The sequence below is a fragment of the Megalobrama amblycephala genome, linkage group LG7, assembly GCF_018812025.1.
Source record: "Megalobrama amblycephala isolate DHTTF-2021 linkage group LG7, ASM1881202v1, whole genome shotgun sequence".
NCBI classification, from domain to species: Eukaryota; Metazoa; Chordata; class Actinopteri; order Cypriniformes; family Xenocyprididae; genus Megalobrama; species Megalobrama amblycephala.
The window spans coordinates 2345071-2417159 of NC_063050.1; the positions used below are offsets into that span (position 1 = coordinate 2345071).

Here is a 72089-nt window from a genome sequence, read left to right on the forward strand (position 1 = left end):
TGGTTATCCACATTCTTGACTACTCGAGGTCAATTTGTTTGGGTGAACTAACCCTTTAATAGTTTATTTGTTGGATTTTAAAGGTGCTTCATGTAAGAATGACCGCTGGGGTTGAAATGGGTACTGCAGTCCAAATTCAAAACATTGTTTGCTCCGCCCCCTCCGTCCAAACTCGACACTAATGTGGGTTGCCAGTTTGAAGACACTCAACAGGAACAAGCCCAAAGTTCAAAGTGGCTGTATGGTTTTCAGAGAAACAAGTATTTGAACTCAGAATGTTTAATGCATATCTGCAAACATATTTTTATGCTTTAGTACATTTAAAACTTACTTAGAGCACCTTCAATTGTTTTTATCTGCAAATACTGATTAATTGCGATTGATTAATCAGAATAAGCTACCATGTGAAAAATTAATACATTTTTCTCACTCAGTGTATTTATTAATTATATCCATTTGTAATGTTTATAGGCATATACTATGCTACTTTAAAAATAGCTATAACCATTTAATCATTTATAATATTTGTTTATATTTACATGAAAATATAATAATAATTGGAAAAAGCGGAGGAGTAAAATAGTTTAGAATAATTTTATTTGATTACTGTAATTATTTTAGAGGAATTGTGCTTAACTCAAGTGAAAATTAAACTTGTAGTTACTCTTATTAAAAATTACATTTTTGCAAAGATTTCGCAATTTTATTTATAAAAAAAAGTAGGCCTACTCGTTACATGCTTGCATATCATTTCATTCTGTCTTTATTCACACCCAGTCGAATATTAAATATCTCATCTCATTTAAATGTTGCCCATTTTATTTCCGCAAATGACATAATAATGTTATAATAGGCTAATGATGAATAATGATAATTATTTTAACATTCAGACAATAGCTGAACACAACTGCGAGAACTTGAGACGTAACTCAGCTTTTCCATATTATTATTTTGCTTTGAAATGAAAAACTGCATTAACCTGCGAACCTACATGATCAAAGCAAAACTATTGCTCGATAATATTGCAACTAATTTACAGACTAAGTGTTACAGACTTGCAATACTTCCAATGCGCTACAGGACCTTTTAACACGTTCAGAACAAACAATGTCATCTTATATTCTCCTAAAAACATTCACTTTTAGAAAAAAAGGAACAAAAGCTCACACTAGGTCCAATAGTAGCCTATCCAGCTGCAGAACCGCAGCCACCGAACGGAAGTGAGGGGCGGGGCTTAACAGTCATATTTGCGCTACTCATGTCATATGACCCATACATGTCATTTGCTTTTGTTAAATATAAGTTGTTTTTACATGGATTTTGATCGGATCGATGTCTACAATGTTTAACAACAATACTTTTCACTTTTCTGTTCATATAATATGCATAAGATATCATGATGTACAAAGAGCTAAACAAAGAGGATATTTAAAAAAAAAAAACATTTCTAAAATAATATATAGGCTATTTTAGAAATAATAATAATATAATAAATAATAATAATATTTCTAAAATAAAATTTAAACCATATTTAAATGGTTCATAATAAAATAAAAACAAGCAAACAATAAATAATCATCTTAACACTTAAAAATCATGGCATTTCTGCACAAAAACCTGTTTTATTAATTAACATTTATTTAATATTAACACGATAAATATCTTTGACAAATGCAATAAATAACTAAATAAATAAAATCTTTAATGATAAAATGTGAAAGACGTGAAAAGATTCAATAGCCTATAGCAGATAAACTGAATATAAATATATAAATATAATTCGTTCACCACATCATGAAATATCACCCACTCACCGTATACACCTTCTGTTGTTAAATGCCTCATAAATGCATGTTTCACTTGTTCAAGGATTTGCAATGATTAAATACATGTAGGCCTATATTTTAACATTAAATGCCCAAACCTTCGTGTCTTTATACTATTTGTCACAAGATCACAACATGATACGGAAATAATATCACATACAGTCAAGGGAGACATTTTACTATATGGTTACACATTTATTCATATATTTTCAAAATTATATGGTTAAAAGTATTTGTTCACAGTTTATACAAACTAGTTAATGCCTTATGGACTAACAAATCATAGTTTGTATTATCCATTAACATGGTAATTAAAAATCCTCTTTGTACATCATGATATCTTATGCATAAAATCCATGTAAAAACAACATATTTTTACAAAAGAAAATGGACGTGTATGGGTAGCGCAAATATGTCTGTTAAGCTCTGCCCTTCTTTTCCTGTGGCCTGAGGGTCTGCAGCTGGACATGTCTCCAACTAATAGGGCGGTACCCTTTAAAGGGTTCTATTAAGTAGGCTACAAAAGTAGGTACAAAGATGTACTTTTTTTTTTTTTTTTTGAAAGGGTGCCCGAGATGGTAAAATTAAGTGAGTATATGGAAACCCTAAGGGCACATGGCTGAAATTATTTGTCGATGCATTTTCTCGCACAAACGTTTGCTGTTTGTGCTCTTTGCAAACGAACGCAAAGTTCTCGGGAGAACGCAAACGCATTTGGGAGAGAATTTTGTGAGAATTGAGAATTTGTTAAAAGTGAATTATTGATGCTCTACTTACGTCTCTGGTTGAACAGAATTGTGTGTAGTCTGTCTGCACCTTGTATTTCACTTCGTTTGAGGTTTTACTTTCTCTTTGGTTCTGTCCGTCTCACATTTGAGCGCGCAATGTACCCACCTTTTCCTAGGTCACTTCTGTAACGGACTGTAAACAATCAGCGCTCGAGAGTCTTCCTGCAATGAAAGCAATAAGCATTCGAGAAAATCGCTGAAACAATAGTGTAAAATGATTTGAGATTATCCTCCACGCTTTTTTTTTTTTTTTTTTTTTTTTTTTTGAATATCAGAAGGAAAATAGGAAAATGTGGTTTAATATATATATATATATATATAGAGAGAGAGAGAGAGAGAGAGAGAGAGCATTGTTATATATGGACTTTAAAGGTAGGTATTGGACTTTGGTGATATTAAACTTCCCTGTATGGAAAAGATATTTGATTTTTTTTTTTTTACTTTTTGATTTACTATTTGCCATGGGCATCAGGAAAGAAAAATAATAACATAAAGAAGTATGCCAGTCATTTATTAATGTTAATTAAAAGCATTTCAATAATAATAATAATAATAATAATAATAATAATAATTCTGTATAAATAGCATTTATATTTTATGTTATAAAAAGTGGTGTAAAAAATTGCCCCGTGCATAATGAGCGGACCGGGTGTGATAGGCCGCTTTGTGCCAGAAACTCCAGGGCCATTTTTTTTTTTTTGCCCTAGAAACTTTAAGGGCATGGTGGTGGGGAAAAAAAATGAGATGTGAAATTATTTATTGATGATTTTGAGCTCTCGAAATATTGCGTTCCTGGGAAACTCTCGCAAACCCTCACAAAACCTGTCGTGATCTTTGCAAGCGAACGAAGCTGCTCGGGGAACGCAAAACTTTTGCGAGAGAACTCCTAGACTAATTTTTCCTCCCATCTCATCTCATCTCATTTTTTTTTTTTTTTTTATTATTATTTTTTAATTCACCATGTCCTTTTAGGTGCTTCGTAATTGCACAAATTCATAGACTAATGCCAGATATTGAAAGAATTTGATTTATGGATGCTACTTACGTCTTTTTTTTAACTGAATTTCGTGTAGAGTCTGCACTTCCTTTGTCCTTCACTTCGTTTGAGGTTTCGCTTTCTCTTTGGTGGTCCTGTCCATCCTACATTTGAGCGCCAAATCCTTTCAAAGTACCCACCGTTTTCCCTACGTCCCATGCGACTTTGCATGAGTTATTATGGAAGTAACTTGTGTAAGAAACGATTGCGAATGATTTTGCTGTATAAGTAATAAACGCAATAAGCATTCGAGAAAATTGTTGAAACAATAGCCTACTGTAAAATTATTTGAGATTAGCTGAATATGAGGAGCCGAGAAAAATAAATTTTTGTACATTTTGCAATCTGTTTTGTATCTTTAACATATACTGACAACCACCATAATAGTGCAGGTGGTAAAAGAGAAAGCCACATGAAGAATCAGATGTCATCACAAGCTTTTCCATGAACTGAAGTATATAATAATATAAAGAAGGTGCAAAGAGTCATTCATGCAAACGCAAAACACCATCCCACAATACTTAAATAATGCAATAAACATTCATTAACCCTTTCATGCACGAATTATGAAAGGCTACTTCAGGATTTTTTTCAAAAGTGTTTTTATTACTCTTTAGGCATGAAAAAAAAAATCACCTTCATTTTTTTCAAACATGCATTTTTCAAGGAGTTGGTGAAATGTCCACTAGAGTGGACAACGCGCATTTGAGGAACCAATGAAATATGTGTTTGAGAAAACAATTATTAAAAATAAATATTGTAAACACTATAAAACATGTTTTTTTTTGCTCTTTAACATTGTGTTCATGTATTTTGAACATATTCCAGAACTTTTAACAATCTGTTTTTTGTTTTTTTTTTGCACTTGCAAAAGTTGACCAGTTGGTGGCAGTGTATTGCATGACACATTAGGGTCCACTGCCACTGTATTGACTAAAAAACATGAGGACATCAAGGAGCAATATCATTTTTAAAATATCCAAGTATTGATTTTGTGATTTGAGGAAATTGATTAATCATGTGTGGACATCATGCATCACTGGCTATATTTAGACTACAATTAATAGTACAGTTTATAGAGATTTTTTCAAGGATCATCACTCTCATGATAAAACTAATATGCACAAAATATTGCTATAATAAAAATTAAATTGATTTTCTGCCAAAACATTACTGCAGATGGCATATTTCAAAAAAAAAAAAAAAAAGCAATACTATAAATTGTATTCTAAATATAGCCAGCGATGCATGATGTCCACTTGAGTGGACACAAGATTAATCACAATTTCCTCAAATCACAAAATCAATACTTGGATATTTTAACAATTATATTGCTTCTTAGTTGTTGCTTGATGTCCTCATATTTTTTGTACCTGCAAGGGTCTGCTAGAATAGAAGGAATGGACAGACATTCCTCCCCTGCAAGGCACATGTGCTATTCTGTCTGCCTCTTGTTTTAGAGAATTTTTTTTTGCACTTGCAAAAGTTGACCAGTGGGTGGCAGTGTATTGCATGACAAATTAGCGTCCAATGTAGTGACTGATGTGCAAATCTGACATTCAGACTCAACAACTATTGAATAGCTGTCCACTGTAGTGGCCTCTATGCATGAAAGGGTTAAACAACAGAAGATGTAACATAAAACAAATAACTGATAACAAAAACTATTAAGAAACATGATTATTTAGGGTTTCTGTATCGTGTGTTTTGTGGCTCTATCTGTAAATCAACAGTGTTTTTGTAAGAGTGTTTTGCACTTTATTTAAATTAGAATATTTAAAAAAATATATTAGCTGTAATTTCACCTGCCAATACTGAAGTGCTGTGATACTATAAACTACTACTATACTATAAACAATTTTATTGAATCATTATACAGAAAAAGTTTTGCCAAGATCATGCAGACTCACACAGACGTCAAGAATCAGCATTTGAATCTCAAAAATGGTGACAATAAAATTCAGATCAACTCTGAAAATCACAAAACAAGCTTCTAAAGTCACAAAAAAAGTTTCACTGATTGTCACCATTGTTTAGATTCATATGTTGATTATTGATGTCTCTGAGCTCAAAAAAAAAAAAAAAAAAAAAAAATTCTGCAAATGACTTAAAACTCAGAATACCAGGTAATCATAAAACTATTATACCATATTTCAATGTTACAGAGACTCATATGAAAATAACAGTTAATATACTCAGAAATTTGACAGTATGTGATATCAGTGAATCAGGTCACTTCATGATAACTATATCATCAAGCAATCAAAATCATCTGATCAGAGCTTTTCCTGCATTTTCTGCTATAACAACAGAAACACACAGTTAAAACATTCAGAGAAAAACTTGTTTGTTTGCTTGCCCTGTACTATCTTGCCATTTGATACCGCTCATGTTAAAGTCTGTTCTTTGATAACTTATAAGGAACAATGGCCCATTCGATCTTCTTTCTCCGTGCTGAAGCCTGTAATGCTTGTATCAGCTCTGCATTTGACAACTGTATCTTCTGTTACATTGCTCAGGTGGGAAATGTTTGCTTACATGTGGTCTAGTCACAATCTACCGAAACTAACACTTGCTACTGTCCATCTAAATGGATGAGTAAAACTAATAGGGAAAAAAAATCTTATGTCTTAATGTATTTAAATCTTGCAGTGAAAATATACCTATAAGAAGATCTGACTTGTTTCCAGAGAAAATATCTTGAATTTTGTTTGTCATAAACTTTTAGGTCATACGTTTTAGGTCAAAATACCCCACAGAAATTAAATAAATTTGTCCCTTTTGGGGGATGAGCAAAAACGTGCCATTTTAGTGTGTGTCCTTTTAAATGCAAATGAGCTTCTGCTTCCAGCCTAAGAGGGCGGAGCTTCTTTGGTGTCAGTAGTCAGGATGCACTAATATGTCAGAAACTGTCAGTAAGTGTTCAGTCCGAACCGGAGTCTGACAATGATGCCTACAGAGAATATGTGCTGTATGTAGATAGAACAGGTATAGTTTAGTTTGATTACGGTTATAACTTATGCTGTCATGTTGCTTTTATCCATTATTAGTACAACCATGTTCTAGTGGAACCCGTCCGAATGATTGCCAAAACTTTACTGATGAGTTTTATTATGTTTATTATATCGTACATGCAAAAGATGAAGCGTCTGTTTTCACACCAGAAAACACTTATTATCTATAAACTCTCTCTTTCCTATGCATTATCATCAACATACACAGTGAATTACACAAATAGACTCATTACATCTAACAGTAAATACATAATCTAGATTAAAGACGCATCTCTTTAGCCAAGCATTCACATAATGCATCTCAGATCAGATCAATTGCACATGACTATCTTTGCTTAATGTTATGAACAGCAGCTACGCTAATTATTCTCCATTTGCTTTTCTGTTTTGCCTCGGGACGGGTGACTAGAGATGACTTCAGCTTCAGTTTGGATCCAGCCTCTTAAGAAGACCTCAGATGACCAACACCTATGAAGAGACGGCGCCAACTCCTGCGAGGACTTCAGAAGACGCAATCATCTGGATCAACATGCACATTGCACAATTTCTATATCCTAATTATTGTTAATATGTAATTCATTTTTCCAGGAGCTTATTGCTTCTACCTTCAGTTAAACTGCTAACAGTGATTGCAAATTAATTGCCTAAATTATTACATTATTTGCTAACTGCATTCTTTAAATTGTGATGTTGACATGCATTCTCTGTAAAGCTGCTTTGAAATGATATGTATCATGAAAAGCGCTATACAAATAAATGTGAATTGAATTGAATTGAATTGAATATATACAGACCTTGTGCCTTTTCTGGGGGTTCTTATTAAACTGGTAAGCTTTATATCCATAAATCAACTCTGATGAACTGTAATAATGTGTGTACACTCCCCTTCATTACTGCCGTATTCAGTATCACTCTGGAGACTGTAAGCTGGATAATGAACAGTTGGTACTGATCCATTCTTGAGTAACAACTTTTTAGCAAAACCTGTTTTGTATTGTTCCTTTATATTCACATTCACACCATTTTTTTATTCTCTGTTCACAAAACACCCTGGTGTAAAATTATTTGCGCAGATATAAACTAATTTAGGTATTTTTTGGGCCATAAATATACAACTAATACAAAAATACAACTAATCCACTGCGTCTTCAGCAGCTCTGATGTCAGGAGTACATGAAGACTCTCACTCTTACATCCAACAACAGAACACCTCAACGAGACATTTTTGTCGAGACATTTTTGTCGATTCAGCTGTCCCAGCCTGGAGAAAATGGCGGACTGTGTACACCTCGCTCAGGGCGGGGTCTTTGCTAATAGGGCAGAGTCTGTCAGCCGTCGTGGGCGGAGCCTGAGACACTGCTCATTATTTATGGGAATTTAAATAAAATAAATAAATTTAAAAAAAGGAGTGGGTGGATTTTTATCATTATAGGGTGGTTGTGTTCATACACTGCCAACACACATTTATGTTCAAGCACCATGTAAAAGTATTTTTTTGCATAATAGGTGCCATTTAAAAAATACCATTACCCGATAAACAAAAGGATATGGTCTTTTAAATAGTGTTTGTGACCACATTTCTATTTGATCTTCGATAAAATGTGAGGAGAAAAATCTCAAATTGTTGCTTATTGCTTTTATTGCTTAGGTAAAGCAAGATCATTAACAGTTGCTGATTGTTTACATTTTGTACAGAAGTTACTACCGTAACTCATGCAAAGGATTATGAGGCATAGGAAAAAGGTGGATCCTTGGAAAGGCTTGCTTGCTCAAATGTGGGCGAGACAGAAATGAACAACCAAATTAAGTAGGCTATTTCAACTTTAGAGAAAGTTAAACCCCCACACAAAGTACAAGGAAGTGCAGACAGACTCTACACAAATTTCTGTTCAACCAGAGACGTGAGTAGAGTAATTCACTTTTTTATCTGTAATAGATTTATAGATTTATAGATTTATAGATTTTTTTTATTACTTAGTGGGTTATTGGGAGAATGTAAGATGACATGGTTTGTTCTGAAAGCCTAATAATAGTCCTGTAGCCTACTTAAAGTATATTGCAAGTCTGCAATTAGTCTTACTTTTAACTGTAAATCCTATTCATTGCACTTTCTGTATTTTAAACATTCGTCCTCTTTAATATTTAAAAGACTAAATGTTTCAATATTTTGTGCATGTAGCCTGTTTCTGCACATACATGGAGACTTTTGATCACGTAGCCTATGGTACACACATTAACACGCTTCAGCGTAAAATAATAATCATTAAAAATCACTGACATATAGACAAAACTATATACACTGAATATGCATACAAGCCAAGTCAGAATGTCAACTTTATTTCTAAAGCACTTTATACAATATAGATTGTTTCACAATGGTAACATATTCAAATTCTGCTGTGAAGCATTCTAACATGCCTGTGTAAATTTCATCAGTTGTGTATACATACTGTATATATACTGTTAGACCTTGTCGTGCTTTTTTTACAGTAAAATACTGGCAACACTGTTGCCAGTAATTTACTATTGATTGTACAGTTATTAACTGTAATCTACAGTATGTTACTGTAAAGATATCATGCACTAAATTAAAACTTGTGTTACCTCATTTCATTTGCAGACCGCCTCAAATTGTCAGAGTACCATATTATTATTACACTTATTACTGACCAGTTTATATTTATTTCTACAGAAGATCTTATTGAGAATTAAGAGAAGTTTAGATGTTGATGTTTTGGTAAAAATTATTGGTTTGATGTTACCATTGAGGAGATCAGCATTTGCTTTAGTTGAGCTCTTTAATCATGACTTTTTATACATCAGGTTTTGTTTTTTCTCTCGCTGCTAAAACTATTTTTGCAAATCACATTTGCAAAGGCAGAAACAAATGTGGAAAAAAAAAAAAATGTTGAGGGCTAATGGTTATGTGTTGTCTCTTGATTCACTGAATTCATACTGTGTTTTATCCATTGTTACACTATTAACAGACTAATATTTTTCATCATTTCCACTGTGAGACTACAGTAAGAGTTCCAACAACCATCAGCTAAAAAGAGTTTATTTTTAAACACATGCACAAAAAAACAGCTGCAGCATGATTTAGACACACACAGATATCAAAAATCAGCACATCAATCTCAACAATGGTGGCAATAAAGCTGCATAATTTATTCATGCTGCAGTGCATGCTGGGAGTTTTGTACTATGCTGGCACCCAGCATGCATTGCAACATTAAACTTTTGGATGTCACCATTGTTGAGATTCATATTCTGATTGTTGATGTCTCTGCTGTGCAAGTTAAGCAGAAGCTCAAAATATTTGATGCATTATTAGACTTATATATTCTCCAAAATAACTGATTACTGAAATGTTGATGGTTTATATGCTGTTGAATCCTAGATATAGTATAATCAATAAAGATAAAATACCATTAAATCAAAGACTAAATACAGAAAGAGATCAGTGTTCATTCTCAACAACAGCTTCTGTACATGTAGGAAAGAAATAATGTCAAACTGGTTTGACACTCAGTGTGGCTGAAGTCAGTTGCAGTTCTTGTGTTTCTTCTTTTTTCTGGTCTTGTTTCTCTGTCCTTCAGTGATTCTTCTTATCAGGTGTTCATCAGTGTCTGAATTCCCTCACTTTTTTTCATTCACTCTGTCAAGTGGACTATATTAGTGAACTAATGTAGGGAATAGTGAATGAGGGTATAGGGTGTGATTTAGATCGGTCTCTGAGTGTCGACTTTGATGTTAACTCACAGTATATTCCTGTGTCAGTCATGAGATCAGTGAATTAAGCCACTGCACAATGATTATATTCTTATCATGAAGCATCAGATTGTGTTTTCTCTTGTTTTTTTTTTGTTTTGTTTTTTGCAATAACTAACTCAGTTACAGTAACCAGAGAAACTCTAACATTACAAAAAACAAGTCAAACTACCCAACTAAAGTAAACACTGATCACCATGATTGTGACATAAAAAAAAAAAAAATTCAAAATCTCTCTCTCTTAATTCTCAATAAGAGCTTCTGTATATGGAGTTGTTTAATCATCCTCTGCTGAGATCTGGAGAGATTTAATGTCTTCTTTTATCTAAGGCTGTGGCTGAAAGTCAGTTGTAGTACTAATGTTTCCATTTTTTCTGTTCTTGTTTCTCTTTCCTTCGTTCATTCTGCTTGTTAACGCTAATGTTATCACTGATGCTCAATCATCACTTAATTACTTAATTATCTCATTAACTCCAACTCTGATTCAGTGTTATATTTAACAGCCTGTAGTGTTCACTCTGAACAATGTTCATTTCATCTGGGCTAAACCATGTGGGCCTACATAGGTGTGCTGGCTGGGAGGCGTCCCACCAACAGGATTGTGAAAGTTAAGAGGTTAACAGAAGTGTAGGTTTCATTTGAGGTCACCATCATGGAGGTTGGTGGTTGCTTTAGTTGAGCTCTTGACCCTTGACTGTTATAGAGTTGTTTCTTTATCAGTAATTGCTTGTTTTCAGAACACAGTTTTGCACTGATAAAGATCAACATGTCTGTTTTAATAACAGACAACTGACTACATTAAGAGACACGCAGAAACACAAACCAGTTTGACAATGTTTCTTTTATACATGTACTGAAGTTCTTGTTGAGAATCAACAGATTTGGATGTTGATGTTTTATTGAAAATAATAAAGTATGTAGTCACCACCATGGTGACCAGTGTTTGCTTTAGTTGGGCTGTTTAACATTAACTTTCTCTGACTGCTGTAATTGAGTGTTTATAGAACACATTTGTTATGGCAGGAAAAAGCCAAGAGGAAGTTGATCAGGTGTTTTTGGCTGTTGTGAGGTTGTAATCATCATGGACAAATTCACTGATCTCTTTCTGTCTCTAATCTTTGATTTCATGACTATTATATATATTATATATTTATTGGTTATACTATATCTGTGATTTAAAAACATGAGATCCAGCAATGTTTCTGTAATCAGTTATTTAGAAGAATATTCAAACAGTGCATAAAACACTGCATGACTTAGACACACATCAACAATCAGCATATGAATCTTTACAATGGTGACATTTAAAGATGTAATTTCGCAATGCATGCTGGATGCCAGTGTAGTACAAAACTCCCAGTATGCACTGCAGCATGAATAGTCCTTGTTTAATTGCCACCATTGTTAAGATTGATGTGCTGATTTTTGAGATCTGTGTGTCTATATGATGCTGCAGCTGTTAAGCTTTTACTTTTCTTTTTTTTTTTTCTTTCTTTTTTTTTAGTTCTTACTGCCTGGTGTTTAAAATAGTTAATTCATTATAACTGATTGTTGTTGGAGCTATTGCTGTAGTTTTATATGTTATTTTGCTGTGGTTTGTATGTTAATAATGTAACACAAGGGATTAAACATAGTGAATCAAGAAACTATACTATAGATACATTTTCATTAATACATAACTATCAGCACTCAATGACCATTTTTCCCTCCACATTTGTTTCTGCCATAACAAATGTGGTTTGCAAAAACAGTTAAATCAGCCAGAGAAGAAGAAAAAAAAAACTGTGTCAAGATCTTAACCAGAGCAATCGCTGATCTCCTTAATGATGACATCAAGCCAAACATTTTCAATTAAACATCAACATCTAAACTTTTGTTAATTCTCAATAAGATCTTCTGTAGAAATGAAGTCAAACTGGTTAGTAATAAGTGTAATAATATGTAATGGCTTTAAGACAGTTGTAGTTCTTGTGTTGTTTGTGTATCTCTTTTTTTCTGTTCTCGTTGTTCCTCTTCTCTTTATTGGTTCTGCTTGTTAACAGCAGGTGTTCATCATTAATGCTCAATCATCACTTACACATTCACTTAATTATTGCAACACAGCATCAATGTTACTTTTACTCTGTAGTGTGGACACTAGAGGATGTTCCTGTGGGGTTGAAAGGGTTAAAGATAAAAAGACACACCCACAAAATGTATTTTAACAGTAACAAACTGTAAGTTAAGAAACAGTTATATACTGGCAATATATACTAGCTGTCTTAGCCTCTTGTGTGCATGTCATCAGATTAAGAAATGAACCCAATACAGATGATACTAGATTTTTCCTTTAACAATCAATAAGTTTTGAAATCAAAAACACATTTTTCAGATGCAGTTTTTGTCCTGTTAATACTGTATATTTGTACACAGGGTTTCCTGTCTCCTCAGATTGGTGTTGATGCATGACAGTAACTCTGATTCCCAGTGGATTCAGGCACTATATTGTGAACAACTTTGAATTTGACAACTTTGATGTACAAAAGTGACGTGTGGTCAAACACACTGATTTTAAGCACAAAAAAAGATTTAAAATATTCACCGCATTTATGCTTTCCCACTTTCACTGCTCCGGAAAAGCACTGCAAATAACCTGCAGACACAAAACTTTCCCCTAAAATTGCTATTTGGGTGTTTTTTGGGAAATAAATTTGAATAGTCTGGGAATGTTCTTTTTAGGTTTTTTGTATTCAAACAAGACTTTTTTTTATTTGTCTTTTTCTCCTAGTGACACAAAATGGACTTTATTAAAAAACTGATGAATGATGCACTTGAGGAACTTGTGGATGAAGACTTGAAAAAATTCAACTGGCAGCTGTGGAACAGTCTGGCAACAGACATGGGCTCTATTCCTCGAGCAAAGCTTCAGAAAGCTGATCGGTCAGATGTCGTTGATCACATGGTAGATAAGTACAGTGATGAGGCAGGGAATATTGCAGTAAAAGCGCTGCGCAACATCAACCAAAATCATCTTGCAAAGACCCTTGAGTCGAAACTTCAGGAAGGTAAAGAATGACAATTTAACCAGTTTAAGATTTAGTATTAATGTAGCACTCTGAAGTATATTGTATACATCATTTTGAAAAGTAATAAAATATAGTTCACATTTATTTATATTAGGCCTATATTACAAAAAAATAAATAAATAAATAAAAACAAAATCTTATCTGTATCCTGTGACCAATAACCTCAGACTTAAAAATAATAAAATAAAATAAGTTTTATGTAATTGAATTACATTCAAATGAGTGAAGCTGCTAATGTTTTATAGAGTTTGTAGAGTTTGTTCAATCAGATTTTGAGAGATTTAATGTTTTTTTTAATCCTCATTTGATTTCATCGAAGGGTGTGACTGTGACAGACAGTTGTAGTTCTTGTGTTTCTCTTTCCTTCAGTGATTCTGCTTGTTAACAGCAGGCCCAGACGGCAACATATTCTGGCCCAGATCCGGCCCACATCAGGTACATGTGGATTATACGTGGACCAGATGTGGGCCGGATCCGTGCCGACACTATGTTGCTGTCAGGGGGTGTTCAACATTAATGTTCAATCTTCACTTAATTATCTTATTAACTCTGACACTGCTTCAATGGTACTTTAACTCAGTAGTGCGCACACACATGAACATTAAGCAGTGTTCATTAACCAGGGAATTTTTCTGCATACTATTACATAAATCTTACCAATTAATTTAAGTATGAATGACAAATATGGATCACATTCACTTAATCAGTTAAAACTGGAATGTAAAAAAAAATGTGAATTGAATGTAATTCAATTACATAAAAACAAGGATGCTAGAGATGCATTCATTTGGAGCTTATCCTTGAAAATAGCTTTTCAGCATCTAAAGATTGTAGATTTTAATTTGTAAATGTATGTAGTTGCAGACCGTTTCACACAGCAGCTGTTCTTTGATCTATGGGCTTTGGATATATTTTGAAATGCACTGAATGATGATGTTTTCCTGTCTTCAGCTCAGCCGTCTGAGCGGGAGGAAACCAGAAATGCTCCAGTGCCTGTGGATGAGCAGCCCATCCAGTCCGATTGGATGAGACCATTCAGCATTATTCCATCCAGCCAACAGTTTATGAACAGACTTCTTACAGAAAAGAGAAATGACGCAAGTATCTCTGTTTCAACAATACATTCAAGAGTCAGTGCTGTTTTTTTGGGCCGCCATCCTGCAGAGTTTAACTCCATCCAGCAGCTGAAGCAGCAAATGTTGGAGCTGAACGCTGCCGGACGGTGGCCCTCCAGAATCGGGTTTGACGCCCTTGAAACACCTTTATATCAATATGTTTTCTAATGTAAACATTTCTAGCATTACAGCTTTTCTGGCCTGAATAATATTTTATGTGAATCAGTTTTTTTTCCAAAGCCTTCTAAGATGCATAATTCTGATCTAAACAGTAATTATCAGTATTTTTGATACTTTTATACATCAAGGATGCATGATAATGATCAAAAATTAAATGATCAAAAAAGACAATGTTACAATATATTTGTATTTTAAATAAATGCTGTTCTTTTGAAATTTGTTCATTCATCAAAAAATCCTGAAAAATAACATTTATCTCAGTTCCCACAAAAATCTGAAGCAGCACAACTGTTTTCAATACTGAAAATAATAAGAAATGTTTCTTGAGCAGCAAATCAGCATAAAATAATGATTTCTGAAAGATCATGATGTCATACTTGTATAAAACATACTCTGTTTTTGTTCATTTATATACCTATCGCTTTATGCTATGTTATTTTAGTCTCAGTATTCCAACAAAAAAGACTGCTGAGGTTGGGATCTGTTGCTTGTGCTTTAATTCTGCATAATTCAGTTTTTTCTTTTTTTATAGATATATATTCCAAAGTACAAGTCTCAGAGGAGACGTTTAGCCCTGCTAATCAACAACATACAATTCAACAATACACAGCTCAACAGGCCCGGAGCAGAGAAAGATGAGGCGAACATGGAGTGGCTGCTGAAAGCTTTGGGTTACAGAGTTCAGATATACAGAAATCTCTCTGGAAGGGTGTGTATACAGCTAGTGGACCTCTAGTGTGGATACAGAAATGTGAACAAATACTCTAGTTATTTATTCATAAATATTCATACAACATTCTGTTGTATGTGTAATAGAGGCAAGCTACACTCTTAGAAAGGATGTGTTAAAACTGACTCAAACTGTGTTAAATTCTTACACATTAGTGTGTGAGTTTAGGGACAACACTTGTGTTAATTCTGACACATACATCAATGATTTTAACACAGTGAATGTGTCAGGAAGGTGTAGTCAAGACCAAACCCTTTCAAGAGGGAAGTTAGTGAGATAATTAAGTCATTAATCAAGCAGTAGTGATGAACACCTGCTGTTAACAAGCAGAATCACTGAAGGAAAGAGGAAAACAACAACAAAATAAAACACCTGTGCTACTTCTGGACATGAAGATCAAATGATCAATGATCTCTTTGTCAAGTCCAGTCAAAAAAACATGTTTAGGGACAACACTGGTTCTGTTAATTTTGACACATTCACTGTGTTGATGATTTTTAAAGTGATGATGTGTTTTGGTAAACACTATTACAAAGACAACAAACTCACACAAAAAGCCAAGTGTCGAACTGCCCAAATAAAGGAAACACTGACCACCAAAATAGTGACCAAACTGTAACACAGTTCGTATATACAGGAAGGAGGAGGCGGGAACCGGCGAACATTCAAATAAACTTTAATATAAAATAAACAAAGAACAAAACGAAAGTAATGCCGGCAAACCCTCGCGGACGTCTGCTGGCCACACAAACATAATAAAACATAAAATAAAGTCCAGGCCTGGTCCTCTCTCGTCCTTCACTGGCGTCGCTCCTCCTTTTATGCTTCCGGAGCTCCTCCGTGAGAGACTCAAGGCCGGTGCGCCTCCCAGGTGGAGCTCATTAAATCTCGCGCCACCGGCCTTGCGCCGTTCCCTCACGGCTCTCGCCCGCCCTGGTCGCCACATACCCCCATCGCCCCTCGCAGGCCAGGGGGTACTCCCGAGACTGCGCTCTACTCCCCCCTGGGGCCTGTCTCGGCGGCCGCAGCACCTGGGGGTAAGGACAGACGAGACGAGAGAAAGGAGACGGAAGCAAGGGGAGCGACAGGACGAGAGACGGGAGAGAGGAAAAAAGAAAGACAAAAAAAATTTTCTTGGTCCGGTTCCCAGACACACTGCTGCTGCCAGCCGAGAGGCTCTTCCTCGCGGTGCCATGCGATGGTACTGGACGCTCCGTGGACTGCTCTATCCTCCTCCGCCCCCTGGCGGCCGGCGATGGCTCCTCCGACTGAGGGCACCCGGCAGCGAGTCCACCCTTTCCCTGCTCCTCCCCTTCATGGCGGACGGCAGCAGGTACCAGCCCACGGCGAACGGCGGCGACTCCTCCGCTCCCTCTTGGATGGCAGCCACCCCACCTCGTCCCAGGGGCACGGCACCGAGCTTCTTCGTCCCACCTGTCACTATGCTCCAGCACCACCGCCTCAGGCAGCCTCTCGCGGTCTTCTCATTCCCTCTCACTCGCTCTCCGACAGCATGTCCCTCCTTCCTCCCGGGTTTCGGCACCAATGTAACACAGTTCGTATATACGGGAAGGAGGAGGCGGGAACCGGCAAACATTCAAATAAACTTTAATATAAAATAAACAAATACAAAATGAAAGTAATGCCTGCAGACCCTCGCGGACGTCTGCCGGCCACACAAACATAATAAAACATAAAATAAAGTCCAGGCCTGGTCCTCTCTCATCCTTCACTGTCGTCGCTCCTCCTTTTATGCTTCCAGAGCTCCTCCGTGAGAGACTCAAGGCCGGTGCGCCTCCCAGGTGGAGCTCATTAACTCTCGCGCCACCGGCCTCACGCCGTTCCCTCACGGCTCTCGCCCGCCCTGGTCGCCACACAAACATTTTCAATAAAACATCAACATCTAAACTGTTAATTCTCAAAAAGAAATTCTGCTGAGATCTTGAGAGATTTATTTTCTTTTTATTTTATTTAGATTTCTTTTATCTTCAGTTGTTTCAGGCTGTGTGGCTTTAAGTCAGTTGTAGTTGTGTTTCATTTTCTGAGAGTTCATCACATGTAACATTGATTCAATGCAATTTCCATTGATTTATTTTTGTTGAAATTTCAACATTTTTTCAACATTAATTGCGGGTGATATACAAAAGTGATATTGATTCAATGTGGTTAACGTTGACACATTAACAGTGATTTAACATTATTTTGATCATTGTTTGCTATCTGGGTATGCCTGGATCCACAAGACTTGAATGTAAACATAAAAAGGGAGCACTACCAGATTCCAAAGCATGAGGAGATCACAAGTGAAATGACTGGTGCACAGTTCTTCAACAAATTCAACAGAATCCAAACTTCGCAAGGATTCTGGCAACTAAAGCTTCATGAAGACAGTACCAAATACTGTACGTTCAATAGACCTTTTGGACGGCATTCATTTCTACGTCTGCCGTTTGGAATAATTTCAGCCTCAGAATTCTTTCATCGTGCCATGAAGCACATCATAGAAGGACTGGAGGGAGTTTGTGCATGTCAATGTCGATGACATTGGTTTGGAGATCATCATTGCAAGAACACAATCAGAGACTTTTCCAGCTACTTCAGAGTTTGGAAGTATGGACTCAAGTTAAACAGAGCTAAATGTCTGTTTGGTGTCACTGAAATTACCTTTCTGGGTGATAAGTTGTTTAGACATGGTGTTGAACCTGACAGAAGCAAAATTCAGGCAATTCTGGATATGCCGAGTCCAGTGGACAAAAAAAGGTGTGCTGAAGATGCAGATATGCTCAGATCGAAAAATAATGTTTCAGACTCATCTTTGGATTTGAGAAATCCACAGCTATGTCTATAGTTTACCATTGTTCACTGCAGAAACGGATCATAAGCCTTTAATTTCGCATTCAGCGTCTAATGATGAGGCTGCAACGGTATTACGGTATTGTTGTTCCACACGTGCTGAGGGAAGAGATGCTTTCCAGGATACATGAAAGACCTCTTGGAATGGAGAAATGTAAAACGAGATCTAGTGATTCAGTCTATTGGCCTGGAATAAATTCTGACATTGAGAAAAAGGTCGGTACTTGTGAAGTTTGTCTGAAACATCAAAGCAAGCAAGCAAGAGAACCCATGATCACAACAGACTTACCTGAGTATTCTTGGCAGAAAGTAGGTACAGATCTCTTTCATTTTCATGTTAAAGAATACTTGGTAGTGGATTACTTGTCTAGTTTTCCAGATATAGCTCTGCTGTATAACTCCTCAAGTGCTTGTGTGACAAAGCAGATGAAGTCAATCTTTGCCCGGCATGGCATTCCTCTTGTAGTAGTGAGTGACAACGGTCCATGCTACAATTCATAAGGAATTGGATGACTTTGCAGCTCATTATGATTTCAAACACGTGACTTTGAGTCCCCTTAATGCTCAGTCTAACGGGAAGACAGAGAAAGGAGTTCATATTGTGTTCATATCTAGCTCTTCTGAGCTGTCGAGCAACACCTTTGGAACATGGTGCATCTCCTGCAGAGCTCTTAATGAATCACAAAATAAGAGTGACGCTTCCCAACAGGATTGACACGAAACAAGACCTGATCATTTCGACAATTAGGCAGAAACAGAAAGCTCTCCAAAAGAGACAAAAGACAAACTATGTCAAACAAACCAAAATGCTGGAAGTGTCATTATCAATGAATGACATTGTGAGAGTGGAAGATACCAACTGCTGGGACAAGAAAGCTGTTGTTTACTAAGAAGTGAGTTCAAGATCATATGTTGCTAGAACAGAGAGTGGTCAGATTCTTAGGAGAAATCGCAGAAGTCTCCTTAAGACGCAAGAAACAAGCCAAACACTGACTGACAAAAAAAGAAGTTCTGGTCTCACCTGGAGATGAATGGTCTCACCTCCTCTTCGTCTTCTTCCATTTCTCTGGACAATGATCATTCTGCAGAAACAAATGACCTTCCTATACTAAGAAGACCATCATGTATCATAAAGAAACCCGATCGACTTGGTGGTTTAATTGTTGTTCTTATTATTGTCGCCTAGATGGCAGTAGTACCAAACAAACAATTGGCAAGTACCCAAGAGTATAGAGCTAGAACAAGAAAGTAATACAGAGAGCTAAGCTCATGTGGGAGTTTAGTGCTGAAGAAATAAAGTGGCTACACGTCAGTTCATTAATTATTTTTCAGCGTGTTTATTTAATGAACACCACACTATGCATGTCTGTATTTTTATGATTATTATTAATATTTTATTTGATTATTTTTTGAATTCACAGCAAATAGCTACAGCAGTCAGGAGCTTCGCTGCACTTCCCGACCATCAAGACTCGGACAGCACCTTTGTGGTTCTGATGTCTCATGGGGACAGAATCCATAATAAAGATGCCATTTTAGGTGCCAACTATCATCAGCAGAATCCCAAAGATTACTTCTTTGTTGATGAAATCTTCACCCATCTGAACTCAGTGAATTGTCCTGCTCTGATTGACAAACCAAAGGTTATTCTGATCCATGCCTGCAGAGGAGGTGCGACACGACTGATAAAACTACATATTGATGTTTCTCTTTGTACTCCATGTTTTTTTTTATTTCTGGATTTACTGTAATATTGTATTCAATATTGTTAACCATTTTTCTGTCCAGGTAACTTAGGAGGTGTGGAAATACAATCAGATGCCATTGTTCACATAGAGAAAGATTTCATCAGCTTTAAGTCCTGCCTCCCTGGTAAGTGCTCAGAAAACACTGATTGATGAAGTAAGATTGATTTGTAGCTCACACTTCTGTTCATTTTATTCAGATTCAAACAACTGGTAAAATAAAACAATTGTTTTCCTTTATTATTATTATTATTATTATTATTTACAATGACACCCTTTATACATGTTTTCCAGTGCTTCTTTAATAATGAGCAAAGTTTCAAAGTTTGGGTTGCTTTGTGAAGTACTTCAACTTACTGATGTCCTCTCCACAGATATCGTTGCATACAGGAATATTTTGGAGGGAAGTTATTTTTTCTGTTACATACTGGAGGTGTTCTGTAAACGGGCTTATATTGATGACATTATGGAGTTGTTCAGGAGGGTAAATATTAAAAATCCCATTTAAATTGGTGTGCTTTATTTCAGCCAAAAGTCAAAACAATTTTTTTACAGTTTTTTGCTCAGTTAAAATGAATACAGGAGTTTGCTTCTTGTCATTTTCAAATATGATCTTTTTATTATAGGTCACCTTACGCATGGAGAAAGACCCACGATTCACAGATCAGGAAAAACTAATGCCGTGTATTGACAGGACGTCCCTTCCAAAGAAATTCTACCTGTTCCCTGGACTCTGAGGATGTGCAGTTTAAGGCAAGACACCACAGGTTGATAGCAAGGCATTATCTAAATAAATATGGACGAATTTGAGTACATTTCCAGACCAGAATTCTGAACATTGGATGAAGACTGGCTGAAAAGTTATTCTGAGAAATGATTTTGAGATTTTTGTTGTAACTGAAATCTACAAAAGAAATAGATAAAGTGTAATAAAAAGCAAAACAGACCAAAATCTCAAGACCAATGAACAAAAAAACTGGTCACTGGTTGTGTCTTGCCTTAAATCAAGATAAAGAGGCTTTATGTGCAAAAACACATTCTAAATATATACAGGCAGTATATTGCATGCAATTATCAATTACAGTATATACATTTATTTTACTTTTTTAATAACATTTAATTACATATTCTCATATACTTTGCTAATGCTAAGAAGTTTTTTCCATCCAAAATCATGTCATTGTGCACTACACTGTAAAAAATTGCTGTAAAAAAGGCCAAATTTCTACAGTAACATGCTGTTTTCCATTATACCAGTAATATACCGTAAAAAACAATGCATTCTGGGTAATATGTGACGTTTTCGAGAAAGTAGCCTACAGAAATCATAACTCGTTCATAGTTGACACTCAGAGGCTGTGTTCCAAATCACACCCTACACCCTCATTCACTATTCCCTACATTAGTTCACTAATATAGTCCACTTGACAGAGTGAATGAAAAAAACGTGTGAATTCAGACACTGATGAACACTTGCTGTTAATAAGCAGAATCAATGAAGGAAAGAGAAACAACAAGAACAGAAAAAAATTAAATCAACTGAAGATAAAAGACATTAAATCTCTGAAGATCTGATCAATCAACTCCACAAACAGCATTACCAGCTTCACTTATTACTAACCAGACTGACTTTATTTCTGTCACACGTCTACAGAAGCTCTTACTGAGAATTAACAGAGGTTTAGATGTTGTTTTATTGTTTCGTTTGGTGTTACCATGATGGATGTAAGTGTTTACTTTAGTTGTACTCTTGACCCTTGATTATTTAATGTTAGTTTTTTTTTTTTTTTTGGCTGTTATAACCGTTTCATGCCAACCTTTTCTGATAATGGATTATACACTGGATAAGTTCAGTGAATTACATGATTATCATGTCATAATCAAAACATAATCAACAACACACTATTGTATTTTCTCTTAGCTGCTTAATGCCATAACAAATGTCTTAACACACAAACAAACACACACATTTACAGCAGCCAAAAATAAACTAACATTACAAGTCAAGTGTCAAGAGCACAACTAAAGCGAGCACTGACCTCCATCGTCTTATTTTATCTTCAGTTGATTTCATCTAAGGCTGTGGCTGGAAGTCAGTTGTAGTTCTTGTGTTTCTGATTTTCTTTTTTCTGTTCTTGTTTCTTTTCCTTCAGTGATTATGCTTGTTAACAGCAGGTGTTTGTCACTAATTTTCAATCATCACTTAATTAATCACTGAATGATATCATTGTTACAAGTTGCTTGCGCAGGAAACACACGACGAAGGAGATAAGCCACAAAATAAATCTTTACTTGACAGATCCAACAGGTACAGGCAGAAACGCAACACAACTCACTAAAGATGAGACCGGACAATGAACATAGGGAAAACAGGAACTTAAATACACAGAGCAATTAACCAAAGTGACAAACAGCTGTGATAATCAAGTAGTGTCCATGGTGACTGATGATGGCGGGAAAACAGAACAAAGGAGATCATGTGAAAAATGACAACAAACAGAACGTGACTGAGTCTGTAACACTCATTAACTTCAACACTGCTTCAGTGTTACTCTAACACTCTCTAGTGTGGACACATATAAGTGTTCATTAAACACTAGGGGTTTTGGTGTGGCGTTTAAAGGGTTAAAGGTGTAAGATGAATAAACATGTAGCGAAACACTTTTCTACAGTAATAAACTGTAAGTTGATTTTATAGCAACAAAGTGTAGAAAAACAATATGTAAAATCAAGAAAAAAAACAGCAATGTACTGTAAAACGTAACAATCAAATTTATTAAATGAAGTTAATTTCACTGAAGTATTAGTTAAAGTTAATACAGCTCAATAACTGATCAAAGTAAATGTTGAATTGAAGTGGTTTTTTATGTGTTTTTGCACTAGGTGTTGGTGTTTAATGTTTTGTTGGGATTTAAAGGGTTTCTATTATCATGTGTTTTGTGGGTCACCATTGTGCTGAAGAGTAGAGTCTGTGCTTCATCCAACTTCTTCCATTAGATAGCTTGTTATTAGAATATTTGCTATTCTTTTTCAGATAACTTTGATAAAGTGTGAACGTTAATCATTAAAGCTTTACAAATTTGTTACCTTAAATTTGTTTCTTGCGTCCTGCATCTGTGTTTGTAGGAGATTTCACATATGGGACAGTCTCATTTTAAATATATCAGCCTGAATCTGATATCGTTCCATAAAAGAGAAAGAGGGAAAACATCTAACAAAACGTTACTGTTTCTCAAAATCTTTTGTGTAGCGCATCAATTACACGTTCACTGCCCTCACTGTTGACCAAATGTTTTTATAAAACACAGGAAAAATATGAATATAAAAATATAGAAACAAAAAATTATAAATGGTACCATAAAATGTCAACGTACCAACTAAGAATTATAGTTTTAATAATTCCGTTATAAAATAATAGTGTTTAGGTCAGTTATTCCTCTGCAATTAACTGACTGCAACACCTAAGAATTTAATAATTTGTTTACAAACATGCTTTTGTTTATTTATTTCGGATATTTAATACTGCACAACGGCTAAAAACAATTCTATACATGACAATGTACACATTAAATAGCGCTGCATTATCACATTTGCCTACTTATTAGCAGAGCTTTGTTTGCCATGCTATTCCAAAATAAACAATCTACAAAAAAGTGTGTGTGTGTGTGTGTGTGTGTGTGTGTGTGTGTGTGTGTGTGTTTCAGGAAACACTAAGCCATTCATAAAGTATAATTTGCAACATTTTCTGTAAAGCCAGAAAGTTCAATCAAACCCTGCTTGGAGGTCCTTCTCAGTTTCAACACACCTGCCTGTAGTAAAGGACCTATTATGCCCATTTTATGAGATGTAAAATAAGTCTCTGTCGTCCCCAGAGTGTGTATGTAAAGTTTTAGCTCAAAATACCCACAGATAATTTTTATAGCATGTTAAAATTGCCAGCCTTTTTGTGGCTGACCAAAAACGCGCTGTTTCAGTGTGGTCCCTTTAAATGCAAATGAGCTGCTGCAATTGGCCTGAGAGGGCGGAGCTTCAAGAGCTGATTCTCAGTTGTCAGGATTCAGTCAGGACGCGCTATAATGTCAGAAACTGCGAATATATGCTGCATGGAGATAGAACAGGTATAGTTTAGATACATCAATGATGGTTATAACTTATATTGTTTTCTTGTTTTTATCCACTATATTACTACAAGCCTGTTGAACCGTCCATGGTTTTATGATGTTTTTTTGTAATTCAAACAAAAGATGAAGTGTCCGTTTTCACATTTTTATCATTATAGGATGGTGGTGAATACACACTGCCAACACACATCTATGTCCAATGCATAATAGGTCCCCTTTAAAACTCTGCAGGAAGACATCGCTACATAAGCAGGATTGATTATAATTTAAATACTTGCTTAATTTCTCTTTTCTGTAAGAAGTATGAACTTAAATTGTTGGCTGCATGGAGTTGTTGTTATTTTCATACTGTGTGTATTATTTAGTCACATATAGCAACTGTTCTGAGACTCACTGAGAATGTGATGATGCTCTGCGCCACTAGAGGGAGTGCGTTTGTTTTTCACATGAGTGGAGCTGCGGAGCATGTGACGAATTCAGTAAGCAGCATCCCTATATCCTAGTCACTCCGAAGCCCTTGAAATGGGAACTCTGGAGAGAACAAACCATTTTGTTTCATAAAAAGGCGTTTGGGACACCGCTGACGAAGAAAGCGATGAAAAAACGCCAATAATCTACAACGACCCTTCGTGTGACGCCCCTCTCCTCAGTGTCCTTCAAGGGCGCAAAACACTGTTTGGAATTCGACCCGAAACGAAAGTGAAAGGAAAATAAGCGACTTCATTCCAGGGGGTTTAAACCCTGATCATGGATATTTAAACGTCCTCATTTTGTGGTGAGTTCAGAACTTATTCTTCATATTACCATTAAGTCATATAAAAATGACCTGCTATATTGTTATTTGGTCTTCCTTACATGGTATTTCAAACCATAGGCCTAATTTTACATCGATAGTTTTAAAATGCCAAAAAGACGATTAAATTCATTTTGATATTTAGTCAGACTCTTATCATTTATAATATTTATTTAAATGACATTAACATCGGATAGTATTGAAAGCCATTTTATATGTTTGTGACGCCAACAATTTTGTATTTTTTTTTTACGAATTTGATAATATATTTATTTGCCAGCACACTTTTAATGCACAGAAACGTTATCAATAAACCAATGATTGTTGTACAAACGAGAGAAAACGTGACGCATGTTGGTCATGAAGCCTCTGTTAGGCCTATTGTGCCGCTGTAATCAGATGTGATCAATACTGCGGCAATTCAAATATATTAAAATATTAGAGAGTTAAAATAGAGATCACACACAAACAAACGTGGCGGAGCCAGGATTTTTTCATAGGGGTGGCCAAGCAGGGGCCAGCAACCAGACTGGGGTGGCACAGAAATCTTCATTATTTAAACATAAAAATTCATCTGATTATAATGTAGCTACTGGACTGTGCCTACAACACAACTGAATACAGTTTGTTTTTAGCCTATTTGATTGTAATTGAGATCATGGAATGCTGAGTGAATTTGACTATTTTTCTTCTTCTTCTTCTTCTTTTTTTTAATCATTCCTCACTTGCAGGTTATATTAATAAAGGGGCTCATACTAGCTAAATTTCAACTTGTTCAGTCAGTTCTGGTTCTCAGAACCCCCAATAGCTTGTTCTCCATTGTTGCATCTCCATGGATGAGACAGATAACTACATACTGTACTTCAAAGATTATTCAACCTTCATTGAATTTTATGTATAATCAATGAACTCTTCAACAATTCTGAGTTTGTCTGTTTCAAAAAATAACCAAAAAAGTAAACACTAAATGTTTAACTTTCTATAATGTCAAAATAAATAATTGCAACAGTTCTATCATACTTAAAATTAAACTCAGTACAAAGAAAAAAAAAAGTGTTCTCTTTTGAATTCCCATTTGCTGATGTGGAAGTCAACAGCACATAAATGCCAGAATGTAAAATTATTTATGCATTTAAATGTGATACATTTTTTATTCGTACTTTATAAATTAACGCACAATTAGCATCTTCTAGTAGAAATGCACAGTTCTCACATTTATTTATGCATTAAAAAATTACATATAAGATTGTGCCTTATATTGTGATCTCACATAGCAGAATTTTTTAGTCCAGAGACATGTGACGCATATATAGGCCTACATGCATGCAGTTTTAACGCAGCTTTAATCGCCTTTTTTGGTTATTTCATGACTTAATAGATGACAGAACTACGACGTTGCATTTATAGAGAGTAATATACAGCGCGTCATATTTGAGCGTGATTGAAAAGTGCGCGCGGTCTTGCAACCCACCAGTTGAGAAACATTTACGTAAGCTATAGATATATATAATGTTCGCCGTTCACTGTTGTTTTGCTGAAGCTCATTCGGCACCTGTATCGTTTCCGTGCTTGTTTGACTTGCGCCTGGCGCTGAGGCGAAGTTGGAGTGCACGTCTGAAAAGTCTCCCGTTTTTTGTGGTCTTAAAGAGACGATTCTGTGTTTAAATAAACGCAATTCTTGTCAACAACAACAACAACAACAACAAAAGTAGACAGAAACAGCAATTGTGAGCGGGGTGGCCAAAGGGGTGGCCAGGCTTAGGCCGGGGTGGCCACGGCCACCCCTGGCCACCCCCTGGCTCCGCCCCTGCTGCCGTTTAGTTTTGAAAACACCCACAGTTACAACAAGTGCAGTAACTGCAGTCTAGGGCTGCGTCTCAATCAGCTCCCTATCTCCCTAGGTCCTGAATCAGCGGATATATCGCGCACATGATTTCGGGCACTGCTAAAGACTTGGTTAACTCTATTTTCGGCGACATGACAACGTCACTACCTACTAGTATTTGACAACAGCAGAACTGATATTTTTCTGACATTGCTTTTTCTAATGTTATTAAACTAGTACAACAAATACTTTGTTACAATTTCCTTTAACATTTTAGCTGTAAATTAGGCTAATTGCAAATGGTAGCTAGATTATGTACGCTGCCTTGTATAGTAGCCTACCAATGTTTGTTTACTAAAATATAATTAAATAATGGTTTTCTTAAAACGTATTTTGTGTTTCATGTTGTCCATTAAGTTGGCGATTTATGTTTCAAGCTTAATAATTTCTCTTAAGGGAACATACTGAGCATTGATTCTCCCTGGTTTTCATGGTGCATTTTGGGACTTTTTAGGGAACAAACATTTCAGTGCACTGGAAGGATTTTGTGATTGAAACAGCCCTTGAAATGGCCAACTCCCTCATCGGTGCCTAGTGAACTAGGGAGCTAAGTGAGATGCACCCTTTTTTCCCCTAATGAAACTATTGTTGAATAATCTGCTGAAATGAGCTTAATTTGTGTTGTATTGAGCTTAACTTGCATTGCACTGAACTTTAGCTGTAATTCCCTAATTGTACAACAATGATCTATACTGTACTGTAGTTACACTGTTGTATCTTTATGTGTGTAACCGATCATCCTCAGACCCGGCGCCAGACACAAATTCACGGACGGGCATTTCATTTTTTTCAGGGGGGCACAAATGAGATCAACCTCACTGCATTAAAAAAACATTAATTATTAATTAAATGGACAAAAGCGAGTAAGAACTGACGTGCCACTCCATTGACGAAATACAACAGAGTCATAAAGATGCCTACTGAAGCAATGAAAGAAAATTTTACTTGCCCGATTAGACATAGACTAGCCTGATTAAAACGCCAATAACAATTACCAAAACGGTATAATAATGATTCTGCATCATTTAGTCTAAATGGCGATCCATAGTGCATACTATATAATGTATAATGTAATGACGCTAACAAGGTTCTCTCGAGGAGAAATCGAAACAAATGAGCGCAGCAAACACAAAGTGAGTTAAACTCAGTTAACATACTGCGGTAAAAATAAAAAAAATGTGGAGTTTTTATAACATGATACATTAAGCAACGTCACACGACCAAGAGTGCTGAATAGCATCACGATTGAAAATGTGACACTCATTTCATATGACAGTTAACCAAACAAGTAATTAATATTAAGTCACTTACATTTTAGATGCAATATTGACTGTTTTTGTTGTTTCAGCAGCGAAAAATAGTTCAAAGCTCACAGCAGAACCATAACGCGTCAGTCTCACAGCAGCACTCAACCGTGTTTTCATTACTGAATGATTCAGCGTTTTGAACGAATCGGTTGAGTCAAAGATTCAATGACCCATTCACAAACAACTGCCTCATTCTTTTTTTTTTATTTTATTTATTTTTTTTTTTTTATAACTTTTATTGTATTAACGAATTACAATTACAGTCAGGGGGTACATTAAATAAACTTCATTAAAAAAAAACAAAAATACATAAATAAAGTAAACCAGACAAATTTAGAAAAAAAAAAAAAAAAAAAAAAAAAGAAAGTTAAATAATATGAAAATGTTTACAAATAGAAGCACACTTTATAGCTTTCTTATTTTTTAAACATAACACTGTGTTTAAGTATTGATTTAATTCTGATTTCAAAATTAAAAACAAAGGCTTAATTCCTCCAAATTTAGATTTATGAATACAAAATTTAGCTAAAAGAAGCAACAGATTAATTAAATAATATTCCTTATGATAACATTTGTTATAGGAAAAGAAACCAAATAAAACATTTTTAAAACACAGTTCAAAGCTGGGCATGATGTGAGTCTTAATAAAAGAACAGAAGTCTGACCAAAAATTAACTAAATAAGGACAACTCCAAAATAAATGATATAATGTTTCAACATGTAAACCACAAAATGTACAAAGTGTTTCAATATCGAAATTAAATCTGTTTACAAGATAGTATTTACAAGGGTAATATCTGTAAATAATTTTAAAAGAAATTTCTTTGATTTTATTTGTGATTAAATATTTATGAGGAAGTTTCCAGATTTTACTCCACAACAGACCATCCACATAACCATTCCAAAATGATACAATAGCAGGACTAGAGACAATATCCATTTGAAACAAAGCCCGAATGTAACGATTATTATTCTTAACAAAGGAGAGAGAGAAACAAATCCGACCAACTTCCGTATCAGCAGGATCCAACAAAGATGGAGAGAGTTGAGGAAAGGTATTTTTAAGAAGCATTTTTAGACCAGAGGGAACAGCATCCATGACTACAGCATAATCTTTCGGAGTGATTGGAATGTTATATTTGGAAAGAAATTCAGAATAAGTTAACATAAGTCCTTCATAATTAAAAAGTTGGCTAACAAGAACAATGTTATTATAAAACCAGTTTTCAAAAAATAAAGATTTTGATTTATACGTAATGTGCTTATTATTCCAAATAAAACACCTATTTGGAGAGAAATTGTGTTTATAGATTAAATTCCATGAAAGAAGCATCTGTTTGTGAAAATTAGACAGTTTTAAGGGAATTTTGGTAATGCTGTAGTCACAGAGCAACAGAAATTGAAGACCACCAACCTGTGAAAAGATAAAGTGAGGTATAATATTCCAAATAGATGTTGGTTTTTTGAGGAATTGTTTAATCCAATTCACTTTGAAGGTGTGATTAAGAGTAGAAAAATCTAAGAAGTTTAGACCTCCATTTTCAATTGAGTTCATAACCACAGATTTCTTTATATAGTGGGTTTTATTTTTCCATAAAAAGTTAAAAAGCATATTATCAATAATTTTACAAGTATTTTTATTAACTGCTAAGGATAGCGCTGCATATGTAAGTCTGGAGATGCCCTTTGTAATCAAAACCCTCCCCCTCAAAGACAGGTCTCTTAGTAACCATTGACTTAATTTTTTTTTTGTTTTATCAATGACTGGGGAGAAATTAAGCTCACAACGTTTCTCTTCGTTCTTTACAATCTTAATACCTAAATATGTGATTTCATTTTTAATGGGAATATTACATATTGATGGAAAATTACAGTCTTTGAGAGACATTAATTCACACTTATTAACATTCAGGTACAGCCCTGAAGCTTTGGAGAAAGTATGGATAATCTTAAGGGCTAAAGGTATTTCTTTTGCATCTTTTAAAAAAAGAGTGGTATCGTCTGCTAATTGACTGATGATAATTTCACTACCTGCAACAGTAATACCTCTTAAAGGGCTCTGTTTAATATGATCTGCAAGAAGTTGTGAACAGAGTAAGAATAAATATGGGGAAATAGGGCATCCCTGTCTGATACCACGACTAAGATTAAATCTGGGTGATGTGCCATTACGCAGCTTGATTGAACAATTTGCATTAAAATATAGTGTTTTAATGGAATTAATGAAGAATTCACCAAAACCAAATTTTTTAAGGGCTGAATATATAAAGTAATGTTCAACAGTGTCGACGGCCTTATGGAAGTCTAAAAAAAAAAATGAAACTCTCGTCTGGGTATAAATGTGGGTAGTCAACAAGGTCTAATACCAAGCGAATATTATTTGAAATATGTCTATTACGCATAAAACCTGACTGTGTGTCGTCTATAATAAAATCTAAAGTTTTTTTAATTCTAAAAGCAAATATAGAGGCTAAAATTTTATAATCATTATTAAGTAGGGAAATTGGCCGCCAATTATCTAAAATTAAAGTGTCTTTTTTCGGTTTGGGAATTAAGATAATTAGGCCTTGTGTCAGAGTAGGTGGAAGTTTACCATATTCGATGCATTGTAAGAAAAGCTTTAAAAGAAAAGGGGCAAGATCTTCTGAAAAAGTTTTATAGAATTCAGAAGTTAAACCATCTACACCAGGGGATTTATTTAATTTAAGTTCTGAGATAGCATGAAGGACTTCTTCTATACATATAGGAATATCACACTGTTCTTTTTGGTCTTCATTTATCGATTTTGAATTAATAAGTCTATCTATAAAAATAGAGGAATCAATTTCATTACATCTTGATTCATAAAGACTGCTATAAAAGGTTGAACAGTAATCTGCAATGTCCTTTGAGTTATTTGTTATCATGCCATTGATATTCAAGTGTGAAATTGTATTTATTTTTGCATTAAATTTTTCTAATTGAAAGAAATATGCTGAATTCTGTTCTCCCTTTTCTAACCATCTCTGTCTAGACCTAATGAAGGCACCCTCTGCCTTCCTTTTATAGATATCATCTAATTGACCTTGAAGTGTAGATAACTCAAGATATTCACTATCTGAGAGATTAGGAGATTTCTGAGTCAGAGCTGTAATTTTAGAAATTAACATCTCCTCTTCAAGTCTTTTAGCTTTAGATAATACACTTCCAAACTTTCTAAGACATTTACTAACTTCAAATTTAAATAATTCCCAATTAGTACAATAGTTATTACTAAACTGAGCTATATTCCAATATTGTGCAATCAAACTGCGAATGGTCATCTTTACAAATTCATGTTCCAATAATGACTTGTTGAGCTTCCAATAAGAGTTATGGTAGTTGGAGGAATAAGAAGAATGTAAAAAAATATTGATAGACACGGCCTTATGATCTGTTAATGGTGTAGGAAGAATATTAACAGAAATATCTTCTTTTTGTAAACTGCATGGAGTTAACCAATAGTCAATGCGAGACATACTGGTACATGCCTTATTATTCCATGTAAAAGAACTAATACCAGGGAATTTCTCTCTCCAAATGTCTGTTACTCCAAATTTCTGCATAAAGGCCTTTAGAGTGGAGTTATATGAATTTTCATTGCGAGCTGGCCACCGGTCAAGGGAGTTGTCTAAAGTGATATTGAAATCTCCTCCTATTAGAATAAGTGAATTTGGGAATTTAGATAAACAATATGTAATTCGGCTTTCTAGACTTTTAAATAAAGCATCATTTTCAGTTTTAGAATTGTACCCATAAAAATTGATAATGATTATAGTCACCAGATCTAATTTGCTAACTAAAATAATATAATGACCAAGGGGGTCCCCCTCAGAAAATAAAATATCTCCAGAAAATTTGTTTTTTAAAACTGCAACACCAGCCGAACGCTCAGACCCATGAGCAAACCAAACATCATTACCCCATTGTGCTTTCCAGTAATTTACATCTTTAGGAGTTGAATGAACTTCTTGAAAGAAACAAAAGTCAGATTTCTGCTGTTTTGCAAATAAAAACAAAGCCTTACGTTTAACGTTTAATCTTAAACCCCTGACATTAAGTGTAACTAACGAAAATGACATGAATATATGAAGAACAGAAAGAACAAGAACAATATGAGAAAAACTTCCATTCCCTTCGAGAAAAAAATAGAACGAGTATGAACCAGGTTACGATACTATAACTGTTACAATCAACTTTGTCCAGAAATTAACTTGCATTAGTCCTGCAAAAGAAGCCTATTGTAAACTTACAAGTTGGCCAACAGTAGATCAGGAAAAATGTTTACATGTCACAGGCGAGGCCACTTGTTTTCACGAAGGTGAACGCACCTCTTTCCCATCGATTATTACGCGCACACCGACAAAAAAAGCTCTCTTTCCTTCCTTCCTAGCAGCTTCGACCAACGGCCATCTCTTTATCCTCAACAACTTGTCTGCTTGAGATAGATGTTCGGTAAATCTCAGCTTGTGATTCCTCAGATATTCGGAGGTCTTGGCCAGCCGCCAGATCAGGTCCCGCGTAGATCTTCTCACGAAACGAATGATCACTGGTCTAGGTCTACCGTCTTGCTCTTTCAGCTTCCCCAATCGATGCACAATATCTATGTCATCTTTAAAAGATACGCTTGAATCAGGAGCAACTGAGAGACAGATACCAATGACTTTATGCTTGATGTCTTCCTCAGGATGTTCAGGAATCCCGTACAGACGGAGGTTCCATCTCCGCTGGTAGCGTTCAGCGTCGTTGAGCCTTTGCTCAAGTTCGTGTATTTTGGTGCTATTCAGGTTTGTGGTAGATTTACAACTTTTCATGTCTGTTTTCAATGCGTTTACTTCTTCAAACACAAAGTCAATTGATTTCTTAAGGGCCTCAATGCTCACAGTGTTGCTGGTAATCATTTTTCCGAGATCGTCTGTACTTTCCTTAATTTTGGAAGTTAATGCCGCGATTACATTGTCTTGTAATTCCGTCAGGGAAATGTCATCTCGAGATCTTTTTTGTTGTGGTTTCACAGGCGTATCTAAATCGGAGTCAAGCACGGGATCGAGACTGGGGCTGACAGACCGGGTAACATCGAGACATTTTTGGCAATATTGATGGTCTAATTCAATATGTAAAGCAGAACCATTGTCCACCGAGACAGGTATATCAAATTCCATCTCTTCTGTAATCAACTTGGAGGTAGAATTCTTATTTTTCCCTTTGCGCTTCATCATGCTGTCCTTAGTTTCCATGTGCGTCAGAGAATTCAGTTAACGATCGCCAACATAGGAGGGAATTAAACTAACGTAACTAGCTAGATACTTCGCAAAAACAAAACAGAAAGATTGTCTAATGCATACTCAATTGTTATTATGCAACCAGGTTTAAGTATAGTTAAAATATAGGGAATGGAAAGTCGAATTTGTTTAACTGCATGAAACTGCGACCGCACCGGCTGCCATCTTGGATCGCCTCGATTCAACTGCCTCATTCTTGATGAATCAGCGGTTTGAATAAATGACGCAATGACTCGCTTAATAAGACCGCTTATCACCAGCCGCCACCTACTGGCGGTTTAGTTTGTTTAAAAGTGTAATTCTTTCCTACATTTCTTATTTGTATATTCAAAAAAATATTTAAAACAATCTCAGTTGCAATGTGTAAATTATTTAGTGTAAATTATTCAATTTGATTAGTAACAGCCCTATAGTGTCTTATTCTAATTTAATTTATTGATCAAAATTAAGAATTTAAGATTAAAGTTAAAATTAAAGATGAAGCATATATTTAAAAAGATGCCCTTTATAAAGGTAAAAATATCACAAATATACATATTTAACTATGTCAAAGATGATTGAACTCTGATGAGAATATTGCTTCATAATCAATTATATAAAAACACAATTGTCACAATGTCAAGCCCTTACACATTTTATTTATGTATTCATTGTTACCGTCAATATCTTTGTTACATTTTGTTTTTTAAAGGGCAGGGACTTTATAAAATAGTCAAATATAAGCAACTCACCACTCCAACAAGTTTTAAACAAATAATAATAAAAAATATAAATATAATATAAATATAAATATAAAACTATGTCTACTCAAAGTGCTATTTTCTATTGCATATAACCATATCATATGTTTTATTTCATTTTTCACAATGTCTAGTCAAGGACCTGCTTAACATAAAATAGGCTTAGCCTACTCATCACATTAGTACAGCGGTAGGCGACGTTGTGCGACAGAGTGGAATCTTCTTAAAACAATGTCCTTCCACTCCCCCCGGAACTTTTTGGTTAGGTCCTTTTCAAATGCCAACTTAATTAAATTGTCCTTGCGTCGATGAAGCATGCTAAGGCGATGCTCTGTAAGGACGTTCTTTAATGTGGAAAAAGAGTTCTCACAGAGTGCTGTGCTTGCACCAAAGGTCAAAGCATGTTTGAGCGCCGTGATCACGCTTGGCATTGCTTCGAGAGGTTTCTGAAAGTGTTGTAGAACTTTTTTCATTGTCCATTTACCCCCGTCGGCTGGAAATGAGTCCTTCATTTGCACGCTTAGTAATTGGTGAGTCACTGTGTATTCAGATTCCACAATGGGTGTATTAGTAAGGTCCGGTAAAGGTTTCACTTTGGACACATCCAAGAAAGTAGAATCTTCTGGGTCCAGAGATCTGAGTGCATCCATCAGCACACAATTACGTTCCCCAAAGCGTTCCTTCATTTCCCCACAAACTGCATCGATACAACTGAAATACAACCTGCGTAGCTCTGTGTCGTTGCTGAGATCTTCATATATACTTCTTTCCTCAACTGCATACATAGCGAAGGATGTGTTTAGTGTTTGTCGTCTCTTATCTGGCACAGGCTCTATTGTTGCATCCTTGCAACGCTTCAAGAGTGTCACAAATTCCGTCTCAGAACGGAGATTTTCAATACATGCACATGCTGAATTTACAAGTTGCACACCTGTTAACAGATCCATGTCTTCTGCCTGTAGCATCAGATTAGGGGGGTCGAGATACGATAAGATTTTGTGCACCATCTCTGCAATGAACCTAAAGCTGGGTTCAGACATGGCCCGTAGTAAACCTGCTGCTTCAACTCGAACATCTGCTCCATAGAATGGGCTGCTGTTGATTTCTCGGAGCAGTGTGGTTAGGTCATCAAATGATCTCAGAATAACGGAGACTGTGCCAAAATTACCAGTCCAGCGTTGGTCTAGGAGGCACTTCAATGTCTCTCCCTTGTAGAGAATGGCAACGGTAGGCTTTCTGCAGAATTTGTAGAGCATGTTACACATAGTGAAAAAGTCCACCAAGGCCTGCTCTGCTTCCAACGCATGGGTAACCACCAAATGTAATTGGTGGTTGAAACAGTGGACATAGGGTATATCTCGGTGAAATTTTTGTTGGAGACGTTTTTGCACCCCTCCATGTTTACCTGACATCAGGGAGGCGCCGTCATACACCTGACTGATGATTTTCCCAGAATTCAGTCCTGCTTTTGTTAATTCTTCAATGATCGTGTCAGTCAGTGTTTCTGCATCTCCCTGGTCAGCGGTGGCAATTGTCAGAAGACGTTCAGTTGGCTCATTCAGTTCATTCACAAAACGCACAATTATCGAAATATTCTCTCTTCCTGTCGGGTCTCGAGTTCCATCTACTTTTATCGTATAAAATGACTCGCCAACCTCTTTCACTATGTGCTCCGTGACCAAAGTACTCATAATCTCTATCAAACTGTTTTGAATGTAATGGCTAGTATACCTAGCATTGTGTGGGATAGTCTGCGCTATCTTGGCCAACACAGCATCTTTCCTCAAAGTATATTCAAATAAGGATAAAAAATAATCCGCATCCTTCTTCAGCCATACAATCAAAAGCATCATGGTCACCTCTAAAAGGTAGCTGGTTCACTGCAAGGAACTCGACAACATCAATTACTGATGATAAGTAGTATCTGTTGCGTTCCAAATGTTCTGCATTGATTAAAGTTGTGATTTCTTTACCGGTCTGAATCCGTCTCTCCTTGTCCCTCCACATAGCTTCACAAGTCTGATGTTCTCTTGACGATGAATGTTTATTAAGTCCTTTCCCAGTTTCCACTGCATGCTTCCAGTCGCAAAATCCAATAATCGTAAATGTTGTGTCTGTGGCAGAAGAGGGCGCTCGAAACGTTCTGCATGGGTAGCAGAATGCAGCATCTGCATGAATAGAGTATTCCAGCCAGTCTCTGCTTCTATACCAGGCACTGTTAAATGATCTTTTTTTCCCTGAGAAAACACGTGCAGGAAAGTTTTTTAAGATTACTTGACTGGGTTTCTCAACTCCGAGATCCCCTGGTGCTGCCACCTGTGACGACCCTTGCTTGAGGCCTTGGCAACTGGAACCGCTGGCCTCTGCACTGTCGGGAGTTGAATCAATGTCTCATGAACTGCGACACCCAGGGCTTTCACCTAACGTTACATCGCTGCTGCTCTCTCCTGCCAACTTTGGTGGTTTGGCAAATAACCAAATATTTCCACGCTCACCTATCGACAAACCAATCAAATACGTTTAAAATTATTTTTTTTACAAATCAGACCAAACACATTTTTATTTTTATTCATGAGTTATGTATATACAAAACGATAACTTTTGATAACAGCAGCCTATTGATAAAAAAATAAATAAAAATAAATTGTGCAAACAAGCAAGGAAGGACGGTGAAGGGAGACAGCAGACTCGTCCAGGGCGGGCACTAGTGACTCACAGGGCGGGCCAGTTCCCCCAATGCCCGCCCATGGCGCTGGGACTGGTCATCCTGCTCTGAGCGGGATGTGAACCAGTGTGGGAGGCTAGTTAGGCAAGAAGGATTTCACACACAGCTCTTACTAGCTTGCTTCCATTACATTTGCATGAATAACTAGACGTTGATGAGGTCTCTTTTTACTACACAAAATTACACAAACTTGAATTCCTTCACTAAACACTGGGTTATGGGACTACTGATAAATGTATATTTTTAAACTATATATTTTTTTAAACTATTTTTAAATCAATCTCTCATAACTGTTTTTGAGAAATTAGGTTAGGAGGACGGGGCCTACAAAATGAGTTTCTGTGAAGATGGAGAGAAGGAGGACTCATGTTCTCTATCTTCTGGATCTAGCTCCGATCAGCCCATGAAGAATCTTCCCTCTGCCTTCAGTGATGAAACAGTAACCTCTGACCCCAGGTAGGACACTAACCATTTTCGCACCTTTACAGACTTGTATTGCATTCCAGAACCCTGCAGTTGGTGAGCAGTGTTGGGGGTAATGCGTTAAAAGTAACAAAAGTTTTGTAATCAAATTACTTTTTTTAAGTAACCAGTGAAGTAATGCCTTACTTTTAAATTTACAACAAAATATCTGAGATCATTTTTTCAAAAAACTATGCAAGTTACTTTGTTTTTACATTTATTGACTGACACCTCTCCTGTCCCCATGTTAAGAGAAATCAGGAGTAAGTGCAGAGGCGTTGTATGCTCTGTGTGAGCATGATGGTTATTCCAGACTAGTTATAGACTAAATGTGAGCATACATGTATTAATTTACTTCTCCTGCATCCTCTTCTGTATTCTAGAATGCCAGTGCAGCTGAAAGGCTTGTTTGTTTGTACTTCATCCTCTACTGTACAGGCATGAATTTGCATTTCCATGAGCCTGAGGCTTATGTAACCCCTCCTGTTCGAACCACCCTCTCTAACTGGGACTCGAACCCGGGTCCGCCGGCATGGGAGGCGGGTGCTCTTACAAGGAGGCTAAAGACCACAGTCTCTTGAGTGAGTCGCCAGAGCACCTCGTGAGATCATTGGAGTGAGGCTTACACACACAGCTTGAGGCAGGTCGTCATGTGGAGTTAGGAGATTTGACTTACAGTTTGAAGAGCCAATGGAATTATGAGATTTAGTCACAAGCTTTTTTTAATACTTTTCACTGATTAAATATTTTAAAACCTACAGAGAGACATAAAGGGTGACTGATAACAACAACAACAACAAGGAAATATAATATCTTTTAACTCTAACGATACACTATAAATGTTTGTACTTACCTTTGTATATCCTTATGCAATATTACTCTGAGATGATGGGGCTTCTGGTTAAATATTGATCTCATCATAAAAAACTGTCTTTGTTATTATGCTTGTAATGACTGAGATAAATCAGATACAATTATTTGTTATATTAAACAAATAATTATTTAAAACTTACTCTGGGTTTTGTCCCCATCCCCCTAGAAGACCAGCCTTAGTTTTATTGCCCTGAAATATGTGTGTGTTGCACATGGAGAAGCAGAGAAGATACACAGAAAACCTGCATCTTTCCTGCATTTTTCCCACAGAACACAGACTTTCCTGCATTAATTTATAGACAGACTGTTCTATAAATGAACATGCACATCCCCAGGAAATGGTATCCATTATTACTGATGTTGTATTGCACTCACAGTGTATTCACATGTTTTATGATACATTTAAGGTAACTTAAATTATGCCATGTTTAGTGTCTTTGCTTTCGTATCGAGAAGATGTAAATGCTGTAAACATCATGTTTGAAACACATCAGTATAACAATAATTTTTAATAGTTCCTTTTCAACAACTTTTAAATCACACTCGATCATAAAGCCCCCATAGTGGAATTTTGCCGCTCTGAGATTCATTTCATTGGTCAGGTCAACCCTTAGGGGTGTGACCTCTCCCAGAGCTTAAAACAATGTACGCAATGTTCCTCCCTCTCTCTTACTTCTCCGACAACACAGCGACTGCAGGGGTCTGTGGGCCTTTGGGCCCCCAAATTCCGGTTTAACTCATCATTATCATTGTTCATTCTACCTACTTATGTGTGTGACCTTTGTGTATGTTATGTGTTTGTTAGTTTAGTTATGTGTTTGTGAGTTAGTTAATAAAGATTGTGCACAATACATGTTTGGTTCTGACTCCGTCTGCTAATAAATTGTCTCTTAATAGATTTAGATCCTGACTACATGCTCTGAGTAGTACGGTACAACAAGAATGTTGCTCTCCATAACCTGGAAATGAACATTTCTTAGAGTTAATAAACAATCAACACTGAGTGTTCACTGGACGAACAAGCTAATTGAGTGTAATATTAATTTTAATGTAGCTACATCAAGTTAATCCGATTAACTGATTCACATATTCATAATTAATCAAAATTAATAATCATAATGAGTTATGAATAATTATTAATATTTCCCCTTTGAGTTAATTCGCTATATGCTCTTTGAGAAATGTGCGGTTTCATTGCTTGGTTTCTTGCAGTAGTAGTAGCTTTTAAAGTACCAACTGATTGATATTTGCTACATAAGATCTATACAGTTTGTCTAAAATGTCATTTTGTTTGTCTTTTGTAAGCAACACCATGAAGAGACAGAGATCGAAGTCTCCAGAGCCCAGTATTGTGTCTGCGAAGAGTAACAAATCCATAAATAAACCCCCTGCCTTCAGTGATGCTACAGTGACCTCTCACCCTAGGTAAGACACTAGCCAATTGAGTGTAATATTAATTTTAATGTAGCTACATCAAGTTAATCCGATTAACTGATTCACATATTCATAATTACTCAAAATTAATAATCATAATGAGTTATGAATAATTATTCATATTTCCCCTTTGAGTTAATTCACTATATGCTCTTTGAGAAATGTGCGGTTTCATTGCTTGGTTTCTTGCAGTAGTAGTAGCTTTTAAAGTACCAACTGATTGATATTTGCTTCACAATTTTCAAATTCAACTCCACATTCCACAAATTGCCAAATCTACCATTTCATTCTGGGTGGGACTAAAACAAATCAATGAATCAAACTTTTAATTTTGACAAGCATGTGAAATGCACCTATAGGAAGAGGGGAAATTACGAAACTGCCTGCAAATGACCATTGAAAATTGCATTTAATCATTATTTTAACTAAATAAATAAAGTTATACTGTGATAAGACATTTAGTATAATTATTATCACTTATTAAATTATTTTATACATCATTTTGGAAAAGGACCAACTATTTATTGGGTGGGCCACAATTCAAAGTGGGTGGGCCCAGGCCGAGAGACACAAAACCGAAACTTTACTGTCACTATTCCTCATTAGTGGAATGATCTTTCCAAACTTTCCCTTCCCAAAATTCATTGAGCACTTGACTGTGTCCTGTAAATATTAATTTACAGTGCAAACTATTGACCTTATGTGCTGGAGAAACAATTTTGTGTTTGAACTTCCATTATTGCAGTAGATTTGTTTCTATGGCATCGCTGTCAAGGAGTAATTAGCTGGTGAAGTGGATTTACTTATTGTAGAGTTAACTAAAGTTATCATGAGCATTGTAGTGTTTGAAGCAGATTCAGGGCTGGCACAAGCTCGACTGCTGCTCTAGGCCCCCACTTTGCACTCACAATTAAACAGGATCTTTGAAATGCATGTAAAAGATTGGACATAATGTTTATTGATAAAACTGCACTAAAATAAAAGCACAAACAAGCATGTTTTCTGTTTTTTTTTTCTTTTTTTCCAATGTAAAAAAATCCATACGCAACCACTAATACAGTTGCAAGTGCAAATTACAGTATGTATTATATTATAAGCAGGCTATGCAGGCCCTGGAGTGTACATCATTAGATTCGGGAGTTCCTGGTGGGCCGCTGATACCACTTCTACATAAAGACAGTTTCACACAGAAAGCGGAAAGCATGTTTTATGCGTTTATGTCCAGATAGTTTTATTCATTTTGATGATGAAGAAAAGTTCATTTAGATTTAAAATAACTAATGGGATGATAACTTGTTGATATAAGTGCAATAATAATTTCAAATAAATGTTCTAAAATATGTTAATTTTTCTAACTAAATTTTTTCTAACTAAATTAATTTTTCTAACTATGTCAGTTTGCCTATAGGCATGCCCTGGCCCTGAGCAGATGACATAACAAATGTCAGTAGGCCTGGAAGATTTTAAAACAAGCGTCTTTTTCATAAATCTGTAAGATCTTACATTCATGCTGTAGAAATACAAACTTGAAGGCAGAACGCAATGAGTGCATCACTGAAAATGGGCGGGTCTACATAAGATCTATACAGTTTGTCTAAAATGTCATTTTGTTTGTCTTTTGTAAGCAACACCAGGAAGAGACAGAGATCGGAGTCTCCAGAGCCCAGCATTGTGTCTGCGAAGAGTAACAAATCCATAAATAAACCCCCTGCCTTCAGTGATGCTACAGTGACCTCTCACCCTAGGTAAGACACTAGCCAATTTTAATTAGCAGATGGTTTTTATCCAAAGTGACTTACAGTGAATTCCAGAGGCCGACAATTGCTATCTATTTTCTAAATGCATGTTAGGTCTTTTTGTGAATGATTCGTCCATGTATATGTTAATTTTATTTTTATTCATTCATTTCTTAATTTCTTTTCTTTTTTTGGCTTGAATTCAACAAACATTGGATTGAACCAAGTCCCCTCCCTAAATTTTATTTCTTTGTTGATACTCAGTTTCACTCGGATGTGCATCACAATATGGAAGAAAATATCTGTCTCTACTTCCGTTTTATGATATCAATGAGTTTGGGGCACTCCATTTTCCTCTATGTGGTCACATTTGCCATTTTCTCATTAGTCTGAGATGCATAGTAGTCAGCTTCTGAACAACAACATATCAAGCATATCATACCAAAATGTATAAAATAATGAAACTGTACTGTTTAAATTGACTGGTATTGTGGTATTTTTCCAGTACTGGTAAACAGCGCAACCTTAATCTGTAGAGTCATTGTAATGACTGCAATTGTGTTTTTGCTGCTCTTGATTCAGCAGAGGATCCCACCATCAAACTCATATCAGGCAGGACAAAAATGAAGCAGTCCTGCAGATACATGCACGGAAGACTGGAGACCTGCAGAGAGTCAAAGACCAGCACAAAACCAGCATGAAGAAAAAGTATGAGAGATTATTTGAGGGAATCAAACTCCAGGGGAATGAAACCCTTCTGAACCAGATCTATACACAGCTCTACATCATAGAGGGAGAGAGTGAAGGAGTGAATGAAGAACATGAGGTTTTACAGATGGAGAAAACAGCCAGAACACCACACTCACAAGACACTCCAATCTACTGCAATGACATCTTTAAAGCTTCACCTGCACCAGGATGTGAGGAGAAAGACCAAATCAAGACTGTTCTTACTAAAGGCATCGCTGGAATCGGAAAAACCGTCTCTGTGCAGAAGTTCATTCTGGACTGGGCCGAGGGAAAAGCCAATCAGGATGTAGATTTCATGTTTGTGCTTCCATTTCGGGAGCTGAACTTGATCCGAGATCATCAGTACAGTCTTCACAGACTTCTGCTGGACTTTCATCCTGAGCTTCAAGATATGGACTCAAAGATATATGAGAAGTGTAAAATTGTGCTTATATTTGATGGTCTGGATGAGAGCAGAATCACACTGATGTTTTCAGATGCTCAGAAAGTTTCTGATGTGAATGAGACTTCCTCAGTAGGTGTGTTGATGTCAAACCTCATGAAAGGAGAGATGCTTCCCTCTGCTCTCATCTGGATCACCTCCAGACCAGCAGCAGCCAATCAGATCCCCTCCAAATACATCAACCGCCTGACAGAGATTCAGGGATTCAATGAGCCTCAGAAGGTGGAATATTTCAGGAAGAGAATCAGTGATGAGCATCAAGCCAGCAGAATCATCTCACACATCAGAAGAGCAAGAAGCCTCCACATCATGTGCCACATACCTGTCTTCTGCTGGATCTCATCTACTGTGCTTCAGAAGCTCCTGAAAGAAGATCTGAGTGCAGAAATCCCTCAAACTCTGACTGAAATGTACATCCACTTCCTGTTGATTCAGATCAACATGAGGAATCAGAAGTATGAAGAGAGAGATCCAGAGAAACTCCTCCAGTCCAACAGAGAAGTGATTGTGAAACTTGCTGAAGTGGCTTTCAAACAGCTGATGAAGGGCAATGTGATGTTCTATGAGGAGGACCTGAGAGAGAGCGGCATAAACATCACTGATGCCTCAGTGTATTCTGGGATTTGCACTGAGATTTTTAAGGAGGAATCTGTGATTCATCAGAGGAAAGTCTACAGCTTTATTCATCTGAGTATCCAGGAGTTCCTCGCTGCTTTCTTTGTTTTTCACTACAATCTGTGCACTATTATGGAGATGCTAGCCTTTTTTGAGTTGCATAATTTGCTTAAAGGAGCAGTAGATGCAGCCATAAAAAGTGAGAATGGACACCTGGATCTGTTCCTACGGTTTCTGCTGGGAGTCTCACTGGAGTCCAATCAGAGACTCTTACAGGATCTACTGACACACACTGAGAACAGCTCAGAGAGTATCAGAGAAATCACACAGTACATTAAAGATAAGATCAAAGATGGACATGGACTCTCCACTGAAAGATCCATCAATCTGTTCCTCTGTCTGCTGGAAGTGAAAGATCAGACTCTGTCCAGAGAGATTCAGGAGTTTGTGAAATCAGACAAACAGTCAGAGAAGAAACTCTCTCCTGCTCACTGCTCAACAATCGCCTACATGCTTCAGATGTCAGAGGAGGTGCTGGATGACCTAGATGTTCAAACATACAACACATCAGATGAAGGTAGAAGAAGACTGATCCCAGCTGTGATCAACTGCAGGAAAGCTCTGTGAGTAAATATTTACAAACTATTTATGTGTAGTTTCTATTGGGGGACCATTAATATAAAGTGTTAGCAAATATTAAGCAGACAGTTTACCAATACTCTAATGAGAGTTAGACAACATGCAGGCGCAATTTTACTTATAGTCAAAATGTCTAAAGGGGATCAAAATAAAGTATTACCCTAAAACCTGTAGTTTGCTGTACGTTCAGTATTAAATTGTAAATGTGAAACCAGTCTTTTTGCAATACCGGTAATACAGATTACTGACTCTACCTACTGACTGACAGCTTGTTTCAAACTCTACCTGTGTGTATTTGTGTTTGCGCTAGTCATGTCTGGTTTGTGAATGAACAATTAAATAAAATAGTTAAGGGGATTAAGTACGTTCCAAGAGTTTTGCTATGGTACCAACATTAGTACCCAGAATCATGACCATTTCTGCTATTGGTACTGACTACTGAAATGTTATTCATATGTATGGTGCTACAATCTCATTAAGATGATGTTTATAAAGAGCTCAGTTTGATACCAATACAGTGAAAAATATTTTCTAATGGAGAGAGCTAACTCCTAAATCTATCTTTAGAAATGCTGGATAATAATACAGTAACCATTACTAACTGTCTTTATAAACATTGCCTAAAATTGTGTTTTATTCTATTTCAGTTTTCCTGGCTGCAATCTCACTGCTCATCATTGTGAAATTGTGTCGTCAGCTCTACAATCTTCAAACTCTGTCCTGAGAGAGCTGGACTTGAGTAACAATGACCTACAGGATTCAGGAATGAAAAAGCTCTCTGATGGACTGAAGAGTCCAAACTGTCAGCTGGAGATACTAAAGTATGTAAATGTATTAAATTGAAAATGTTGAATGAATTTATGAAAATATGCTAGTAAATAAAGTAAATATTGTTATGTACAATATCATTAATTAATCACATTTTCATATTTTCTTTCAACTAATTTATCATTTATACATTTGGCCTTGCTTGTCACCAATTTTTTATTTGCTGATTGTGGTTTTGAGTATTGATGAATGTATTGTTTCCAAAAATACTCAAGAGTTAATGATTATGTCAGACAATCCAACTATTCCAGTGGAATGTTCATGCATTACATCTAGCATACTCTCAAATTTGTTTCTTCCCAATCTTGAAAAGAAGTGGGTTTTAACTGATAGTAGGAAATGGAATTGTAATATTTTTATCAAATTCATAATTTGCTTAATGTATTATCATTGATTAGTTTTTTTGTTGTTGTTGTTGTTATTTCATCAAAAGCTTTGTCCCGCCCAATTAAATCTTGATATCAAGCTTGCACAGGAAATTGTGCCCTGTGTACATCTCCATGAAATGTTCAGTCAGATTTCCTTTACTCTAAATTTTTTGACTGTTTTTAATTAGTGAGATATTGACAACAAACTTCTCTTTATATCCCATCTTTACTGTGAGTGTTTATAGGTTGTCTGGCTGTATGGTGACAGAGGAAGGCTGTGGTTATGTGTCTTCAGCTCTGAGTTCAAACCCCTCACACCTGAGAGAGCTGGATCTGAGCTACAATCACCCAGGACAATCAAGAGTCCAGCTGCTCAACGACAAACTGAAGGATCCAAACTACAATCTGCAGATACTCAAGTATGTTAACAGCCTGATACTTTGGTCTTTGTGTACACAATGCATATAAACTTTAATATGTATTTGCATGTTTACAGTGTGGATCATGGGGGAGAGTTCATGATGAAAGAAGGACTGCGAAAGTGTAGGTCTACAAAAACAGACATATGCTCTCATCTTAACTGTTTTGCTGTTAGAAACATTTCTTTCTTTTTTGTGTATAGATACCTGTGATCTCACACTGGATCTAAACACCATAAACTCCTATCTCATGCTTTCCAACGAAAACAGAACGATTACACATGTGAAAGACAAGCAGACATATCCAGATCATCCAGAGAGATTTGATTCATGGTATCAGGTTCTGTGTCAGGAGAGTCTGACTCAACGCTGTTACTGGGAGGTTGAATGGAGTGGATGGGCTTATATAGCCGTGTCATATAAAGGAATCAGCAGGAAAGGAGGCAGAGACTGTAGGTTTGGACGCAATGAAAAGTCCTGGATTCTGTTCTGCTCTAATAACAGATTTACTGTCTGCCATGATAATAAGTTCATAGACATAGGTGTCCCTTCACCCTTGTCTAATAGAGTCAGTGTGTATCTGGACTGGTCGGCTGGCACTCTATCCTACTTCAGCGTCTCTGACACACACACATTCACACACTTACACACATTCAACACCACATTCACTGAATCCCTCTATGCTGGATTTAGGGTTTATGAGTCCTCATTGTCTCTGTGTCAGATTTAGCAACAGACAAAGACACAAAAATTACAGAGATACACTTAATTTATGTCTCTAAATCGCACACATGCACACACATGCTTTCTACCATGTTTATATTTGCATGCACTCTTTGAGTGAACCATTAATGTTTCAAAACTGGTGGACATTTACGGTGCAGGTCGGTAGGCTGAAAAAGACTGCGGGTCAAATAGACAAGGCTATTTATGCATTCACATTCAAGTCTAACATATTCCACAAATATATGTAAGTGAATGTCAGAGAAGAATTTATGACACATAAGTGCATCTACAGAAAAACATAAAAGTGAGATGGGTAAACTTTTAATTAACTACATAAAAAGTGATTGACCTGTTAAAGTATGAAATCACATTATTAAATTGTAAAAAAGGTAATTTTTCCCTGTTGTTATTGGTGCTTTCATAGACATCAGTGTATTTTTACAAACTACAAAAATTGGTTTGTACGTCTGTTTATGTATATATTTGAAACGTAAAATAAACATTATTTATTTGAAAACTGTTGATTTGGGATAGTCCATTCAAAGCATAAAAGCATATTTGAATATTGTAGTTTTGAATATTGTAGTTTTCTTGATGTTAGAGGAAGGTCTTTATAAGGTATAATGTTCTTCAAATGTTCTTTCAACTTAATTTTGATCTAAAATTCAACATTCTAGGAACGTTAATTTGTAACATTCCAAGAACATAAAAATGTCCAGTTTCTTTAATGCTAGTAGAATGTTATTTAAAGGTTAGTATGATGTTCCTGAAACATTCTTTCAATCATTCAAACACCTGCTGTGAACAAACACTGAAAGAAAGTGAAATAAGAACACAAACTACAACTTTCTTCAGCCACAGCTTTAGACAAACAGATCTGATTTCATTTTTCATTTAATAAGCACAAAATGTAATTTATGGTAAATATTTCTATTTCTTTATTTTATAAATATAGATTAGAATAGCTGAAGAAATTATGGCAATTGGTCACTTACTAACAATAAAACAAACTAATGCACTGTTTTGAAGCGCTCAAAAAGCGTTCATTGAGGACATCTGCTGGTCACAGGCGTGAAAGACTCGAGTCTAAATATGCAGCGTTATGAGATTCAGTCTGATATTTAAAATAAGTCTGACTCTTGGGTTTATCTTCCACAAACACAGATGCAGGAGGCAAGAGACAAAGGCTTGTTAACAAATTAGAAAACCTTTATTGCTTAATTTCCACATCTATCAGAGTTATCTGAAAAAGATTAGCAAATATTCTTATAACAAGCTATCTGTTGGAAGAATAGTGCACAATTACACTATTTTGGATGGAGAAGACTCAGCAGTTAAATGATAAATATAGTAATATGACAATAGCAGAGTATATAAATGATAAATATAGTAATATGACAATAGCAGAGTATATAAGAAAATGTCATTTAATGAGATATAAGTAAAATGAAAGTATACATTGCATGAATTATACTGCTAGTATATATTTTATTATATATATTAGTATATACTGCTAGTATATGTTTTTGCATAAAAAGACCATCTTTAACTTGATTTAAGGCAAGACACAACGACTGGTAAATTTTGAGATTTTGTGCTATTATGCTTTCAGACTAGTAGAAAGAAAACTTCCAAATTGCACATTTTGGTATTTATGAGACTTTATCTATTTATTTTGTAGATTTCAGTTATAATCAGACGTTTTGAAGCAGACTTTATGTTCAGGTTTCTGGCCTGGAATCAGTGTTGGGGAAAGTTACTTTTAAAAGTAATGTGTTATGTTTCTTTTGTATTAGTTTTTCTCACCTTGCTTCCTTTACTTTTTTTTTTTCTTTTTTTTTTAATAACACACACACACACACACTTGTGTTACTTATTTGAAAAAGTAACTCAGATATTTTGTTAATTTAAAAGTAATGGGTTACTTTACTTATTACTTTAAAAAATACTCTGATTACATAACTCGAGTTACTCAAGCAATGTGTTACCACCAACACCGCATGGAAATGTACACAAACGTGCATATTTATTTCGATGATGCCTCATTTGCAGTCTTACTATCAACCTGTGGTGTCTTGCCTTAAACTGATTTTAAACCTCACATCCTCAGAGTCCAGGGAACAGGTAGAATTTCCTTGGAAGGGACGTCCTGTCAATACACAGCATTAGTTTTTTTATCGCCATGCGTGAGGTGACCAATAATAAAAATGCACTTGGGGTGAGAAAAAAACTTGAAGAGATTGTTTCGACTTTGGGCTGAAATAAAGCAAACCAATATAAATGGGGTTTTCAGAATTTACCTTTCTGAACATCTTCATAATGTCATCAATATGAGCCCGTTTACAGAAAACCTCCAGTATGTACATGATAAAATAACTTCCGTTGGAACTATTCCTGTACACATAGGTATCTGTGGAGAAAAAAACATTGGTAGGTTAAAGTACTTTACAAAGAAACTTGCTTTATTTTTACCAATTTTTTGAATATGAAGAAAATCTGTGAGCTACAAATCAATCTCTGAACAGCAATCAGTGTTTTCTGAGCACTTACCGGGGAGGCAGGACTTAAAATTGACAAAGTCTTTCTCAATGTGCACAGCGGTGTCTGATTCTATTTCCACACCTCCTTCTTGATCTGGACAGAGAAACGGTTAATGATATTGTTTATAAAATTATAGTAAATCTAGGAGTACAACAAGAAATAGCAACATATAAAAAGAGTTGAATGTCATGCCGTACTTCCTCTGCAGGCTTGGATCAGAATAACCTTTGGTTTGTCAATCAGAGCAGGACATTTCTCTGAGTTCAGATGGGTGAAGATGTCATCAACAAAGAAGTAATCTTTGGGGTTTAGATCTTTATCATAACTGACACCTAAAATTGCATCTTTATTTTCGATTCTTTTCCCATGAGACATCAGAACCACAAAGGTGCTGTCCAAGTCTCGATGTTCAGAACGTTTAGAGAAATTCTCGACTTCTCTGCATATTTCCTGTCAATAAAATGCACTTCATTAAAGAGATGAAGACCAGAAAACTCTATAAATCATTGATAGAAGAAATGCATATTTAATTAAACTAAAATGTTTGTTCACATTTCTGAGGTCTACTAGCTCTAGACAATGTTGCTTTCAACAGGCTGGACTTTTGTCTTATGCACTTCTCCAGTGAGGTTTGTGTGTTTCTCAACACTGTAACCCAAAGCTGTCAGCAGCCACTCCATGTTCTCCTCATCTTCCTCTGCTCTACTCCTGTAACTTATGTACTTAAATTGTATGTTGGTAATTAGCAGAGCTGAACGTTTTCTCTGAGATGCATCCTTTGGTATATAAATCTATGAGAAAACATGAGCATTATGCAGAATTAAAGTACAAGCAGCAGAATCTGTGTTTCCCAACCCATGAGATTCCCCAGCAGTGCATATTTCAGATCAGTCTTGTTTGTTGATATCCTGAGACTAAAATAACATTACATAAAAAATCCATTAAAATCTATTAAATCTATTGGTGCTAGATCAAAATCGTATTCAATGGCCTGCAGATAAAAATGCTTTAAAATTATTTGATTTTGCAGAGATCTGATATCTGAATTTTACCATATGCACAGTACCATCCAAAAGATTGGGGTCAGTAAGATCTGCTCACCAAGGCTGAATAAAAAATGCAGTTAAAATGGTGAAAAATTATTACAATGTTAAATAGCTGTTTTCTATGAGAATATATTTTAAAATGTAATTTATTTCTGTGATCAAAGCTGAATTTTCAGCATCATTACTCCAGTCTTCAGTGTCACATGATCCTTCAGAAATCATTGTAATATGATGATCTGAATATGCTAATCTTGCTCCTCAAGAAATATTTCTTATTATCATTGTTGTAAAAAGTACCGACTTTGGTACAGAAATTAAAAAAAATGTGATGCTTTGAACGCTGTTGAGTAGATTTGTAATCACCTCTAATTGAGTTCACACACTCATCAGCTATGTCTGTGATTGGCTATAATCATCAACTCTTCAAAAACATGTTGTAAATAGACATCAATGACAGTCTTTACGCAGATACACACGGGAGCGTTTGAAAGCAGGCGTCTATCGCGGACCAGTCCGCTGATATGCTTTCAAATGCTCCCGGTTTCAAAACGCTTTCAAATTCAAACGCTCCTGTGCATTGATCATTGTAGCCAATCATAGACATATCTGATGAGTGCGTCAACACAATGGGCAATCAGAGGTGTTTACGAATCTGCTCAACAGTGCTCAAAGCATCACATTTTTTAAATTTCAGTTCCGACTTTGTACCGAAGTTGGTACAGTACTTCTAAACACTATTAATATCAATGTTGAAAACAGTTGTACCGCTTCATATTTTAACAGAAACCATAATATATTTTTAATTTCTCATGATTCTTTGATGAAAAGAAATGTAAAAAGAACCGCATTTATTTGAAGTAGAATCTTTTGCAACATTACTGACACTTTACTGACACTTTTGATCAATTTAATGCATACTTGAATATAAAAATTCAAGTATCAAAACTAAATCTTACTGGCATTGATCTTTTGAATGGCAGGTTATATATGTTTCTCATTTTCTTCTGTTTAGATTTATTTATTGTTTGTTTGATTTTTAATCAGAATTATGCATCTTAAAATGATAACATAAAATATAATTCACAACATTTTCTGTGAAGCCAAAAAAGTTTACATTACAAAACAGTTTAAGATAACTGTGCAGCGGTGTCAAACCCTGCTTCTTGAGGGTTCATTGAAACAGAGATACTTGCTTCATTTCTCTCTTCTCTAAGAAGTCTGTTCTTAAACTCTTGGCTGCATGGAGTAATGCGGTGTGGTCTCCCCCAATCAGACTGGATGGGTGGCTCCTCCATAGACACTGAAGCATTTCTTGTGTCCTCCTGATCAGGCTGCTGAACTGAAGACAGGAAAACACACATTGTGTTCTGTGTTACATCATTCAGTATTTTAAAACAGTATAATAATAACAGCCCCTAGAATTAGTAATTACAAAGAATATTCTATACTTTTTAATATGCTATCTTGTAACATTATCACCAACAACATTTGTTTAAAAATTAAAATCTACAGTCTTAAAACTTTCCAGGCTCTGCTTCCAGTGAAAGTGTCCTTGATTTCCATTTCCAAGGATCAGCTATTTTTTCTCTTTATTTTCCAAAATGATGACTATGAAAATTTTCGAGGTGCTACACTAATACTAAATTGAAAACCAGCAGAAATTGCTTTTACCTTCTTGAAGTTTCAAATCAAGTCGCTTTGCATGATCATTTTGGCTGATGTTGCGCAGCGCTTTTATTGCGACCTTCCCAGCCTCATCGCTGTACTTCTGTACAGTCCACCACATAATGGCGATCAGCTTTCTGAAGCTTTGCTCGAGGAATAGGCTCAATATCTGGTCCTACACCATTGCACAGGTGCCAGTTGAATTTTTTGAGCTTTTCATCCACAAGATCCTCAAGTGCATCAATCATCAGTTTTTTGGCATCCATCTTGTGTCACTTGGGAAATAAAGGCAGAAACAATCTTGATTGATTGATTCTGGAACCACTATTTACTAATTTTTTTGCATGATACTGAAGAAAAATGTAATATGCAATAACCCATTAAATAATGCAATATTTGATATAAATCAATTTGAATTATATTTAAAAAATGAAACTGATATGGCCAACATACTGTCAGGCTTGGTTGCAATGAAGGCAGACAAGGAAGATGAGTACAATTCAACAATGTAGTTTAATGAATAAAGATCTAATGGAACAGGCAAGAAGATAGCAACACAAACACATACTAAAAATGATACCGGACAAAGAACTGGCAGGAACTTAAATACACAATGCAAATGAAAAAGAGCTGTGAAGGTAATCAGTGTCCAGGGTGAAAAATGATGAGTGGAGGGAACAGAGAAGCACATGACAAACAAAACAAATGGGACAAAGCGGTGATTGCGACATTACACCCCCCAAGGGCACATCCTCGCGCCGTAACGGAACATCCAAGGGGAGGGCCGGAGGGGGTCCTGGAGGTGGATGGAGTGATGGTGATGGAGTGGCGAAGGGAAAACGACGATCCTCTGGTGGCGTTGGTGGTGGATGACTGCTGGCACAGACCCAGAGCTCCCCAGAACCGACAGTCCACGGCAGAGTTGAAGATGGGAGGAGCCCAGATGGTGTTGGGCGGACTGGGGGGAGCTGGTCGGACGAGGGAGACCGGAGGAGCCCTCAGTCGGAGGGTCTCTGGAGGAACCGTAGGTGGGTGGAGTCTGGACGGAGCTGGCAGGTCGACAGGCTGAGATGGAGCGAAGAGGTCGACAGCGGGAGGCAAAGCCACAGGATCCTCTTGATCCTCTGATGGATGTACGACCTGCTGCTCAACGTCACAGGGATTCCTTGGAGATGGCGCAGGGCTGGAGACATCAGGCAGCGATGGGACTGGAGCAACGAGGGCAGAGCAACGGTAAGGAAGACAGAGTTCATTGTGTAGTCCATAGAAGATGATGCCGATGATGATGATGATGATATCGGGTGGGAGCCGAGTCTTCGCTGAAGTCAATCAGCCAGTCCTCCCTCTCCGAGGTCATCTCTCCCTCGTCTGCAGGTGTCATTGGCTCACACCCCTGGTCAGACGCTTGATGGAGCTCCTCTTCCGGGGCGAGGGTCACCTCTATCCTCGTGAACTTGGGATTTGGTTGATGCGTCGCGGACGGTGGAAACTCTCTGTCTGCGGGGGGCTCGCACAAGAACTCCACGGTCATTGGGGACGAGTCTGGCGATGTTCTGGACCGGGACGCGACGCTCTCCAGACACCGGATGACAGCTTCTTTCCAGGAAAGTCCGGAGGTGTCCGGGAGGTCCACGGGATGATGGTAGTTCGCTCAGATGCTCAGACAGATACTTGTGGTGTTCAGTGCATTTGCGATGTGGTGTTTTCCTCAGTGCATAACTTATAGGTATATTCTCCAACTGTAAATGTTAGAAAATCAGGCAAATATTTCAATTTTTCTGTCAGAAGTGGACAAGCCTTTTGCAAGCGAGTCTCCACTAAACATCACAGACTACAATGAAAGACCGCCAGTATGTGACAAACAGACAGAGTTCTGACTAAAATATACATTTCGCTAAAATATTCCTTGCTGAACATTAAATGTAACATATTTAGAATTTGAAACCTAGTAAGAGCATTTTTATTATGGCAGTAACAATAAAGTGAATATTGTATTTGGGTAATCAAAAATGTAGGCTAATATAATAAAGTTCAGAGAATGTGTCTCAAATGTGTGATCCCCTTTCACCTGTCATGATCTGTCATTAACGCAGCAGGAAGCAATTGCATAAACTGGCATAACATTAGTTTTGTTCTTGTGCACGCACTAAAACACAGACAGTTCTGTTCAGTGATGGAAGAATGATAATGTGCAGAACTGCTTGTGTTTCAGTGCATGTGGATGGAATAAAAACCTGTAACATTTCTTTGCCGACTGTCTCTGCGCGCTTCAGCTCTCAATGTACTGCACAACTGCTCCTGATGTAAAACAAAAGGAAATGATTTGGCATTACGCTGTGGATTTAAATGTGATGCAATTTAAATTATTTTAATACATTTTACATTGTTACTTTTCATGCAGTTAATATTTCTTAATGTATTTGACATTTTAACTTTTTGTGTAATTTTTAAGGACTGGTCAGGATAATTTAAATAATTTTTAATTAAAAAATAATATAGGGGTGAAAACTTTTGAACAAGAAGATAATGTGCAAGTTTTTCTTATTTTGTTTAAAGATCATATTGTTTCATTTAGTACTGCCCTTCGGAAGCTACAGAAGATACTTATATGTTTCCCGGAAGACAAATTAAGTACAATTTATCCTGTTCATACAATTCAAACAGTTTTCACCTCCCGGCTCTTAATGCATTGTGTTTCCTTCTGGAGCATCAGTGAATGTTTGAACCTTTTTTTTTTAATGCAAAATATGCTGGAAAACTGAGGAATCTGAAGGACCTGGAGGATTTTTCTGAAGAACAGAGCTCAGTTTAACTGTTCAGAACAAACAAGGGACTCCCCTTACGAAAAAGAAGTATACTTCAAGTTTATTTTATCAAGCTCTGTTTAATCTACTTAACATTTGTCTACTTGTTTTAGACTTATCATGCATGCAGTTTTTATTTTAATTCACTCTCTCAGAAAATAAAGTACATAATTGTACCTTTAGGGGTACAATGGCTTGTCACTGGGGCTGTACCCTCAAGGGTACAAATTTGTACCCTTGTGATTTGTACCTTAAGATACCAGTTTTGTACCTTTGGTGACAATCTTGTACCTTTATTTAACAGTACAAAAATTGACCCTTCAAAAAGGGTACAAAATTGGCTTTGACAGCATACAATTGTTGACTATAATGAGATATATATATTTTACACACACACACACACACACACTGAATTAAAATCAGAATTTATTAAATCCTTTTCATTTTCACATTTTACAACATTTCATTTTAAACACATTTTTAAACATTCCATATGAGTCCATATAACATCTTGCCAGGTGTTAAAAATTAACACTGAAGCAGTGTTAAAGTTAATGAGATAATTGATGATTGAGTGATGATTGACAATTAGTGGAGACACCTGATGTTAATAAGCAGAATCACATTTAAATTACAAATACAATTCAATTCAATTAGAGCCAATTTAGAGCCCAATCTCTGAGTTAGATTTACATTATTGATTACAGCAGCACTGTGATTCTACAGCAGAAGATCAGCTTTATCAATATAATCTGAAGGATTTCTCAAAAGTTGTTCTGACTTAAAAAAAAAACAAAAAAAAAAACACAACAACACAAAACTTTCTTTTAGGCACACACGGACATCAAGAATCAGCCTGTGAATCTCAATGACGGTGAAAAGCAACATATTCTGATAAACAGATCAACTCTGAACATTAGAAAACAAGCCACTAAAAAGTCACGGAAAAACAGAAAAAAATAAATAAAATAAAAATAGTGAGAATGGAAAGGAAATTACTAAGATAATTAAGCTCATAATTTATTCATGAAGCAATGGATGATGGGAGCCATGGGTGAATTTTGATTGGTGGCTCCCAGAATGCATTGCAATATGCTTTATTATTCTCACCACTGTTGAGATTCACAGGCTGATTCTTGATGTCTGTGTGTGCCTTAAAGAAAGAATTTTTTTTTTTTTTTTTAAGTCAGAACAACTGTTACTGAAATCCTTTGAATCATATTGTAAAAGCTGACCTTCTGCTGTAGAATCACAGTGCTGCTGTAATCAATAATGTAAATCTAACTCAGAGATTGGGCTCTGAATGAGTTCAGTGATTCAGATCAAATAATGACTATGTGAAAACATAACCAACACCTGATCATCTTTTCTCTTTGGCTGTTATGACTCAGTTACAGCAGCCCAAACAAAATCTAATATTAAAAGTCAAGGGTCAAGAGCCCAACTAAAGCAAACACTCATCTCCACGATGGTCGCTTAAAAATTGTGATTTTCTCCTTTGTTGATTCTGCGTGTTCGTCTATATCGGATGTTCAGAAGACGTCAAAAAAAGACGTCATAAAAACTTTCATTCTGGCCCCTCAGTGGACGTCTTTTCAACCTGAGCCAAGACCTCAAAAAGACGTCTTCTGGACATAATTTGCTCAGTGGGCAATATCGGTTTAAGGACAAAAACCTGAAAAATGTCTTGAAATACAACATCTGAACAATATCTTGAGGTGTGGTGACCGAGGAGGAATACCTGACAACAGGCCGCTTCGAGTCGTGGCTGCATTACAATCTTGGACAGGCCTGAGCATTGTTTTTGTAATAATTCAGCGGCCCGTCGTCAGTTATTCCAAAACCTAACGTTAAAATCAGAGTTTAAAGAACACTGACTAGTGAAATGCCTCACCGTTGATAACTGTCTGTCTGTTTGTCTTTCAGTAACACGCGATCCGCGCCAAGAACAGCCAAAAATATCTCACGAGCCACGAAAAAGGCGATTTTACGAGTTGAGTGCAACATAATAAAAGAACAAGATGAAATAATCTTACCTTGAACACTTTCCTTCTTTAGCACACGCAGATGAAGAGATTCCGTTCGTTGACCGCAGCACTTTCTGCAGGAGTTTGAATGAGGCTCGTTGAAGATGCTCCGCCCCCATGTGCTGGTTTTTACAGTATGAGACCGTTTTTCTCAGGAACAAACCTTTTTACTGTTAAATGCTGTAAATTTACTGCAAGTAATTAATTTACCAACCATTAGCTGTTAATTTACAGGATTTAACTGTTTATTAAAATAACAGTATTTTACTGTTGGAAATTGGCTGTAAATTTCCAACAAGTGTTGAAACCATAAAATTACGGTAAATGGCTGGAACCACAGCTGCCAGTATTTTACTGTGAAATTACAGCACAGCTGTAAAATGGAAAAATGGTATTAAAACCGTAAAACGAAAAAACGGTGTTGAAACCGTAAAATGGAAAAACAGTATTAAAACCGTAAAACGGAAAAAACGGTGTTGAAACTAAATGACCGTGATTTTAACAGTAAAAACTGTAAAAATGCTGCGGTGAAAAACTGTCAATTGGTTTACAGAAAGTTTCCGTACTATATACGGTGAATAACTGTAATAAATCTAACGGTACATTTAATGTAATTTTACGGTAAAATACCATTAGTACCACAGTTTTTGGAAGTGAAAAATAACAATTCATTGTAAAATTTACAGTGAAAAACCGTAAATTGACATTCCCACAATTCCCTGTGTGACACTTCACATTTGATATATTTTCGTTGAAATAACTGTTTCTTCTTAGTTTTTCTCATTTTTTTCTAATTAGTTATGTACATTAGGGTTTTATGTTACATCTAATGTTGTTAATGTTTATTGCATTTTTAAAATTTCATGCATGTTACCATGATGGTGTTTAGTGTGTGTGAATGACACTGTGTGCACCTTCTATATGTTAGTGTTGTCCTTCTCAGCTTGTGGAAAATCTGCTTTGCTTGTGATGAACTTTGATTCATCATGCAACTCTTATCACCACTGTGTTTGGTGACTGTCAGTGTATTATAAAAATACAAAACAGATATTAGTACTTCATTAGATTGGTAAATTAATATTATATCAGTTAATGAAATACGTTATTTTACCGTAAATTTAACTGATTTTTTTTTTTTACGTTGCTACTGTATTTTTTTACGGTAAAGTTCTGGCAACCACAGCTGCTGTTTTTTTACCGTAAATTTTACTGGGATTTTTTTTACAGTGTAAAATGGAAAAATAGTTTTGAAACCATAAAATTACGGTAAATGGCTGGAACCACAGCTGCCAGTATTTTACCTTAAATTTACGGGTACATTTTTTACAGTGTATAGAAGGTTTACTCTGACAATGTAGGCTATTTGTAACTGTATTTTGTAAATCATAAAGCAATGTTAACTGAATGTGATGTGTGATTATTTTGTAAACAGGCTTATCTTTTAGTATTAAGTGTTTGAGATTTTTAAAATAAGTAGAAAATGTGTTAACTGTATAGAGTTTTTTCACCCAAATAGGGTTGCCAACCGTTACGTATAATACGGAATCGTCCCGTTTTTGACACATAAAAGTCTTGTTACGTATTGAACTGATACGGAACGCACTTTGTTCCGTATTTTTGAGAATCAATTCAGTGCAAATCCATGACAGACATTTTCACAGTTTTTTACCGTTAAAATCAGTCATTTTTTGCAGTGTGCGGTAGATAGGCTTACTAATTTCTCCCCCTGTTTGTCTATGATCAGCGTAGCGTTTTTAACATCTTAGAAAATCATCAGAGAATGCCCTTTTAATTGGTCGTTTCCGGTCGTTTCAGTCATTGTGAGTCACGTATCGTAGCAACGATGACGACAAGTGACAACAGCGGAAAATGTAAAAATGACTACCTCCGAGCAGCCGGCGAAAAAGAAAAGAGCACAAAAATATAAAATTGAATGGTGTTTTTTTTAAGCTGTTTTTAAGCTGTTGGTTAAAAAATGTATTATGTATTATTGTTTTGCACTGGAAAGAAAGTTAACTATAATGGAAGTATATATAAATAAAGATATTTGCACTACACTTCCTTAAAATGTTGTCTAATTAAATTAAAAATATTATTTTTTGCACTGGAAAGAACATTCTAGAAGTCTAATTCTATTGAATAAGTTTGCACAAGGCTACAGAAAACTGTTGTGTTTATTTTTCCTCAAATGCAGTCTAAGCCAATGAGTTTTGGATGTTATATGTTGTATTTGTTTAAGTTAAAAATAAAACGTATTAACAAATCCATATTCATTGTTGGCAAAATGATCATGATACCCTTTAAATTTCACATCTATGTGGTTCAGTCTTGTATATTGATTAGGCCTACTTTGCTATTCTATAAATATATAGTTGTATTATAATATGCTATTATATTATTTTATTAATACCCCCCCCCCCCCGTTCCTTATTTCCATTTCAGAAAGTTGGCAACCCTACACCCAAATGAAATCAACATCAAAGTTAGGTAAGCAAACCAGTTAGATCTATTTTATGTTGAATATGTGTTGATCTACAACGTCGTTTCATTCAACTGAAATCAACATCGTTTCGACGTTAGGTAAGCAAACCAATTAGATCGATTTTATGTTGAATATGTGTTGATTCTACAACGTCGTTTCAACCATCCGAAAATCAACATCGTTTCAACGTTCGGTAAGCAAACCAATTGCGTCGATTTTCCGTTAGATTTGAATGGAGTGTCTGACGTTGATTCAACATTAACCCGATGAGCAAACTGATGCCGGATCAACGTCGGAGATCAACGTCGTTTCGATGTCACGAGAAAAGTCGTTTCTACGTTGATTCTATGTCAGTTTGCTATCTGGGAAGTCATTATACGAGAAGCTTTCTCATTATTGTGAGAAACTATGTCATTACGAGAAAAAATATTGCCAACTTTACAGAGTTAAGCACTGACCGTATTCTATATGCTACTTAAGTCCAAAGTAAACTCTGTGAACAGCTCAACGTACTGTACATAATAGTGTAGGGCAGGTGCTAAATTATTGCTTGGGCAGACGTGCCGTAGATCTATCCATAACTGTACAGCGCTCTGGATGAATATCAACACACGCTCCACCCCCGGCGACACTGATGGTACAATCCACCCGCGAGCGCTCATTATTAATGGAAAATCAGAATAATGAGTCATATTTTATGTTTGTTCAAAAATCAGATTCGGACGCAACAACCCAAACTTGTAGAATCGAAAATTAAACTGAGTGACAATTCTCCGTTTGTGAAGTATTCTAAAAAATGAAAAAATTAAAGTTTGAAGCCAACTTTTCATTTGGTTCATTTTGATGGTGCAAATTGAACAAAGAACTGCAAAGCGTTACACGGACCATATCAAATCAATCTTGCTTTATGTACAGCAAGATTCTAAGCCAGTTAAATGTCTATGGAAGGGCTGTAGTTAATATGGTTTTAATGAAAAATTCACAACTTCCTTCAGTTTACATACAAATGTACTCATTTATAACCACACACTGTTTGAACAGGAATTAACATCACATTCAGGAAAAACAAGTGGCTGTAAAAATGGCATTTCATGGTGACAAACAGATAGACCTGGTTTCACAGACAGGGCTTAGGCTAAGCCAGGACCAGACCTTAGTTCAATTATTTAAACATTTATAATAATTCCTGTAATACATTTTCATTTGAATTTTGCAACTATAAAACGTTAAATATGTAATAAATAGCAAATGTAAATTATATTATTGAATTTGAATGATCATTTTGCTCAATATAAATTTAAATCCAGAATTGCATTGCCATTTTGCACATTATGTTTCAAAAAAGCTTCCATACATTTCAGCTGCAGGATGGTCAGATAATGGAGTGGTGACTGAAAACAAACAGCCATCATTCACCTTATTAAAGCACATAATAGTTTCAACATTGTGTTTACTGTATTTTTATTCATACTTTGATGACGTCACTAGAGGGCGCGCGATTGCTTCTTATGGGTGGAGTTTCTCTAGTTACTTCCAGCCAGGAAACTAGAATCGAATCTTAAAGAGACGCAATTTTTAGGGTTTAAACCTGCAAAAATTGGATATCTAAACAGACACATATTTTGTGGTAAGTTCAGAATTTTTTCATGTAACCATGTAGTTAATAAAAATGAGCAGCTATTTGTGTATTTGTGATACACCAGGACACTTTTTAATGCTCAGAAGTGGTGTTATCTTCTACTGTATTCAGACGCAACATCAGTAATCGTGTGATTGTTTTTTCTGGCGTGATGTGGTAGCGTGATTCTCTTGTTTCATCATTATTATTGGTGGGCATAGGCGTAATTTGCGGGTGGGACAGGTGAGACACGTTTTTGCTGTGAAAAACTGCTAACTAGCAAATCCAGGTGACTGGAACAAAATACTGAGGAGGACTTTTACTTTCTGAACCTGGACTTTACACCTCTGATATTAGTACCTTATTGGAGTTAAAAAAAAAAAAAAGGTACAAAAATGTTTCTTTAAAGGTACTGCCCTGGCGAAAAACTATTGTACCCCTAAAGCAGTGTTTCTCAACCCTGGTCCTGAGGGACCCCCAACACTGCAGGTTTTGTCTTTCTCCCTAATTAAACACACCTGATTCAACTCATCAGCTCATTAGAAGAAACTCCACTACCTGAAATGAGTGTGTCAGACAGAGGAGACTTTCAAAATGTGCAGTGTTGGGGGTCCTCCAGGACCAGGGTTGAGAAACACTGCCCTAAAGGGTACAATTTTAAACTTTTTTATTCCCCTGTGTGTACACCAGGGGCGGCGCCAGCCGATTTTGCCGGGGCTTTAGCCCCGGATGTTTTGAGTCAAGCCCCGAATGTAATGACTGTCACTGAGCAAATATGACACTGGACAATAGCCTATGTAAACCCCCGAAATCATAAGTTGCTTTATTTCATTGCGCTTTGGCTTTGCATATACTGCATACAGTATCCGACCATACACCGGCAGCGCTTTCTCTCTCTCCTCTCCGACAGCGCGTTTACGCACACCGCAGTTGTACAGAGCCACGCCTCCTGTCACTCACTCAGAGCAGCGGCAGGCCTCGAGACTCTCTCTCGGTCCAGTGGAAGGGTTTTTGTTATATAACAACCGATATGACAACTTTAGCACATTTATCAGCAATACATTCATTCAGTGTTTCCCATTAATGACCCTGTACTGCCGCCACCGTTTCATAATGAACTGAACATTTAAAACATACTACGTTTTACAACGAGCTAAAATCGAAACCGTGATATGGCTTTGTGCCTATATAAAACAGCAAAAGACAGCGATTAATTATATATACACTCTGTCTGTGCTGCGTGTTTTAAAGAGAAGTGCGCACATCTGCGCACGCGATCGGCTGGTGATCTGGTGATCAAAATAAAAGCTCAAGGATTTAAAGAAATCGTACAAAAGTATTGTAAAAAAGATGTTTGAACCCTTTTTAATGTCCAGGTACAAGTCAATGCTGTTTCTTTGTTCAATTTGCACACTGTACATGGGTTGAAGCTCTTAATTTTGAGTTTCCAGAGAGCACCAGATTGATGCATTTAACCTTAAAATTTTCGAAATTTTCTTCCGGGGGACAGGTGAGACACGTTTTTGCTGTGAAAAACTGCTAACTAGCAAATCCAGGTGACTGGAACAAAATACTGAGGAGGACTTTTACTTTCTGAACCTGGACTTTACACCTCTGATATTAGTACCTTATTGGAGTTAAAAAAAAAAAAAAGGTACAAAAATGTTTCTTTAAAGGTACTGCCCTGGCGAAAAACTATTGTACCCCTAAAGCAGTGTTTCTCAACCCTGGTCCTGAGGGACCCCCAACACTGCAGGTTTTGTCTTTCTCCCTAATTAAACACACCTGATTCAACTCATCAGCTCATTAGAAGAAACTCCACTACCTGAAATGAGTGTGTCAGACAGAGGAGACTTTCAAAATGTGCAGTGTTGGGGGTCCTCCAGGACCAGGGTTGAGAAACACTGCCCTAAAGGGTACAATTTTAAACTTTTTTATTCCCCTGTGTGTACACCAGGGGCGGCGCCAGCCGATTTTGCCGGGGCTTTAGCCCCGGATGTTTTGAGTCAAGCCCCGAATGTAATGACTGTCACTGAGCAAATATGACACTGGACAATAGCCTATGTAAACCCCCGAAATCATAAGTTGCTTTATTTCATTGCGCTTTGGCTTTGCATATACTGCATACAGTATCCGACCATACACCGGCAGCGCTTTCTCTCTCTCCTCTCCGACAGCGCGTTTACGCACACCGCAGTTGTACAGAGCCACGCCTCCTGTCACTCACTCAGAGCAGCGGCAGGCCTCGAGACTCTCTCTCGGTCCAGTGGAAGGGTTTTTGTTATATAACAACCGATATGACAACTTTAGCACATTTATCAGCAATACATTCATTCAGTGTTTCCCATTAATGACCCTGTACTGCCGCCACCGTTTCATAATGAACTGAACATTTAAAACATACTACGTTTTACAACGAGCTAAAATCGAAACCGTGATATGGCTTTGTGCCTATATAAAACAGCAAAAGACAGCGATTAATTATATATACACTCTGTCTGTGCTGCGTGTTTTAAAGAGAAGTGCGCACATCTGCGCACGCGATCGGCTGGTGATCTGGTGATCAAAATAAAAGCTCAAGGATTTAAAGAAATCGTACAAAAGTATTGTAAAAAAGATGTTTGAACCCTTTTTAATGTCCAGGTACAAGTCAATGCTGTTTCTTTGTTCAATTTGCACACTGTACATGGGTTGAAGCTCTTAATTTTGAGTTTCCAGAGAGCACCAGATTGATGCATTTAACCTTAAAATTTTCGAAATTTTCTTCCGGGGGGGCATGCCCCCGGACCCCCCTAGAGCTGGTACATCCAACAAAGTTTTACAAATTACAGTGTCAAATAATGTACATTTTCTGAACAAGAATACGTCAACAAAAGCTCCTTTCATGTCAGTAAAGCTGTTAATAGAAAATTAAATTGTCTTTGGACAAATATAGATTTGGTCTAAGCCCCGAATGTTTACAATGTCTGGCTCCGCCCCTGGTGTACACCTCTGACATCTCAGCATATTTTTGCAGTGTAGGATGGTTTAAGTGAACTGTTTAAGGAGCACAGTCACTTTATGAACTTCGGTAAAGTTGGTTTTATATTCGCACATTCGGACTTCTAATAAATTCAGACTTTCCAATAAATGTGCAATAAATTAATGTTCGCGAATTTTAAGCAGCGACATGATATTGAAAACCAACGATTGTCAACTTACAACATTTTTCACAGTCGATCAAAATAGGCAAGTATTGTTTTAATGGCATATTTACTTGTGAATGTCCACTGAATGTCCAATGTAGTGTGATTAACAAGGCTGTTGAATACGGATGGCCGAATGTGCGAATATAAAACCAACTTTACCGAAGTACTTTATGATGATCTCAGATCAGCCAAGACTGTTTTTTGCTTTTTCTCCTAGTGACAGAAAATGGACACAACTAAAAAGTTGACGATTGAGACACTTGAGGAACTTGTGGATAAAGATCTCAAAGTATTCATCTGGCACCTGTGGAATGGTGTAGGATCAGAGATTGAACCTATTTCTCGAAGTAAGATTGAGAACGCTGATCGTTATGAAGTCGTGGATAAGATGGTGCAGCAGTACAGTGATAATGCTGGGACTATTGCAGTAAAAGTGCTGCAAAACATGAAACAAATGGATCTTGCACAAAACCTTGAGTTTAAACTTGCAGAAGGTAAACTAAAATAACTTTGTTAGTGAAGCATTCATGTAGTAGTCATTTAAAAAAAAAAAAAAAAAAAAAAAAAAAAATATATATATATATATATATATATATATACATACATACATACATACATACATACATGAAATGGTACAGTTTTAAGATTCTTTGTGTATATATATTTGAAATATGAATATATTATATATATTTTAATTTATCCGTTTTGTTTTTTATTACATATTTTCATGGATTTAGTTGAGCAGCCTGAGCAGGAGGAGCCCATCCAGTCCGATTGGATCAGACCACAGAGCATTGTTCTCTGCAAACAAGTGTTTAAGGACAAAATTCTGAAAGATAAGAGAAATGAGGCAAAGTATCTCTGTTTTAATGAACTATCTCTGTTTCAGTTAAGCCTCCAGAAGCATATTAATACTAATTTGATTTCTAATGTAAACTTTCTGGCTTGTTGAGCTTGACTAAAGGGTCAAGAGTTCAACTAAAGCAAACCTTGATCTCAAAGACTTCAAAATTGGCAGTGTATATGTAGGGCTGCACAATTATTAATCGCGATAAATACACACATACATATATATTTAAGAAATATATGCATGTATAAATATATATATATGTAATTATAAATAAATATAAAATTTAAGAAATATATGCATGTATAAATATATATATATGTAATTATAAATAAATATAAATATTATATATATAAAACATTTTTCTTAAATATACACGTGTGTATTCATATATACATAATTATACTCATAACACACATATATATTACGTAAACAGACTTTTATTTTGCACGATTAATCGCAATTAATAATTGTGCAGCCCTATGTATATGTTACAGTGCGTGTAGATCAAAGGCACAGTGACGACGGAAAGGGTAAGGAGTAGTGTTTTAATCACAGAAACACGGGATACACATCTTACATAAACGAGAACAGACAAAGAATGGAGGAAGACACAGGGTATATATACACAACTCAAACAAAGGAACTAATGAGGATGATGATTAACACAGGTGGAAACTAATTACATAATTAACTGACAGACAGAAAACTAGGTCCCAGGGGAAACAGAAACACGAGACATGTGACAGTATATTTATATCTGTTTTTTTTTTTATTTAGTTTGAAAAATGTTTTTCTGGAGCCTTCTTTTTCTTTCCAGATTTTGATCGAGCAACAGTTTTAATGGCTTCCGTCATTGCATTTTCATATGATGTTATATATTTTTATTTATTCATCTATTGCTTCTTGCAGTATTGCTTTGTCTTATAATATCAACAAACAAGACAGTAAATCAACTGATCCAAAATATGCACTGCTGGGGTATCTCACGGGTTGGGAAACACCAATTATGTTGCTTATGCTTTAATTCTGCATAATTCTGTTGTTTTTTTTCATAGGTTTATATACCAAAGGACGCATATCAGAGAAAACGTTTAGCACTGCTGATCACCAACATACAATTCCAACACTTGGGTAACAGGGACGGAGCAGAGAAAGACGAGGAGAACATGGAGTGGCTGCTGGAAGCTTTGGGTTACAGAGTTGAGAAGCACAGAAATCTGACTGGAAAAGTGCGTAAGGCAAAAGCCCAGCTTCATGAAGCCAATCTTGTCTATGTAGAGTTAGCAGACTTCTAGTGTGGAAACAGAAATATGAACACATATTTAAATCTAATTGTACTATGCATTTCATACATGCATTTCTTAAAAATTCACAGGAAATAGATGCTGCAGTCAGGAACTTTGCTGCACATTCCGATCATAAAGACTCGGACAGCACCTTCGTGGTTCTGATGTCTCACGGGGGAAGAATCGGTAATAAAGATGTCATTTTAGGTGCCAATGACTCCAGTGATTACTTCTTTGTAGACGACATCTTCACCCATCTGAGCTCCGAGAATTGTCCTGCTCTGATTGATAAACCAAAGGTTATTCTGATCCAAGGCAGCAGAGGAAGTACGACATGACTGATAAAACTCAGTGGTTGTTTTATTATTTTTCATTTCTCTTTGTACTCAATAACAATGTCTCTGTTCAGAGTGCTCAGATGTGTATATTCAAGACAGGCCGCCTGAATCAGACAGCACTGTGTACAGGAAAGACATGGTCTGTTTTATGTCCTGCCTCCCTAGTAAGTGCTCAAAAACACTGATTGCTGATATGAGACTGATGTGTAGCTCACACCTGTTTATTTTGGTCATATTCAAAGATTCTGTAGAAATGACACTTTGTGCCAGGAACTTTAATATGTATAACTTTAATAATGACAGATGTTTCTTTCTATAATGAGCAAATGTTTCAAAGGTTGCTTTGCGAATTATTGTAACTTACCAATGAATTATCTCCACAGACTCTAACTCATACAGGCATCGTATCAGTGGAAGTTATTTTATCATGTACATCGTGGATGTGTTCAGTAAATGTGCTCATAATAAGGACATTATGGAGTTGTTCACAAAGGTAAATGAAGAAAGCCCCATTTTAAGTAAAAATAATACGGTCCATATTTATTTATTTTTTTCATCCCAAGTGCATTGCTCAGATAAAATGAATGTGTTTACTTCTTGTTAAATTCAAATGTTTTTTTTTTTTTTACAGGTCATCTCACGCATGGAAAAACACGATTTAGCGAACAGGAACGTGCACATGCTGCCATGTATTGAAAATAATACCCTTAGAAGGAAATTCTACCTGTTCCCTGGGCTCTAATTATGTGCATTTTAAACCCAGTGCATGCAAATATGCACTGGGCAAATTCATTTGACATTTTACCCTGACAGCAACATAGTGTGGCCCAGATCCGGCCCGTATCTGGTCTACGTGTTATTGCATGTAACAGATGTGGGCCGGATCTGGGCCACACTATGTTGCTGTCAGGGTACTTAATCTCTCAAATCTCATTTAATGACGTTGATTCTGTACATATACTGTTGTCATATTACTATTAACCAGTTAAAGGTGCTAAAGAGGATGTTTTGTTTTATACATTTTTGCAATATTACTTGAAACTGTCTTTACTAACTGATAAAAGACTATTTATTAGGTGCACTGAAAGGAATAATATTAATATACATCATCTGTGCACAAGGTAGGGCCTTAAAAACATCAGCCAATCGTTTACGCGATTGGCCCTCTGGCTTGTCAATCACTGCCATGACGTTCCTTGTGAGAGACGAGCGCGGCTGCGCGCTCCAGTAACTTTCCACACTCCACAGGCGCCGCATGCAATGTTTTTGTCAGGAGACAGGAGTAACAACTGCAGATTATGAGTTACCTGCGGTGAGTCCGACATATGAATCCACTAACACGACACAGTGAATGCCGGTGGTAAACACTCGTGTTCCAATACTCGTGCACGAGTTTTGGGAGGCGTTCCCTCAAAATGAGCTGTGAAGGAGGGGGGTTGTTCTTACGCATGCGCTCATTTCAAAAACTCAGTAACAGTCTTTGGTTTCTCAGTCGACGAAAAGATCCTCTTTATCACCTTTAACTGCATGTACAATCTATCTAAAATAGTGACAATGTGCATTCATTTCTCCATCAGCTAGCTTGCTATAAGAACATTTGCTAATTCACTTCTGGGGCGCAACGCTGCTCGTGCGACTCGTGACACAGGCTCCTATTGTTTGTTTGTTTTGTTTTGTTTGATTAGCTTGAGTTTGTTTGTATGTTTTGACTTCGTTTCGTTAATTTATAAGCTGCATGTGAGATGGATAATCTTTGGGCAATTCTGGGCCTCTTGGTGTTTATTTCTCAACCGACAATGGCCTTGTGGACAACGCCGACTGGAGCAAGCATATCGCCACCTGTGAAGCATATCGCCACCTGTGAAGCATATCGCCACCTGTGAAGCATATCGCCACCTGTCGCCATCTGGTTTATCCGTGTGGACTACTGCTGGATCTGCGCTTGCATGTTGTCGCACCATCAATAGACTCAGAACTTTTCAAAAGTGTCCCAAAGTGTCTTCTGGTTGACCACAGTTGGAGAAAGACTGGTATGAAGCGACGGAAAAGGGGCTCGAGAGGAGGAATAATTAAAAGACTACGGAGAAGAGGTAGTAGATTGCCCTTACCGGCCATGATCTTATCAAATGTTAGATCCCTGAGGAATAAAATCGACAAGCTGTCTGCGTTGATCAAGTATGATGAGGATTATCGACGCACAAGTCTGTTTTGTTTTACGGAGACATGGCTGTCCCAGGAAACAACGGATTTTAATTTAGATGGATTTACTTTTATTCGGTTTGACCCGCGATATTATTAAAACTCAGAAAACTATTGGTGGGGGTCTTTGTATGGCTGTGAATAACAGGTGGGCAACGAACTTTACGTTGAGAGAAACCGATTGTTCAAAACATTATGAAATGATACACTCTCAGAAAAAAAAGTACAAAATTGTACCTTTAGGGGTACAATGGTACAAAGGTACAAATTTGTACCCTTGTGATTTGTACCTTAAGAGACCAGTTTTGTACCTTTGGTGACAATTTTGTACCTTTATTTAACAGTACAAAAATTGACCCTTCAAAAAGGGGACAAAATTGCCTTTGACAGCGTACAATTGTTGACTATAATGATATATATATATATTTTACACACACACACACACACACACACACGCTGAATTAAAATCAGAATTTATTAAATCCTTTTCATTTTCACATTTTACAACATTTCATTTGAAACACATTTTTAAACATTCCATATGAGTCCATCTTGCCGGGTGTTAAAAAGTAACACTGAAGCAGTGTTAAAGTTAATGAGATAATTGATTGATGATTGAGTGATGATTGACAATTAGTGGAGACACCTGATGTTAATAAGCAGAATCATTGAAGGAAAGAGAGAAAAAAGGTGTTAATTAATGTTTTATGAATGTTTCATTTCAAGTCACCATGAAAGAGGTCAGCGTTTGCTTTAGTTGGGCTCTTGACTCTTTACCTTTTATTATTAATTATTCTTTGGCTGCTCCAACTTTGTGTTTGTAAAGCACATTTGTTATGGTCAGAGAAAATAGGATCTGGTCACAATATAATTTGATGTTGATATAATCATCATGTGGTGGCCTGATGTCGTTTAGAGTCTAAATCTCTGACTCTGTGCTTGATGTGTAGCTTTAGTATTAATGATTGTAGTCCTGTGATTTTACAGCTTGAGATCCAGCATTTTTATAATACATTATGCACTGAAGCTTCAATGTTTAAACACACACAGACATCAAGAATCAGCATCTGATTCTCAAGAACGGTGACGTTAAATAAATACAAAATACTGACAAACAGATCAACTCTGAACATCACAAAACAAGCTACTGTCACAACAAAACAACAGAGAAATAAAAGCAAACATGATCAATCTACGAAAATTACAGGACAATTCAGCTGCACAATTTATTCATGCAGCAATGCATGATGGGAGCCATGGATGAGTTTTGATTGGTGGCTCCCATCATGCACTGCAATATGAAGCACTTTGTTTGATTGTCACCATTGTTGAGGGTCATATGCTGATTCTTGATGTCTCTGTGTGTTTCAAAAAAAACCTTCAGACCATAAAAGCTCTGCTGGATCTCAAGCGGTAACAGAGATTTACTATAAAGAAATAATATAACATCTATATTACCAGTTAATACTGGATGTCACCATGCTTCCCAAAGCATTGTAAACCTAAATTGATCAACTTTGGCTCACAGCACTTTTGGGAAACACAGCTCAGATCACAGTTTCTCTGGCCATAACAAATGTGCTCTACAAACACAAAGCTGGAGCAGCCAGAGATAAACTAATGTTAATAAATAGAGTCAAGAGCCCAACTAAAGGAAATGCTTTTCACCATCATGGTGACTTCAAACTAAACTTTCATTAAAACATTAACATCTAAACATCTGTTCATTCTCAATAAGAACTTTTGTTGATGTATGACAGAAATCAAATCAAACTGGTTAATAATATAGTGGTTTCCTTTCGCCCTCATTATCTCCCCCGCAAATTTACCCAAATAACAGGGATATTGGTGTATGTCCCGGGTCCTGATTTTACATTAGCTGCTGAAAGAATTTTGAACTAATATTAATAAATATTAATTTTGAACTAATTTTAATAATATCGTAAGCAGAGGTGGAGATCAGCCGGTGTTTCTGCTCGGTGATTTTAATCGCTGTGACGTTACTACACTTCTGCCGAACTTGGAGCAGTATGTCACGTCTGCCACCAGGTTGGACAAAACACTGGACCTGTGCTTTGGAAATATACCAGGCGCCTACATCTCCAAAGCACGTCCACCTCTCGGTCAATCTGACCACAATGCTGTTCTGCTCTTACCTTGTTATAGACAAAAATTAAAAACTGAAAAAGTGCAAACCAGGACTATTCAGGTATGGGACTTTGACTCTACTGAAACACTAAAGGGTTGTTTTGAAGCTACAAATTGGGATGTATTTTTTTTAAGGACTGTGAAAGTGATGTAGATATCAATATCTGGGTATGTTGATTTTTGTGTAGACACTGTAATTCCTGTGAAATGTGTGAGGTGTTACCCTAACAATAAGCCCTGGGTTACAAAAGATCTTAAACATTGTTTAAATCTTAAAAAAATAGCTTTCTTAAATGGCGATGAATTTGGTTTTAAACTTTTACAGAAAGAAACAAAACAAAAAATTAAGGTAGCTAAACAGAAATATAAACGCAAGGTTGAGGAAAAAGTTTACAATGGGTAATGCACAGATGGCCTGGCGTGGCTTAAATATTATGATGGGGAGAAACCAGAAGAAGCACAATATCCAATGCCCTGATTCAGTCTGTTTGGCTAATGAATTGAACCAATTTTATGCTCGTTTTAATAACAGTTTTTTAGATGAGCACTGGACTCCTACAGAGTATCCAGATTTTCCACACATAACAATTGAGAAACAGAATGTGGAGAAGGTTTTAATGCAGGTTAAACAAAAAAAGACATCTGGGCCAGATGGAATAAAGGGCAACCCACACAGCAAAAGGACTCCGTATCGGATCCACCACGGAGGTATCGCGCAGAGGTGGAAAGTCCAGGGCTCAGAAAGTGAAAGTCCAGGGCTCAGAAAGTAAAAGTCCTGACATATTTTTTTTCCACCCACTGAAGCAGTGTTAAAGTTAATGAGATAGTTAAGTGATTAATTGAGTGATGATTGAGCATTATTGAAGACACCTGATGATAACAAGCAGAATCACCAAAGGAGAAAATCACAATTTTTAAGACACCATCACAGAGGTCAGGGTTTGTTTTAGTTGAGCTCTTGATCCTTGACTTTTTAACATTAGAATTTACTTGGGCAGTTTTAACTGCATTAAAACTAACCAGACAAGCAAAGTTAAAACATGATCAGGTGGTGTTGGTTATGTTTTCACATAATCATTATTTGATCTGAATCACTGACCTCATCTAGAGCCCAATCTCTGAGTTAGATTTACATTATTGATTACAGCAGCACTGTGACTCTACAGCACAAGATCCAGTTTTTTTTTTTCAAAATAATTCAAAGGTTTCATCAAAAGTTCTTAGGAAAAAAAGCACTCATTTAGACACACAGAGATCAAGAATCATCCTGTGAATCTCAACAGTGGTGGCCATCATAAAGCATGTTGCAGTGCATTCTGGGTGCCACCAATCAAAACTCATCCACGGCTCCCATCATGCATTGGTGCATGAATAAATTATGAGCTGAATTGTTTTAGTAATTTTCTTTATTCTCACTATTTTGTTTTTTGCTGTTTTTATGGGACTTTTTAGTAGCTTGTTTTCTAATGTTCAGAGTTGATCAGAATATGTTGCTTGTCACCGTTGTTGAGATTCACAGACTGATTCTTGATGTCTGTGTGTGCCTTAAAGAAATTTTCTTTTGTTTTATTCAGAGCAACGTTTGTGAAACCATTTGGATTACACTGATAA

The 72089-nt window shown here is 36.4% G+C and overlaps 4 protein-coding genes and 1 pseudogene across 4 annotated transcripts in view; 3 read left to right on the forward strand and 2 right to left on the reverse strand.

The window, feature by feature from the left end:
- Positions 1–2698, reverse strand: part of LOC125271027 (caspase b-like) — a 10156-nt gene extending 7458 nt beyond the window's left edge. Inside the window, exon 1 of the mRNA XM_048194960.1 lies at positions 2604–2698. The gene's annotated coding sequence lies outside the window, so the exon portion shown is untranslated. The remainder of the gene's footprint in view (positions 1–2603) is intronic.
- A 10403-nt stretch (positions 2699–13101) lies between these two features.
- LOC125271030 (caspase b-like) lies at positions 13102–21628 on the forward strand. The gene is made up of 7 exons (XM_048194964.1): positions 13102–13479; positions 14452–14597; positions 15328–15504; positions 19800–20049; positions 20167–20250; positions 20498–20607; positions 20750–21628. The coding sequence occupies exons 1-7, from the start codon at positions 13212–13214 to the stop codon at positions 20858–20860; spliced, it is 1146 nt and encodes a 381-aa protein (XP_048050921.1). The 5' UTR covers positions 13102–13211; the 3' UTR covers positions 20861–21628.
- A 3051-nt stretch (positions 21629–24679) lies between these two features.
- LOC125271008 (NLR family CARD domain-containing protein 3-like) lies at positions 24680–46796 on the forward strand. Its single transcript, XM_048194928.1, has 9 exons — positions 24680–25019; positions 37303–37450; positions 39635–39754; positions 41389–41508; positions 42082–43929; positions 44593–44766; positions 45387–45560; positions 45638–45684; positions 45764–46796. Exons 2-9 carry the CDS (start codon positions 37326–37328, stop codon positions 46288–46290), a joined length of 3135 nt encoding a protein of 1044 aa, XP_048050885.1. The 5' UTR covers positions 24680–25019; positions 37303–37325; the 3' UTR covers positions 46291–46796.
- Positions 46797–48305: 1509 nt separating this feature from the next.
- LOC125271038 lies at positions 48306–51804 on the reverse strand (annotated as a pseudogene).
- An 8566-nt stretch (positions 51805–60370) lies between these two features.
- On the forward strand, positions 60371–66921 carry LOC125271033 (caspase b-like). Its single transcript, XM_048194971.1, has 8 exons — positions 60371–60478; positions 63875–64151; positions 64395–64507; positions 65563–65736; positions 65883–66120; positions 66203–66295; positions 66515–66624; positions 66763–66921. Exons 2-8 carry the CDS (start codon positions 63884–63886, stop codon positions 66871–66873), a joined length of 1107 nt encoding a protein of 368 aa, XP_048050928.1. The 5' UTR covers positions 60371–60478; positions 63875–63883; the 3' UTR covers positions 66874–66921.
- The last annotated feature ends 5168 nt before the right edge of the window (positions 66922–72089 follow it).

Coding starts and splice junctions, on each gene's coding strand:
- LOC125271030 (XM_048194964.1), top strand. CDS start 13,212: ATGGACTTTATTAAAAAACTGATGAATGATGCACTTGAGGAACTTGTG. Junction 14,598..15,327: donor TTACAGAAAAGAGAAATGAC/GCAAGTATCTCT, acceptor CTTTTTTTATAG/ATATATATTCCAAAGTACAA. Junction 20,608..20,749: donor TTATGGAGTTGTTCAGGAGG/GTAAATATTAAA, acceptor TTTTTATTATAG/GTCACCTTACGCATGGAGAA.
- LOC125271008 (XM_048194928.1), top strand. CDS start 37,326: ATGAGTTTCTGTGAAGATGGAGAGAAGGAGGACTCATGTTCTCTATCT. Junction 39,755..41,388: donor ACAGTGACCTCTCACCCTAG/GTAAGACACTAG, acceptor GTCTTTTGTAAG/CAACACCAGGAAGAGACAGA. Junction 44,767..45,386: donor TGTCAGCTGGAGATACTAAA/GTATGTAAATGT, acceptor GAGTGTTTATAG/GTTGTCTGGCTGTATGGTGA.
- LOC125271033 (XM_048194971.1), top strand. CDS start 63,884: ATGGACACAACTAAAAAGTTGACGATTGAGACACTTGAGGAACTTGTG. Junction 65,737..65,882: donor ACAGAAATCTGACTGGAAAA/GTGCGTAAGGCA, acceptor AAAAATTCACAG/GAAATAGATGCTGCAGTCAG. Junction 66,121..66,202: donor GATCCAAGGCAGCAGAGGAA/GTACGACATGAC, acceptor GTCTCTGTTCAG/AGTGCTCAGATGTGTATATT.